Source organism: Psittacula echo, assembly GCF_963264785.1.
Source record: "Psittacula echo genome assembly, chromosome: 1".
Taxonomy (NCBI): Eukaryota; Metazoa; Chordata; class Aves; order Psittaciformes; family Psittacidae; genus Psittacula; species Psittacula echo.
Genome location: NC_137735.1, coordinates 48,393,588 through 48,465,676, shown reverse-complemented (window position 1 = coordinate 48,465,676; position 72,089 = coordinate 48,393,588).

The following is a 72,089-nucleotide window of genomic DNA, read 5'->3' as shown; positions in this document are numbered from 1 at the left end:
GGGTAGCGGGTGTGTAAATTTCTCCTCTCCTGGCTGTCCTGTTGCTGTGTGCTCACAGTAGGTACAGTGATCAGAGTACAGTATTTATACCTAGTACAGCAAAATCAGTTAGGGTACTGATTTGCCTGAAAGTTCCATATGTTCCAAACTAGAAAAGCCACAAAAGTTTGTTGGTTTTCTGATTAAAAAAAAAAAAAAAAATCAGTCCTAAACAAGCATAAATGCATAAGCAACAATCTTAAAGGATGTTTATAAAAAGGGATCTTCAATAAACTTGTTTTATACACAGCTCAAGACTTCAGTTCCTATTGATATTAGTGAAAAAACTTGCTTTTGGAACAAGGATCTGGCCTAGTACCTATTTCTGTAATCAAATCTAGGAGGAAAAATGAAATGCCAAATTGTGCAATAATAAAAGTAATTCATGTTCCCTGCTCCTTATTCACTTCTGATAAACCTCTTGCAGAAATATTATGTGCTGCTATATTTATAATCCTCCTTAAGATGTATGTAAAAATTCTGTACTCACAGTAAGGACAGTGTGTTAATATGTAGTTGAGGTACAAAGAATTCTAATGTTGATCTTTATTTTTCAATTTGTGAGTGCTGGAAGGCAAGTCAACTGAAAAGAACAAAAGATTATCTGGGATCAAAACAAGCAAATAAGTGTGTTGGAAATTGAATTAATCCCCTGCCAATTTGTCTAAAAATACTTAAACTTGGTTACCTCTGACTCCAGAATTTTGAGAGATCATTCAGCTGCTGATGCAATTGAATTTAAGCATTTGGATTTTAAATTACAACTTTTTTTAGTACATCTAATTGGTAGAATTAGAAAATATAAACAATAATGGGGGAAAAAAACCCCAAACCAAAACCAGGAACAAGGATGCACTTCTTTAATGCAGGGAGACAGAAATTTATAGAACAACCTCTTCTGAATGGTGACATAAATTTCTGATGAGCCATAATGTAATCCCTAGCAAAGGTTCTTGCTCCTAGTGCAGAGTCTATGTAAAGGCATGAGCTGAGTGTTTATGTGAAGCTCTGTGTAGTAGATGTATAACTGCGGTGATTTAAAAGGAACATTGAAATAATTATGCTCTGAGGGCACACTACTCTGCTAACACTACTTGCAGTGCAGAAGATTAGAAGAAGAAGAAGAAAGTATCTCCTGCTTCATAGATTATCCTTACCTTCATGTCACAGCTGAAGTTCTGGTCCCAGGAGGGAAACTGCCTGCAACTACTTTGAGTTAATAACTTTGATTTATATTGGTCATTCAAGAATTAGGTCCTATGTAAGACCTTCTTTCCTCTTTAACCCTAGTTGTGTGCAAAATGGGATGAATTGTAAACACAATCTTCAGCTGTGTAATGGCTGGCATGGGGCAGTGGTGCAGAAGTTCCATGCTAGTTCTACCCAGCTCTACCAGCCTTGTTCTGGTCAATGAATAATGAGTAATCTATAAAGTTGATTGTGACTTTAGCTATAGGATTAAGTAGAAGTATTTTGATTTTGAAGCCATACCCAGATTATTTTTATATCTATGGATGGGTAAATAAGATATGAGGTAGTTCTGGCCTTTTAATCTTAAAGGTATGACTATCATCTTAATAAAAAATTAAATTTGTTAGGATATGTCATATTTGTAATTCATTGTATGGCCATGTTTCATTTTTGTTATTTATTTTAGTTCTACTACACTTTTGGTCTTAATTATGCCAACAAAAATTTAGAGAAAGTCCACTGGAGTTAACACTATACTGAAACTAACTACACAACTGTAACTGAGGACAGAAGATGTGTTTATTTTTGTCATTTTCCTTGCCTCATAGGTATACAATATACCATCTGAAAACAAACAAACAAGCAAAAACCCCAACCAAAACCCCAAATCCTACAAAAATCCCTAAAAAAACCCCCCAAAGCCCAAAAAGAACCCCACAACCAAAAAATGCCCAGAACCCCAGAATCTATCTCTAAACCTGACTAAGCCCTGAAAAAACCTACAAAACCCCTAAATACTCTGGTATTTGGATCAAAGGGAACAAACTGCAAAGCAATTAGTAATAGGATTCTGAAGTGTAGTCTCTTAATCTAAGATAGGCATGATGCTGTTTTCATACAGTAGCCAAGCTGAGATGCATTGTTGTTCACTTCTGCAGTCAAGGCAGTACAGCTATGTTCTTGCACTGGAACTTTGGCTTACAAGAGACATGTCTGAGGAACTACTCCTGTTGAACTCTCATTGAAATAGATTTTAGCAGTAATGTATAATTTTATTAATTAAAGGCAAAATTAATATGTAAATATCTCAAAGGTGGAAGCTGTCCACTCAAGTTTAAGAGATCAATCAGTTATGAAATTATTGAGCTAAGAGGTGAAATCTGTTACTTACAGTGGCCTCAGAATTTGAACTGAAAATTTATGCACATTTTTAAAGATCCTTAGGGAAAAACCAAACCAAACCAAAAATACAACAGATCAGAAGGTCTGACTTCTGTTCTGAGTGTATTAATAGGAAAAAAAAAATTAATTCTGTTTTATAAACATGGATGAAACATACTTATAAAAGTAATTTTTACCTCTCACCCACCTTGAAGAAAAACTATGCCTCAATGATCTTAACGGGTTATTTTTTTTGGTAGAGTTTTTGAATTGTGTCAGTGAGCATGACTGTGTGTGATCTGCTTAGTGCAACATGCTGAGATTCTTCAAATGTCTTTTGTAAAGAGCCCTTATAAACAGCTCTTGAAGAAATTAAGCTTGATGAAGTAAGTGGAAAGGTCTTCCTGTGGATGAATAGTTACTTAAAGACAGGAAATTAAGTTGAGGTAAAAATAGTCAGCTTTCACAATGGGAAGAGGTAACTGTTAGAGCCTTCCTTCAGGCACTTTGATTCTGGGATTTTGATATTTAACATATTTGTGAATGAACTGGAAAGGGGATGAAATAAAAGGACACTTAACTATACTTAACTGTGAAAAACATGCAGTAGAACTAGAGAGAGTAGGTGAAGGGGTATATGGAATTGTTTTTACACAAGCAGAGACTGAAGAGCGTAAGACTGCCCTTCCTGGCAAAGAGTCAACCCAAGAGAACATGTTACAGACCTGTAAAGTTAGGAAGAGAAAAAGTTATGAGGGAAATATCACTCGTTGTTGCCCATAGCACAAAAATTAGAAAATTGTCAGATTGAACACTTAAATAAAAGGAAGTTTTAATTTATTTTTTCACATGACTAATTAATTTTTTAGATTTCATAAATTGTTGGAGGATGTTTTAAAATTCAAAATCTATATACAAGGGTTGGAAAAGGTTGAGACAATTTTAGGAAGGGCTGCCTGTTGGGTGATATTAAACATGATGATCTAGAGCAAACATACTACTCAGAAAAGTCTCATAACTAACTGCTAATGAAAATAAATATTTTGGGGTGGCTGTTCTTGTATCACACTTAAAAGGGACTTAGGTTTAAAACTTAAAAGAAACTTAGGTTTAAAAGGAACTTAGGTTCCTTTTAGATTGTGTTTGCATGTATTTCTCCCTGCAGGAGTAATTCAGAGTCTCAGCACTGCTGCAGTGTACAGAAGTTGTCAAGTTACCTCAGCTTTCCACTGGTTGGAACTACTACACAATGCAAACAAGAGTTTTAAAAATTGTTTAAGCCTATGTAAGTAGTTGTTCCTGTCATGATTGCTGTGTAGTATTGTTGATACTTTCCGTTGCATAGTACTGGAGTAGTCCCTGCTTATTACATGAATGCCAGATTCCACTGAAGGAACATACATTTAAGGAACTAACAAAATCGTAGATGGCAATAATGTCACATACAACGCAATGATTTTTACAGTTGGCTTTTCCAGACCCTGAAATATGTAATATTTTTCAGAAGGATTAAAATAGCAGTATCTTCTTTCTTTTATCTGCCCCCACCCCTCTTATCTTTTAGATACAAACTTAAGACCTGAACAAAAGTCTCAGACTATAAGGAATATGCCTATGGATATGAACTTTTTAGGGTCAAGTCTTACTTTAGTAGGGGAAAAGGCAGAAACTACTGCATTGGTGGACAAAATGGGAATTTGGTGTGGATTAAGAAAAAGCGTTTCCTTTGGCTTAGGGTAATTACAATGCGATAAGTAAATATGAAGAATTGCTACTCTTGATCACGATGAGAATATGAGAATATGCTTCCAATGTGCCAGTCTCCACACAGTGCAGAGCATTCTCTCCTGCTCTGTGGTTTGCACGATGGCTGATAAGGGAGGTGATGCTGCCGTCTCATCTTGGGGGTATTTGTAAAGAGAAACAATTCCGTTAGGTTTTGCTGAAATTTAACCTATGCCCTGCTATGGTGCAAGGGTGGTAAGAGAAATGATGTGCCCACCCCAGCTCTTCTATTGCACTTGAGCAGGTGTTGTGAGCTCTTATTGAGTAAGAGCAGCCACAAAAAGCAAGGCTTTACAAACTTGTGACTGGAATTCTGACATAGTACTTATGTGACCCAGGACTCCGTGGCTTCGGGTGGTTGTGGATAAATACTAAGCCGGAATTTAGTTTTTTATATTCAGATTGTATTCTGATGTATGGTAACATGTGAGTGCTGGGACTCTGTTAATGAGTTTCAACAAGTGAAAATTAATTGTTACATTTTATTTTCCTTGCCCAGGCAAAAGGTGAAGGCAATTTTTATGTTGGAAAATTGCAATTTAATCTTAAAAAAAACCCCAACAACAAAAAAACACTGCAACCAGCCAACCAAAGACAAAAAAGCAAATCCCCACCATCACCCCACACGCCCCCCGCCAAAAAAACCTCCAACCACTAAAAAACCCAACATAAAGCCCCAAACCAAACCCTTAGGAGAATGTGCTCCAGACAGGATTTTTTTATTGTGTGCTTAGCATCGCTAGCCATAAAATACTTCTCCCTGTGGATCTTTACAGCAGTGTGAAGTTGCCTAGGGTACTCTTGATGTTTTTGCAGTCATGCCTGCAGTTTCTGCCCATGAGCTTATCTGCTGTGTTTAAAGCAAAGATGCAACCGTGGCTTTCATGCAATAATTACTGAGTGCCATAATGTTTCCTTAGAAGGCTACTGAAATTTATGGCGTGAGCTGGGCTAATGCTAGCATAGATGCCAGCATGTCAAGAGGCAGCTTAAGCACATGCCCACCAGGCTGTCCTGAAAGCTCTCAGGCTTCCAGAATTTGGGCGCATTTGTGAAAGTTCTCTAGTATAGTATAGTAAGGCAGGGTAGGGGAATACTATTGAAAGGCTTAATTTTCTTGGTATGAAGGATACAAAAGAACTGGAAATACAAGGTGTAGTTTGCTAGGTTTTTCTCTCCTCAAATATTCCAGGTTTTATGCTTTAAAACAGAAACATGCGGTCAATTTTGTGTGTCATTAGAATTAGGGATTATAAGGTTGAGGTTTATTTTATGTTGCTGATTGCAAAAATATTTGAAATTAAATCCTATGTTCTTCCTTTCATATTGTCTCTCACCTTTCTAGGTAAATGAAAGTAAAAGTGTTCAACCTTCAGTCAGTAAAGGCTGAATGGGGAAAGGGAACAGATTGCAGTGAGCAAACGTAACACCTTGCTATTAAATCACTTGATTTTGAGAGTAGGAATATCTATTGCTAGTTTAACAGGGTTCATTGGTTTGAAAATGATTACTGTATTCTAAACCATCTCTAATTAATTGAAACTTGAATCTGTCATAGCTTTTTTTTAGATTATTATTAAAATGGCATTGCATTTGTGTTAAAACATCTGTCATTTTGTCATGTGTATGAATGCTTTTTCCTAATGGTCAGCTTGTCACAGTTAATTAATCTTTAGACGTATGAACAGTCATAAAGCAGTGTGCCTTTGAAATGTATGTTTCTAAACACCCATAACTTCAAACTCTGAAGAGACAATGCACTCACTAGATATTTGTACTACAAAGCAGACTGTAAACTGCCTTCATTAGCTTCAGGCTGGGGGAGCATGCAGTTTTCTGTGTAAAACACTTCTTGCATTTACTTTCCAGTTTGCTGAATGCATGTAGCTGGTTTCAATTCCTTAGTTTTTAATCAGAATGTATAATTGCATGAATCGATTTCCGGGCTTTAAGGTTCTTTCCTGAGCTCCAGAAAAAAAATAGTCAATGCTGACTAGCATTTTATTTTTGCATGCCTCAGTTTCGCATGCCCTATTTGACATCAGATAGCCCTGGCAGTCCTCTAAAAACAAAAGGAGTGCATTAGATGGACATCAGGTTGTCCCCTCGACCGCTGACCATCTGTAACAATTTGGAAATACTATGAATTTACTCTAGAATCTGTTTAGATTAATTGGAAGGGTATGGCAACTTAAAAAATTTGGACTTGTACCCAGACCAGACAGAGAAATCTGACATTAGGTTTTTCATTCAGACTTTTATCTTGGTTTTAAGTTCTTGATGTTCCACACAAAAATCAGTATAATGCTGACGATATATATGGGACTCATCTCGCAAGGCTGCAAATGAGCTCTAAGATATGCTGGACCCCCTTGATCCTTGTTTATTTTAAGGGAATCTGAAGGATATTCAGAATCCTGCAGGAGATATGTCATTCCCCTATTGGATTGGGCTCTATGCTATAAAAGAAGATGAACCCAATAGAATAAGTCCATTAATAAGAAATGATAGCAGATGCTATAGCAAGTGTCTTAGTTGCCTGATATTTTTGCAAGAGGCTTTTTCTACCAAAGGTAATTTGTGATGTCCTATACTCTATTCATCCTCTTCTAGATAAGGTGATTTCCATTTCACAAGAATTAATGCTTTAGCATATAGGAACTAGATTTTATTAAAACTCTCATTATGGTGTTCTGAAGAATAGGTAATTTCAGGGCGATCAGAAGCTAGCGGTAAATGTATGTCTAATGAATTCTATTCACTTTCCAAAAAACATAGCAACTTACATGTCTTAAATTCTAAGATGATTCTCCTTTTTTTCAGTATAATAGTCCCAGTAGACTTTTAAAAATATTAATAGGGATGGAAGAATTACACAAGGGGTGAGGGCTTGAATAACTGATCTAAGCTGCTGACAAGATGGTCTTTGGGTAGATAGGTAGCATTTTCTTTTGTAAGAGTATTCTAAATTCCAGTAGACAATATTTCATTGATCTCCATATTTTTGGGAAGAATGAGTAGCTAGTGCCTCCTAAGCCACCTTCTCTCATTTTATAACCTAGTAGTCTTCTGAGTTTGGGATTCTGTATGGGCACCTGACACAGAGTAGGGGATACAGATACCATTCATAAGATGAGGGAAATGCTTAGGAGAGCTATATAATCTGTAGCATCTTCTCCCAGAGGTGAGGGAGAGTATGCTTTCAAAGTAAGGGAGTCACTAGGAGAGTAAGTAAAGTAGGCCTGCATGACATGGGAGATGGGCATCTGAGGTGGTGTGGAATCAAAAAGCCTGCATGCCAACAGACCTTTTTCTAGCAGGTTTTGCTATTAGGTGACTTGGGAGAGTTGTGGCTGAAGGGCTGATCTTTGGGTCTTTCACAAGAGGTCCTTTCAGTCTCAAGAAGTTTAGAGAAAAAGAAGTAAAGACATCATACAGAAAATGTGGTGAAATCTATCAGTGGCCAAATATGGGGGTGTTCCTGAGGCCATAACTCTGTGTGGAGCTGCTGTTTCCCAGCATCTGTCCAGCATTTTACAGTCTTTTCATGTAATACAGCTATCCCTTTCTCTGAATCAAGCATTCAGCCTCCAGCCTGACTGCTGTATAGGAGATCCATGACAAAATTACAGAACACGTGTAGCTAGTTTTATGAATCAAGCTCTAAGCTCTCTTAGAGCTCCATGTACACCCTAACAAGCAATAATACTAAATGTCTTGGATATGAAAACAGAGTAAACAAACATTAACAAAATGGAGTCCTGCTCTGATAAGTACATGGTACATTACATTTGGAAAATGAGACTCTCAGGACCAGATTCTCCACATCTGATTTAGACCAGCTCCAGCCTCATTAACTAACATGAATTTACACAAGTTCTGTAAAAATCTGAATCTAAAGTTATGGATTTCTTCCCTCGTTAGGGATGATTTGCAAACCATGTTTCTTTTATTTCCTTATGGGAGTTTTATTCGCATGTGGGATCATGGTGCAGGATTCTGGCTTGGCCTTGAGAAAAGTGAAGAATCTGCAGCTTGCCCAGACCAGATTTAGTCCGCAGTCAAGGAAGCTCATCAGCAGCATGATGACTGAGAAAAAAGTAGCTAGCTGGTAAATAACTGGGAGATCCTCAGGCTGTCTTTTGAACGCTGATTTTGAACGGTTACATCATAAATGCAGGTTTTCTTATAGGCAGTGAAGGTTCTTTGAAATCAGGATTTACAATAAGCAAACTAAATTGTTCTGACTCTGCAGAGGTAAAGTATTAATAAGGCCCATATGATCACTATTAGATGTAGCTATAGGTTGTCCTGTAGGCTGCCCAAAATCTCAACAATTATTTTTTTGTATGTTGTGGTTTGTTGTTAGCTGTGAACTATAGAGTACCTGGCAAGATTCTTAACACACAAAAGCATGACACAGTCTATAATTAATGTATGTGTGAATGCATCTCTACTCATCTAGCACCATTCAGGCTTGCATGTGTACTTGGCAAATGGAGGTTTGTGCATTAAGCAATATATGTATCATAGAAACAGTCAGATTGGGAGCTTCCTCTGCAGGTCAAATGGTCAAACCTGCTCAGTGCAGGGCTGCTGCAAAGGCTAGAACAGGTTGCAGAGAGTCTTGTTCATTAAAGTTTTGAGTATCTACAAGAACAGATGTTCCTCACAACCCTGGACAATGGGATCTAGGGCTTAACTACTTTTCGTAAGTATGCCTTTGTCATGGTTTAAGCCCAGCCAGTAACTCAGAACCCTGCAGCCACTTGCTCACTCCCTGCTTTCTTCCTCACCCCGCTCCCAGAGGGGATGGGAAGGAGAATGGGAAGAATGTAGCTCCCATGGGTTGAGATAAGAACAGTCCAGTAACTAAGGTATAACACAAACCACTACTGGTACCACCAATAATAGTAATGATAAGGGAAATAACAAGGGAAGAGAATGTAACTGTTCACCACTCACCGACCGATACCCAGCCTGACCCAAGCAGTGATCTAGCTCTTCTGAGTAACTGCCCCCAGTTTATATACTGAGCATGACGTGCTGTGGTATGGAATACCTCTTTGGCTAGTTTGGCTCAGGTGTCCTGTCTCTGCTTCCTCCCGGCTTCCCCTGCCCCCTGGCAGAGCATGAGACTCATGAAGTCCTTGGTCAGAGTAAACATTACTGAGCAGCAACTAAAAACATCAGTGTTATCAGCGCTGTTCCCAGGCTGAAAGTCAAAAACGCAGCACTGCACCAGCTACTAAGAAGGAGAAAAATGACTGCTACTGCTGAACCCAGGACAGCCTTCTTGAGCTGGGGGTAGTAACGGTCTTAAATTTAAACCTAAATATTTTAGGACATTTTGCAGCTTCTATCACAGTATCACAGTATCACAGTATGTTAGAGATTGGAAGGGACCTCAAAAGATCATCTAGTCCAATCCCCCTGCCAGAGCAGGAACACCTAGATAAGGTTACACAGGAATGTGTCCAGGCAGGTTTTGAATGTCTCCAGAGAAGGAGACTCCACAACCCCCCTGGGCAGCCTGTTCCAGTGTTCTGTCACCCTCACTGAGAAGAAGTTTCTTCTCAAGTTTAAGTGGAACCTCTTGTGTTCCAGTTTATACCCATTACCCCTTGTCCTATCATTGTTTGCCACTGAGAAGAGCCTGGCTCCATCCTCATGACACTCCCCCTTTATATATTTATATACACTAATAAGGTCCCTCTGCAGTCTCCTCTTCTCCAAACTATAGAGACCCAGCTCCCTCAGCCTTTCCTCATAAGGGAGATGCTCCACTCCCTTAATCATCTTAGTTGCCCTGCGCTGGACTCTCTCCAGCAGGTCCCTGTTGACATTAACTGATCTTTGAATTCATTTATTGTGAGTTTCGGTAAGGAACGCGTAAGACTGACATATTTTTTTTTTAGTTGTCATGCAGAGATTGAGGGGGAAAAGCCCAATTATTTGACAAAAATTTCAAACTAAAATTGGAGGTGACTTCAGAACAAATATCCTTGTTCTGGGTCCTCTTGAACTTGAAGCTGGAGAGCATGACTTTGAAACTTACTTTGCTCAAGCCTATGCCTGCAAGAAATAAGCAAGGGGAGGAGTAAATCTAGTATGGTATATGATATTTCAGCTTGTGTCAATGTTGCGGCTTGTGAGTGGCTAAACAGTTTTGTGCTGCAAAAATGTTGAGCAGTATGTTGTGTACTGCAATATATTGCAGATCTTAAAAACAAGTGATACACAACTACAAAAAAACTCAACTGCCGTCCTTATGTTTTTGTCTTTGCATGGGATTTAGAGGGAACAGACCTATGATTAAATCAGCTGCTGATCTGAACAGCTGGAAAGGATAAAACCATGCAAAAATAATGATTTCTCTTGCTAAAATAATGTTTCCCTGTTATGATACATTTTAAGTGTTACGTATATAACTCATTAAGTTGACTATTTCTCTCCAAGAAAAGTGGAGAAGGGCTTGTGTTGCACCTTTTATTTTTATTATCTCAGGGATATCGTGGCTGCCAGCTTTGTCCTGCAGTGTAATTTGGAGGCTCTTCTTAATCTCATTAACTGATCACAGTCTCCTGGGCACATTCTGTGAGTTCATCTCACTTTTGATTCTGGAAATTCCTTTGAGATATTGAAATGATAAAGTGCTCTGGCCTATTCTTTTCAGAACTTTATATACTACCATCTGCCACCATGCTTTCTTAAAGTAGCTAACAGTTGCATTTTTTGCAAGTACGTCTTTCTTAATTGACTGCAGTTCTGCGCAAATCCAGATTCTGACAGAGTTTTCTGTGCTTCCTGTTGAAGGACAAGTTGTCTTTAGCAGAACTGTATACAAATAATTACAACACAGAGGCCTTTCACCCCTTTTTTCCTTCCTTTAGAGATATCAAGAAATACGCTCCCTGAAAGTGATCTCCTGAGGTCTGTGTGAATCTGAGGAAATTGCATGAAAGATTATGATGATTTGGAGGAAGTATTACATTAGCTGTGTCTCTTTTTCTGCCCTTCTCTCTAGCACAGCACATCCTATTGAAGCTAATTTGATAGAATAATCCTCTGTCCTAGAAAACAACTCTATCTTGGGAAATTAACACGGAACAGTTGGTCTAGTGGAAGCTGTTACATCCTCAGATGGGTTTTCCTTAGTTCTGGTAATCTTCGGAAAAAAGCTAGAAACAGCAAAGATAAGATTTTTCTCAGTTGTTTCATAAGTACTTAGAATTTTGAGTTATGAAAGAATCCCGCTAAAAATGCTTTTGTTCATGTGATGTTTCTGTAATAGGATCAAATAATCCAGTATTTCAGAGACTTCACTAGAGGAAATTCCCAGAAGTGCAACCTTTGAGCATCCCATAAACTGCTGATTTTGCTTCTAGTTTCCTGTTATGAATTCTCTAGCATTTTTAAAGTGTATATAGCTCTTTTTGTGTAGGGGTTTTGGCTTTGTTTTTAAGAATCACATATATTGAATTTGGAGTTCAACTCTTAACTTTAAAAAAAAGAAAAAATCAGCTTAGGTTTTAACAAAGCAGAGGTTCTCTCACAATTGGGTTAAAAACATTTTGACAACCCAGGCTGGGATTCGAGGTTATTGTAAAATCTGGAACTGTGCAAGTTTTGACGAGGTTTGATAGTTTGATAAGAACACTCTAAGCACTTCTGAAGTTGCCCACACTTTATATATTTGACACAAAGGATTTTTTTTTATAAGCGGTATTTTCCAAATCTCAGCTATGTGTTGAGAGATTAATGAGAATTTTCATCTTTGTTGCTGGCATATTTGTTTGCCAGAAGTACGCTGGTTTTCCTTATTAGCAAAATATTACTGATACTCCTATTAAAACAAAAAAAAAAACCACTAGGTGAAAACACCTAGTTACACAGAAGAGTAACTGTTGGTAACAGTATGCTGATGCTATCCTTTTGTCTCTGTCCTAGTTGGATATGGAGGGAAGATTCCCTGTTAGTTATCCTGAAAGAGCTTCCTTTCTCTGCTGTTTTTTCCTGGTATCTCTGGGGAAATGAGAGTATTGTTAGTGTAGTGGAAGCCATATAACATGTATACATTCTATGTAGTGGAGGTGTTTCCTGGGTACAACATCTGACTGAAAACTAAGCAGCTGTCACAACCTCTTTAGTTTTCCCTGTGCCAAGCTTCTCTCCGTGTAGGAGAGACTATGAACAACTTCCCTTCTGAGAAACAAACTTCAGTGAAGATTTTAAGTGTTAATCTACCAATTTATTCAAGAGTGTTGTAGTTCCAAACCCTCACAAAGCAAACCATCTGTGGGTGCTGCTGGTTTCTGGGCAGACTTGGATGGTTGTTTGGCAGCTGTGGCAGTGACATTAGCCCTTGGCTGACAGTGCTGGGTCCAGAACTCCAGCCTTGAGGGTTGGTATGTGTGAAAGCTGTTGAGTAGAAGGATGTAGAACTAGTCACTGTGGCCAGATTACTTCAGTGGCTCATATTCATCACTGTAGAAATGAGGCAGGCTCAAGCTCCGGTAAGGAGTACATGTGTACAGTACACTGGCACTGAATATCAAACAGGTTTCTTACGTAATGTGGCAGACTTCTTGTCACTTTGTTCCTGGTGTGACATCAGGTCAGCTACGTGTATATGTTTGAAGAGTGGTGCCAAATATGAGACTGGGGGGACAGTGAGGCAGAAGGGTAACGGGAAGTGCATGTTAAGGAATCTGGGCTGATTGAAGGTACATACTGGAGGGTGCTGAGTTTCTTTTTGTCTCTGCAATATTCCAACAAGGCAAATTTTATGATGCCCTGAGCGAGATTCAAGGGCAGCACAGCATGAGCAAGCAACAAACGGGCTTTGAAAGATACCTGGGCACTGTAATAGGATAGTGTAGGCACAATTTGTTAAAATCCTCATATATTCCCGTATGTGTATCAGGAAGAGGGAAGGAAGAGTACCTAACAGGAAAGAAATCTGAATCTGGAAGCTTTTAAGAAGTCAACTGAAGCCTCATAAAATAGGCTTAGTGTAATTTACCTGCCAATAAAACTTCTGAAGTATGTCTTTCCCAGTCTTGTAGTTAGTCCTGATCTCTACAACTTCATTAAATCTTTCAAGAAAACTTAGGCTTTTGTGGAGAGGTCATTTTGGAATTAAGATGGAAAATTCTTGCTCAAAGAAACCTACATAGAAAGACCTTTTCCTCCTAAGTTTCCTATTAAAAAAAATTCAGAATCATCTACAGTTTGGGTAGAAAATAGTCTCCAGAATGACCATGTTGCTGCTTTTATAAGATCCAAACTTACTATAGCTAGAGGAGATTGACTACAGAAAATGTTGTTAGTTTTTCAGTTTGGTGCTTCTGGATAGCTTGTTTGACTACTTTTGGTATTTTTTTTTATTGGTCCATCCATGTTTTACTGTCAGGGTCTTTCTGACTGATAGCATTACAAGAAGGAAATTATTTTGAGGGCAAACTGAGGTGGGTAGTACTGTGACGGAAAGGGAAAGATTCTGACTGCAAAAATTAAGTCACACAAACTAGCTGAAGGACTCTGGGAGCTGTCACAATACTTTCAAGGCATAGTTTGACCAGATATCAAATTTTATTGTGTTCCTTTCTAACTTATTTAGAATTTTTTTTTAGTATTAGTATGAATTAGTTAATTAATTAGTATTAGAAGTTCCCTGTAATAAGCCCTAAGGGAAGCTTCCCTTGGGGTGTATTTCTGCCCACTGTAATACTTTCACAGTGCAAGTGTAGATGCATGATTGCAATCTTCATTTATGACAGGATTCCATTGTTTTAGCTTTAATGAAACTACATTACAACTATTTGACAATATTAGGGCTCATTTAAAAAATGTATTGATGATTAAGTGGCAAATACCACTGTGTCTTTGGGAAATCTGTCTGCAGTGGTTACTGTTTCCATTGCCTTTAGCACATTCATCAAAGGGATAACAAACAGATAATTTTTTGAATTTTAATGGAAAAATTGTAGTGCAGTCATATGGCATTAAAATTCAAAGGTCTGTAAATAACGAATTTTTTCCGTGATGGTTACTGTTTCCCTATCTTTAGGAAAAATAGCATCTATATGTTGTACTTTGTTGCTAACAACATACTTTAATATTTATGAACTGCCAGTTTTCTATAAACAAAGAAATTTGGTAGTTGTCACTGTAATGGCTTGTTATTTATATGCTTCTAAATTTTACAGAAGCAGAATACTATTAGTATATCAAATCTGAACTAACCAGAAACATCCTCTTTCACTATTACATTGAACACACTAACTTGAAAGCTACGGAAGTGCTGTCATATGGCCTGTCACAGGAAATGGTCCACAAGCCTTGGCTCAAGAGAGTCTATTGGGACTACGCGTGTATATGCAGGACATCAGCCTGCAGGCAGGAAACAAATTAAAGAACCAAGGCTTTCTGTTCCAGCATGATTTCTTATCTCAGAATGAATGGAGTCATTGTGGCAATAACTAGATTACCGGGTTAGAAGATGGGTCTCACTGCAGTCATGTAGCCCCATTTTCTAAGAGGAGTTAGTGTTTGGATTTTATGTATACTGCTGGTGTTTTGAGAGGCCTCTGAACATGCTATAAAAAGACTTTGATTCACTTCCTCTCGAGCTGAGTGTGTTTGGACACTGCGACATTAATACATACAAGTATTTGTGATTTTCTAAGTCACTTCCAAACCTTTTAAATCTATGAATGTCCTAGGCATGAGCACTTGTTCTGAAACTTCAGTTCACCTCTGAGAATTAAGATTTATTTGATTCAACAAAATGGAATCTGAGGGGTGTAAAGTGAACCTTCAACATTTATAGAGAGAGTATTTTAGCTGTCTCAAGGTGGTTTTGTTTTTGTTTGGTTAAATTACCAAAAGACTTGTAGAAGCTCTTCATTGTTTCACAATGGTATCTGTGTGTATGTTGCTATGTGCCCTTTTTGGAACTTGCCTGAGTGATAATAAATATATATGCTCTCTACATGAACTGTTCCATCACTTTACTCAAGAAATGTCCAATTCAATGTTCTAATCATTTTTGCCTCTGGACGAACAGCTGAATCATTGACTCTGTTCTTTTTGTAGATGAAGAAAGATGTAGTGTTGCTTCTAATGTACAAAACGTTGACATGTACTGTCTATTTTGTTACTGAATAGCTTGCTTCTCTTCCTCTCCATCTTTCTAAATGTAGCTCCTTTGCTGCCACTTAAAAGGATGCTTTTACAAAATATGAATTGTTCAAATGAGAGCTTCTGAATTATGTTCTGCAGGGCCTAATTTTTAGATGTCTGACATGTGAAAAAGAATCCAGTCTTTAGGAGGGGGCGTTTAAATCACCTGAAAAAGGGTGCAGGAAACAGAGAGGAAGAAGGCATTTCTGAAAGACAATGCAAAGAAGCTCACATGTGGATGTTATGAGGCATCTAGACTAAATAGAAACCACTGTGATGGCTTCTGTCTTTATCTTCACTCTGTCTTAATCTTCATTCTCTTCCAAAGTCCAGCTGCCTGCCAGCTGCCCCAAGAAAGGTGCTTTGCTTTCTACAGACTAGAATAATCTGTTGCGAGCAGGTTCCTGCCAGTCACTTTTGGTCCAAAGAGTTGAGAAAAAGTGTCATTTTTAAGCTTTTAGACAGGAATTGAAAATCTACACCGAGGTGCCTGACTGTATTTTTAGATACCTAAAAAGCTGTGCAATTCTGACACTTAGTACCACATTTTAAAACCAAAACTTCAAAAAGGCATTTCTGACCATTATGCTATTGGCTTAACTATAGACAGATAAATAAGGGTTCATAAGGTCTGAAATGTAGATCTTAGAAACAGAAAACCATTTAAAGCTGTCAAGACAATAGGTTTAATTTTCATTTTTTGCCATATTTACCTATGTGATAAAAATATATTTACCTTAAAAACCTGTGAAGAACAGTCCACATTGTGCAAACAGTTGCATTCTCTTTGAGAATGAAGAAAATGTCCATTTGCTTCTATTTCCTCCATAGTTGCATGACCTTTATGTATTTGGTAAATTAGCTTTCATACTAGTTTGCAATGCATTAGAATATGAATAATTTGAATTATGATGCAGAGTGTCTATGCCAATGAACTTGGGTATTCTATAATTCATGCCAAAATTTGATTTCTAGGGCTTTGGCCACCAAACTGATGTCTGGCCAAATTGTTGTATTTTGCAGAGCAGTTTTTTAAACATAGGTTGCCATATGTATTCAGTGATTCTTCTTTTAAATACTGCTTTAAGACTAAAGAAGCAAACCAGGAATGGAAGAGATGAGAAACCAACCAACCAACCAAACCAAACCCAAAAAAAGGAGGAAGAAATGCAAACAAATACAGGGACTGTCCCATATACGTGCAGTGAAATGTATATACAGTGAAATATATATGCAGTGAAAATTCAGGTCATCACTAGCTGAACCAGTGAAGATTGCATCTGTGTAAAGCATAAAGTTGCTGTGTGGTTTGTACGTGCCACTTGATTTTGGTGCAGGTCTACATCTGTGTCAGGTCTACACCTGACATCTGTTGGAGAGATGGTACAGCCCAGCACAAGTAATCCAGGAGGTTCCTCAATTGTGTGGAAGACAACTTCCTTCTGCAAGTAATAGAGTAGCTGACAAGGAGAGAGGCGATGCTTGACCTCGTGCTCACCAACAGGGAAGGGCTCGTTGGAAATGTGACGCTCCAGGGCAGCCTTGGATGCAGTGATCACGAGATGGTAGAATTCGAGATCCTCAGGACAGTGAGAAGAGCGTGCAGCAAGCTCACTGCCCTGGACTTCAAGAGAGCAGACTTTGGCCTCTTCAGGAACCTGCTTAGTAAGGTTCCATGGGATACAGCCCTAGAGGGCAGAGGGGCCCAAGACTGTTGGTTGTTATTCAAGGATCACCTGCTACAAGCTCAGGAGTGTTGCATCCCAACTAGAAGGAAATGCAGCAGGAGGGCCAGGAGACCTCCTTGGATGGATAAGGAGCTGCTCAGGAAAATTCAAAGGAAAAAAGAGGCTTATAGAAGGTGGAAGCAGGGACAGGCAGCCTGGGAAGAATACAGGGATGTTGTCTGGGAAGCTAGGGACCAGGTTAGGAAAGCTAAGGCCCAGTTAGAATTAAACTTGACTAGGGATGTTAAGGATAACAGGAAGGGACTCTATAGGTATGTAGCGAATAAAAGACAGACTAAGGACAACGTAAGCCCCCTCCAGAAGATATCAGGAGAACTGGCTACCCTGGATTTGGAGAAGGCTGAGGTTCTTAATGACTTCTTTGCCTCAGTCGTCACTGGCAAAGGCTCTGACTGCACCACGCAAGTCTTGGAAGGCAGACACAAGGGACTGTGAGAATGAAGACCTTGGGCCCACTGTAGGAGAGGATCTGGTTCGAGAGCATCTTAAAAACCTGAATGTGCACAAGTCCATGGGACCTGGTGAAATCCATCTGCGGGTCCTGAAGGAGCTGGCGAATGAAGTTCCTAAGCCACTGTTCATCATATTTGAAAAATCATGGCAGTCAGGAGAAGTTCCTGATGACTGGAAAAAGGGAAATATAACCCCCATTTTCAAGAAGGGGAAAATGCATGAGCCAGGGAATTAACAGACCAGTCAGTCTCACCTCTGTGCCTGGCAAAATCTTGGAGCAGATTCTCCTGGAAGGCATGCTAAGGCACATGAAAAACAAGGAGGTGGTTGGTGACAGCCAGCATGGCTTCACTAAGGGGAAATCCTGCCTGACCAATTTGGTGGCCTTCTATAATGGGGCTACGGAACTGACGGACAAGGGCAGAGCAGTTGACATGATCTACCAGGACTTGTTCAAAGCCTTCGACACTGTCCCACATGACATCCTTGTCTCTAAATTGGAGAGACATCAATTTGATGAGTGGACCACGCAGTGGATAAAGAACTGGCTGGATGGCCACATGTAAAGAGTTGTGGTCAATGGCTCAATGTCCGACTGGAGACCAGTAACGAGCGGTGTCCCTCAGGGATCAGTGTTGGGACTGGTCTTGTTCAACATCTTTGTCGATGACATGGACAGCGGGATTGAGTGCACCCTCAGCAAGTTTGCTGATGACACCAAGCTGTGTGGTTCAGTTGATACGCCGGAGGGAAGGGATGCCATCCAGAGGGACCTGGACAAGCTTGTGAGGTGGGCTGATGCCAACCTTATGAAGTTTAACCATGACAAGTGCAAGGTCCTACACCTGAGTCAGAGCAATCCCAGGCACAGGTGCAGGTTGGGCAGAGAAGAGATTCAGAGCAGCCCTGCAGAGAAGGACTCGGGGGTGTTGGTCGATGTGAAAATGAGCATGAGCCGGCTTCAGTGTGCGCTCGCAACCCAGAAAGCCAACCGTATCCTGGGCTGCATCAAGAGGTGCGTGACCAGCAGGTTGAAGGAGGTGATCCTGCCCCTCTACTCTGATCTCATGAGACCTCACTTGGAGTATTGTGTGCAGTTCTGGTGTCCTCAACATAAAAAGGACATGGAACTGTTGGAACAAGTGCAGAGGAGGGCCACGAGGATGATCAGGGGACTGGAGCACCTCCCATATGAAGACAGGCTGAGAAAGTTGGGGCTGTTCAGCCTGGAGAAGAGAAGGCTGCGTGGAGACCTCATAGCAGCCTTCCAGTATCTGAAAGGGGGCTATAGGGATGCTGGGGATGGACTATTCATTAGGGACTGTAGTGATAGGATAAGGGGTAATGGGTTCAAACTTAAACAGGGGAAGTTTAGATTGGATATAAGGAAGAAGTTCTTTACTGTGAGGGTGGTGAGGCACTGGAATGGGTTGCCCAGGGAGGTTGTGAATGCTCTATCCCTGGTGGTGTTCAAGGCGAGGTTGGATGAGGCCTTGGGTGACATGGTTTAGTGTGAGGTGTCCCTGCCCATGGCAGGGGGGTTGGAACTAGATGATCTTAAGGTCCTTTCCAACCCTAACTATTCTATGATTCTACTCTTTGTATGTGAGCTCCTACTCAGACATGGGTACCTCATCCATAGTTCTCAGTGCATTCAGTCTGAAACTGTCATTCAATGGCTTTTAGGAAATTTTGAACGAGTTTCAATGAGTCAAAGGCAGAGTCAATAGTTGTTCAGATGCCAGAGGTTCTTGCGATGTATAATCATTCCTCTGATACGCTTCTAGAAAGGAAGCCTTGGTGAATGACAAGCATTCAGTATACTTTGAGATGCAACTTCTACTAGAAGTGCTAAAACAGAGGAAACGGCTGAAGTGGGAGGCTGTAGAGTAGGTGTTTTGGTAATATTAGCAGTAAACACTACCATCAGCTTTGATGGAATTACTTAAAAGAATTAAATTTTTCTCCTCCCCTAGCATGGAATAACCAGGTTTGTGCACAGCTTTGGTGTGCTGAGCACCAGTGGTGGTCATGACTTTGATGCAGATTAGTTAACTGAGTGGTTCTGAATCCTTTCATTAAGCAGCAGTGACTATAATCCTTTTGAATGAAGGTGGCTTTCATGTATTGGAATGAAGAATTGTCCAAATATACTTACATGGAGGTGTCCTGTATTTTTTGCTTGGCTCTGTATAAGGAAATTAGATCTGGCCAAAACTGCACTGTGTATTTTTCAGTAGAGTGAAGTAAAATATTTCACAGAAATTGCTAGATACTGATGGATTTGCCCACACACTTAAAAATGTGGATTGAAGTACTAGAATCTTAGATGTGAGGTGTACTCCTTAGGGTCTTGTCAGCATTGGAAGTTCTTATGCTGCCACACTTGTCAGTGGACCACAGCTATGTCTCTTACGAGGCAGCGAATCCTGGAGTTCCCACAAGTATCCCCTAAGAGATGAGCAACAGGCAAGGACACTGTGTTAGTTTATGGGAGATATAGTCCCATGGGAAGAAATGAATTTTTTTTAAATAATCAAAACACATTTTTTTTCTATCTTAAAAAGGATTAATGTAATTCTAAAAATACTTTTTTATAAGTTTTTTTTCTTAAATGTTTTGTTATTTAATACTTCAGATATAAATTTCTTGTTTTCTGTGTTATCTTAAAACAAAGCTGTCGTGGTTTAAGCCAGTCGGCAAGTCAGCCACACAGTTTCTACTTCCCCCCTTTCTTCCTCCCGCTCCTGGAGGGATGGGAAGGAGAATCGAAAGAATGCAACTCCCATGGGTTGAGATAAGAACAGTTTAATAACTAAGGTATAACACAAATCACTACTGCTACCACCAATAATAATAATGATAAGGGAAATAACAAGGGAAGAGAATACAACTGCTCACCGACCAGTACCTCGCCTCCACCCCGCTGTGATCCAGCCCTTCCGGGTAACTCTCCGTTACATCCTGGGCATGCCTGGGCATGACGTGCTGTGGTATGGAATACCTTTTTGGTTAGTTTGGGTCAGGTGTCCTGTGTCTGCTTCCTCCCAGCTTTCCCTTCTCCCTGGCAGAGCTTGAGACTCACAAAGTCCTTGGTCAGAGTAAACATTCTGACCAGCAACTGAAAACATTTGTTTTATCAGCGCTGTTCCCAGGCTGAAAGTCAAAAACACAGTGCTGCATCAGCTACTAAGAAGGAGAAAAAATAACTGCTACTGCTGAACCAGGACAAAAGCTTGAAACAAACCCTTGTTCCCTGTGTGTTGCTGTTGCTGGTTTTTTGTTTGTTGGGTTTTTTTTCTTTAGGAATAAAAAAATAAATGTCAGTTACAACCTATTTCACTTCTCACTAATCACATTTTCTGACAGCAAAATGTTCAGCTGGGTTACTTCTAATCAGTCTGGCACTGTCATCTGTTAAAGCATCCCAGACTGTAATGGAGAGTCCCAAAACTGTAGTCTCTAGAGATATCTCTACAGTTTTTCTTTTCTAATGTAATCCAAATATTCAGTAAAAATTAAAGTTGATGGTCTTTGTTTGGTTTGGTTTCTTCTCTTTATGATCAGCTTTTACTTACCTGTATCCATAGAGCTGGATTCATATATCAGCTCTAAACCTCTTTAAACTATGAATCAGAGTTTTGATCAAGCTGCAAACATAAAGAGGCAGAAGTGTAAAGTATTTCATTCAGTTGTTTGTGGCTTTTTTTTAATAACAGGAGCACAACATTTCAGAATAATAGTCTCATTATTAGTGTCAGCTAGTAACCTAATACTGAACAGCCCTTACAGACATTTTAATTCAAAAATTAAGATCAGAGAAAGGAAAAAGCAGAAGTTACCATAGGCAGGAAGAAGAGCTACTGAACTTCATGGATCTTAAAGGGAATGAATTCAAACTTTCAAAGAATTCTGTTTTGTAATAGCAGTAGGGGCTTCTGTATCAATTCTTTTTAAAGCTGGATGGGAACAGACTGCACCATCAGCTTAGCCAGAGGCCCTTAACTATCCTTGATCTTTATTTGCCAGAGGCTCCTAATCATCCTTGATCTTTTTTTGACAGATAAATGGCCCATACCTTGGTTCTTAAGCTTTGTTTCAAACTTTGAGAGAAGGGGGGAAAGTACAGCATGCTCTCTACTTTGCCTAATACACATATAAGACGCTTTGATCTAGTGAAAATATATAGTGTCAAACAAATCTCTGGAAGGACCTTCATAAAGAGAGCTGACCTGACTATGCATTGTCCTAAATTTCGCTAATAAAAAATACCTCTGTACCAGCACTGAGCAGTGCTGTCAGCTGGGCTGAGCCCGGCCTCCCTGCAGAGGCAGCACTCCAAACCTGTGTAAAATGGCTCTTTTCTATTTATTCCTGCATCTGCAGGATGCCTTTGAATTTTGGCTAGATATAATCAGCTCACTTTTTATGTGATTTATGTCAAGCAAGTAGTCAGATACTGGTTGTCTTACCTCTACTTCGGTGCTGGGGCTGAAGATGGGCACTTGTTCTTTTCCAGACTCATTCTTTTCAGCCTCAGACAGGAAAGGTGTAGCTGGCGTGCATCCTGACACTCATTTCTCTGTACGTGTGACCTGTTCCATTGTGCATGTTTGTTGTGTAAAGGGAAAATAAGTATTATAGCTCCCTTTTCATGCCTAGGTCTTTTAAAATATGGAAATTCCTTTCAGCTCAGTGTGAGGGATCTGACAGTGCCTTGCTTGAAGAAGGCTGGAGCCGGCTGTGAGGCTCCCACAATGAGCAATGACTTCTGTGAGTTTAGTGGTACTGTAATTCTTGCAGGTTCCTTGTTAGTCTCCTTTATACCTGTAACAGAGCTAAAGTATTAGTCACAGAAACAATGCTGTCTAGCTTGTGGTTTGTTTTTTGCCAGCTCCTGTTTCTTTTTCTTCATTTTTTAAATTTTTTTTCTTTATTATGTGTCTCAGTTGATCTTTTTCACAAAGGCCCAGCTCTATCTAAAAGCTGCTGCTGCTCCTGCTAAGAAAATATGATTTTTCCACTTTAAAACACAGGAAAATAATGGGGGTGGGAGGGGTGAAGTAGGGAGTGTAGGGGTGAAGGGGATGGGGGAAATGGCTTACAGTTTCATAACTGCAGGCTTCCCAAATGCCAAAGCTTAGCATCTTCTCTTTGAAGTCTGAGTCATGGCTGACATTCTTCAGTAGAACGTCTATTGCCTCTAGTAGAAAGCTGCAGCATTTGCTTTGATTTGGATACAATTTTCTTCCTTTAGATTAGTACCTAGAAATAAATTCTAAAGACCAGTTAAAAATCGTGTTGGGTGGAAAATAGTTTTAATAACCACTTTTGACTGCAAGTTAAGACATTGTGCCGTTCTAATGCACAATGACATTGTTGCTTTAGAAGAGATGCCTTACTTAAGGGTATTGAAACCTTTTCACTGTGTATGAGATAGCATCTGATTCTGTAAAGTTAGTTTGTTGTAATTAATTTGAATAAGCTTAGTTTTAATTCTGGTATAGCAGTACAGAAGGGGTATTATATTTTAGGGATCTGTGTATTTTTAATGTTACCTTAAAGAATCATAATGTGAGGTTTTGCTGATGTAGTGGTAGAGCATGAAACCTCCTAGGTTTGTTTGTGTATTTTGCATGGTGGTGAGAGACGCTACTCTTAATGTGCTGGAGTTAGCCATGGATCAAGAGCACTAAGATGCATAAGATTCAAGCTATCCCAAATCCTCCCTCACAACTTCATTGGAACATTTCACTTGCCTCCCTCTATGCCCTTGAATAACTGAAAACTTACTGTTTTCACTGTAAGTCCCTGCTCAGAAAAGGAGATGCCAACAGAGCAATGTTACCATTATTTCTGTTTGGGAGAGACAGACATTTTTTCTCTGAGAAAGAAGCCATGAAACCTCTTGATCTGAAGACCAGGGATTTCCTTTTAAAATAAGTGTTCTTGTAGATGGTATCTAGCAACTGAAAGGGAAAAAAAGCCAAGGATCCATATAGTGTGTTCAACATATATGTAGCAGCTGTGTATGTAGGTGGAAGTGGTTGCAGGTTTGCTGTGATTTATGCCAAGGGCTTCATAAAGCCAAGATGCATCTGATAACATTTCTCCACATGTTTAGGAAGAGATTTCAGCAATTGTTGTGTGAACTGAAGTAAACTTTATTAGGTTTTTTGCCTACCACTGAGACACATTGATCAGATGAGGAAACACTTTCCAGAGAAGTGTGATGGGGAGATTCTTGTGTGTGCTCTCAGTATTTCCAGATACAAATCCCAAAGGCAAGGCCTTCTATTCCTTTGTGGTAAGTTAGAACAGAATTCATCTGTGGCTTTTGGAACAAGTTTATATAAACTGAAACCTGCCATTTATGGCCTCTCCATCTGATATTCTCCACAATACGGTGGAAAATATAAAAGCATTTAAGTGCTCTTTGGGGTTTTATGCTGCTGTGCCAATTTATTTTTTGTGGGTGTTTGGTTTTGTATGCTATATGGTTAAGTTGTATGAAATATATGACTAGGTTATGTATTCAAATCTCTTTGTCTTTGCTGAGGGAGTGCTTAGCCTCTGGTTTGATTGTGTAACCAAACATGTATTTTTTGAAATTCTAAATGTAGTGATATTAAGAAGTATTCTGAAATGAGAGTCTTACGCTTGGGGTAAAGCTTAAGTCTCTAGGAAGAAACCTGAGTTTCCAAGAACTAGTTTTCTCCTGTTTTTTCTCCTAGTTTTCCTGTAAAACTGTGTCAAACCTTTGAAAATTAGGTCTTAAAGATCCATAGATGTGATATAAGTATGAATGCCTGAAAAGCTTCTGATTAACAGAGAAAACAGATTTCAGTTAAGTTTAGGTGTTCATCTTGAACATCGCTTTACTTGGGCTTTGGTGCTTGGTAGGGCTGTCCTAATACAAAGCCGTTGGTAATAAGGGTACTAACACAAGCCTTTAAGGTAGGGAAGGAGAGCTTCTGATTGTCCTAGTTATGATTATTTCAGCCTTACTGTGGTGTAAATTAATCCTAAATTGTCAACAAAGAATTGATGCGAACTTGCCATTGCTGGCTTCTTGCTGATTCCCACCCAGAAAAGGCTTTTAGAAAGAGGAGGTAACTGCAGACTAAGCAGTACGATATTTTGTCCAAGCATCACTAGTCTAAACCTCTTTAATCCGTAGAAGTTTCAAAGCTCTTGAGAATAATTCTGGGGTTTAAGTAGGTGGGAGTTTTGTTGGTGGATTGTGTTTTCTGAGTGTTTCTAGTTTGTCTTTTTTTTGAAGGAGGAGAGAAAGGGGAGGGGTCCATGTTTGGGTTTGTTTTGGGAGTTTTCAGAAAGTGTCTTTGAGTTAGGGCTGTTTGTGATTCTTGGCTTCTCATACCCTGAAAGTAGACATAAACTGGCACTGCTTTTGAAGGAGTTCCCAGACAGCCCCTTGTCTGTACATAAGCAAATATCTGTGGGGCTCTGCAAAATACAAGATCTCAGAGTTGATCTGGATTTAAAAGCTAAGATGACAAATATCTAAAGATGTGTATTTACTTCAGGGCAGCTCCCAGGTCCTGCTCATGATCCAGGATGCATGTGCCAGAAGAGAGGCAGCTGCGTATGGGGAGGGAATGCAAAAGGCTGTGAGCGGGCCTTTTGTTGATAGTGTTGACTTAGGCTCACGTAGGCTTTAAGGTGTCTAAAATGTGCATTGAGCTGGAAATTACCTTCCTGGAAGAAAACAGAGGAATTATAGTTATCTAAAATCAGAAGGGTCTAGAATCAGTGAAGATCAAATCATTCAGACTAAAGGTTTTCTTCATCCAAGAAAGCTGAAAAGGTCATGTGGGAGAACAAGCTGAGATTTAAAAGCTTGCATTTTGTGAATCCAGAATGTTACAGTCATGTTTAGATCAGTGCCTGGGTTTTTCTGAGTGCTTATCCTAGTAGAAAAGGTATTCTTTTGAGATGGATTTGGTGTCAATATTTTGAGAACAGTGCAGTTGTCTGTGACAGGCCTGCTGCTAAGCATATAATTGGCAATCCATTTCCTCTCCCTCATCATAAGTACCTCTCTTTTTATGGAATGTAGCAATCAACATCCTTAGAAAGCTTATAAAAAAACCTTTCCAAAACTTCCTGTATAACAAAGCTTATACATTTTCTGCAGAAGGCTTCATGCACTGAGAATGACAAATGGATTAATGTATATTATATATATACATTAATTTATGTATAATAATTAAGTTATATTATATATAACTAAGTAGTTATCTTTCTATTTTTGTTAAATACTAAGTTTGCTAAAAATATGGTTTTAAATTGTTGCAGCATGGTGAATTTGACCTAGATTTGTCAAATTTTGCAGATATTTCCTGTAAGAGAGGAGGTGGTGAGGTGTTTCCATGCTGATACTAGGTACTGTGCTCCAAGTATTCCCTCGCTGATGCCAGGGAAAATATGTCTGTTCGTTTGTGACTCTGCAAATAAGTCAGAGGCAGGTATCATGGAAGCAGCGGCATTACTGACCTGTGCAAACTGTAGTGATCAAGCACATGACTGCTTGACAGATATTCCGGTCAACTCTGACAGAATGATTTTTCTATCTTTTACAGCTCTTTTTTCCCCCCTGTACCCTTGCAAATTCTTTCTCTCTACCACTTTCATCCCCTCCAAAATAAGCCTTTATTCTTTCTCTATTGGTCCTGATTTTGCTGATTTTTATACACACTGGGGACGCCATTGCCCAAGTAATTTCTGCCACCATTAACAGTTCCATTAAAGCTGGTACCCCCATTCTGTTGTTATAACATGTTACTCATTTCTGCCATTTCTCATGTTGTTATCATGCTGGTGTATCCTCAGGTCAGGGTTACCTTTGCATGCATTTTATGTTCTCCTTGATATGAGGAAGCTATGGCAGATTCTTAAATTCCAAATGTATTATAGTATAGTATGTTCGGGGTGGACTACTTATTTGCATCCCTCAGTAGTGACAGTGGGCAGGCTTTGGAGAAAGAACAGAGTGACAATGCTGCCCTTTGTGTATGCAGTGGATCAAACACACAGCAAGAAAACAAGTTCAGTTCTTTCATCTACCTTGAGGGAGTTTGTGCTTGTATCTCTTACTGCTGTGGGAAATGCCCTATCCCAATGCAGTAAGGAACTTGGAATCAGTGGAGACATGCACATTATTCTGCTTCACAGAATCATGTGCTCCCTGGGATCCAGCTGGAATCTAGAAGAAGGAAATATGTAGATATCTACTTTATGTATTTTTCCACACTGGCTGTCAAAAGGAAAATCTGTTATATGCACAATCCTAGGTGTCTCTTGCCAACAGTAATTTTCTACCACTGAAAGATTCTCCCTACAAAAGAGGAAATTCCAGGGGGCCAGATACCAGGAGTTGCAAATTACAAAAATGCAAGGAAGCTGGAATGTGCCCAAGAATCTGGACTCTTTCTAGTATTTGGAAATTCATATATTCCTAGCTGCTGAGACTTGAAAATGGAAACAGCAAAGAGATTTGAAACTCATAGTATGCACTTCAGAACAGTGCAGAAGTGGTAAAGAAACACACAAAGATGAACATGCATTTATGTTCATCTTGAGTGATAGAAGAGAGTGTCAACAAAGTGTAAGTCATTCTCTCTGTGTTTAGTTCTGCTTATTATGTGTGTTTGAAGATAATCAGTTCCAGCATAGATAGAAAGTGAACGTAGACTCTCTTGTTAAATCCAAATTATTTTATTCATAGCTTCAATATAGAAATAGGGAAATGTGAATGTCAATCTCAAAATGCCTATGGCTTAAGAATTACATATGTAGGAATGTGTCGCACAGTTGGGATTATTCACCTTTCCCACTCTGTAACCGTTTATAATCAGTGTTAAGGGAAGGAGGCTGTTCCAGAGGGTGGTTTAGGGCTATTCAGGCGTTTGGGATTATTTCCTAAACTTAACTCGCTGTGCACCCTGGAGGACAAATACCTTCCGAAAGATTAATTTCTTCCCTTTGGTCTCTTCACTTCCAAGTGTCCTAGTTACACTGTTTAAACGTTTCGTGATCAGCACAGCAGAACTCTGAATGCACACTTGTTTTGTGGGTTAATAATTGCACATGTGCTTGAACCACCCGAAACCATAACGAGTTTCAGGAGTTTGGAACTCCAGAAAACAGAGACGAAGCTTAGAATTAAATTTAAAATTAAATTAGCCTTTTTTTTTTCTTTATTTAGCAGTAACAATAATTGATCACTCATGTCTTGTGTAGCCCGTTTGTGCCAAAGAAATGCTGTCAAAATAAATAGGAACAGTAAGCTTCCAGATCTGTTTTCTACTTTCAAGCAAAGCAATTAACGACTCCAGCATAGGTACTTTCACATTGTTCACATTAAGAAATGGTGGAACAAGAGGCTATTAATATATGAGAAAAAGGCTATTGCTGTGAGTGCTTCCTTGGGAGTTGATAAGCAAGACAGAATACTGTGACCGTTGTTTTTTACCAGCCTGGCAGTACTGAAACTCTTGGTATCTCTTAATTTCCTCTGTATACTTAAAGGATAATTAATTCTTTGTAAATATATTTTGTCCTGAAATCTTTTGGCATTAATATAAGAATGTTCTACTGATACACTAAAAAAGCATATTAATTAACGTTATTCCCATCTGGAGGCATGGCTGCTAGATGTTTTCTAAGGCTACTAATATAAAATATGGTTGTTAATGGAAAATAAGACCAGGACAAAATAGATTATCCCTGCCAATCTGTTGAAAGTTCTGAAGTAATTTGTGTCCAGAATTTCTTGGCAGGAAAATCTAGAGGTAATCTCAGCAATGCATCTCTTTGCAGCTGTGGGATGCAGAGTGTAGTGCCAGGTTTCCTAGCTTTCAAATGTTCTTCTTCAGACATTAATTTCTTGGGATATGGACACAAACTGCCATTTCCCATAATGTGTTTGCAGATATGTTCCATCTCCCTATTTATCTGGATAAGGATTGTCTCTGCTGATGGTACTTCAAGTATTTCTTGCATCAATTCTGCTGATCTCAGGGGAAAAATATAGAACCAGTAATGGTAGCTAAGTAAAACAATAGTTTCTATTAGTTTAAAATTATGGAAAGAAAGATCAATAACAACAAACCCCAAACAAACAAACACACACACACCCCCCCCAACAAAACCACCTTCCTATCTCCCAAATAAAAAAAATCCCCCAGACAAATAAAACCAGTCCCAATTTTTCCACAAGACCTAACTAAGCTAATTGATTACTTAAGTGTAAATACTTGGAGTATTAGGTCTGGAGTGCTAGATACTCTCCTGTTGCAGGCTTAGACTGTAACTTAGTTGGAATTATGGTAAGATGTTAATGGCTAAGGTTGCGTTTACCGCAAAAGAAAGGGTTTCTTTTGTAAGTAAGTCTTTGCCACATGTGTTTACCTTAGGTTTCTTACTCATGTAGATCCCACTGCAACCCACCACAGACATTTTCTGCTGTAATAAGTTGCAACAGAAGTGCTACAGGTGTGAAAGCAACGGCTATGGCTGTTGTGTTGGCTTTCAGCCACTGCAGAACTTTAGAGGATTTAAAGTCTCACAAAGTTTTCTCTTTTCTAAACCCATATCCTGTCGATCCTGGCGAGTGTGGAAGTGCATTTAGGAGGCTGCAGCTCCTTGAACTGTTCAAGGGTCCTAACTATTGTCGTTAGAGGCAGGAAGAGAATTCTTTACTTTCTGCCTTTCTCCATTTATCCCTCTTTTTAGATCATAAAGATTTGAGTCCAATAAAGAAAGTGAGTGACTCATGACTATCTCCCTTTCCTAAGCCTCTTAAGAAGAGAGATGTGCGGAAGGAAAAAACTACGTGATACTGTTACGGAATTTTCTACAGCTGAAATAGTAATTCCTTGAACAGCTACACTGTATTTTCTTGGTAGAATCAACTTATTGAATCCTTTTCCTGATTTTCTCTCCCAGCTGAAGTCCATTGCATACAAGTTAGTTGTTACTTTTGAGACCTTCAGAGCATCTGCTTACCTGTCTACTGTACTTCATTTGGTTTTGAGGCATCTGTTGGCTGGTGATGCTAGTCTGTCTTGTCACTTGTTCATTTCTACACAAGCACCTTTCTGCTTTCTTCCAGAGTGTCTCTTATGCTTGGAAGATGCTTCCTATAATTGTCCACAAAGCTACCTTATCATCACATTTCAAATCCTGTCTTAAGTTCTCTGTCAGGATGTCTAAAACCTCAACAGTAATTTTTACTCATAGAACTGAGTGTACTGCTTATTAAATGGAGCAATCAGTTGCCTTACTGATCTTTGAACTCCCTGGTCATATGCTTCTTGTCTTGTAGACTGCAATTCTTAATCGTAAAAGTGGTGTGCAATATCAAGCATGTTTGATTCTCATCAAATAATAAGTATCAAATAAGAATAAGATTCTTCTTGTCTATTAACAGAGTTTTATAGTAGTATGACGGTATAACAAAACTAAAAGTAATCCCAATTTCTACCGTGTTCCTGCTCTGGCTTGGATGCCAGATCCATGCTTTGGAAGCTTAGATGTATCGTGATTTCCATCGAAAGTGTCAAGCCATGTAGCTAGTTAGTTAAGAAAGGGACTTGGTTTATGATAGGTCTTTTAGTCTAATGCTTTCAAAATAGAACAAGGTAATTCATTATGTCATTTGTGGAGTAACTGGGGTTTAAATTGCATAGATGTCACATTCATAGTTACTTTGTGGGCAACAGTATGGATGCTGTCTTTACATCCCTAACTATTTCTGATTTCTTTCTAACTATTTGCCATTTCTTTATATTGATGAATTCTGATGTCTTGTTCAGCCCTACTTTTAGAAATTATAATTCAAAATACACCATTGTTAGTTTCCAAAATCAATAGTATAAAGAATATTCACAGCTAAGACTTGTTTCTTTGTATGTAAGACTTATTTTAGGGTAAGGTAACTAGAATTGGGTAACTACTATATAGACAGCCAACTAAATACTCAGCAAGTTGGTGAATAACTTGTATTTTCTCAAATTCATTACATTAATGTGAGGGTTTTATCCTTGCACTTCCCTTCAAGTTTCATCTTTGTAGTGATAGTGTGGAGATACTTTAACCTCTTCTGCCCAAGTCTTAAACATGGGGCTAGGGAAGTGCAGAGTAATGTATGGCCAACTTTCTAAAGACTGTCTTTTAAATCTCTCTGTATTAGAAACAGCCATGGGAAAATTCCTGAGGATGGGAATTCCAGATAACTGAAATACTGGGACAAGTAATTTTGTCTTTGGGCTGTAGTAAACAGGATATATGATATGATACTATGCTACAGTACCCTTAGCTATTTAGCCAAAACATCCACCAAAGCAGCCTTCACTGTTTGGATAATATTTCATCAGCTTACAGATGAGTAGCACAGCTAAATATATGGTGAAATGGAAGACCAATTAAAACAGATTAATTCAATTTCCATCTATTACCAAACAGCATAGGAAATTAATCTTGTATGTGTTTATTTGCCACCATAAAAAATGTTACTAGTCCCTAAAAAATGCCATTATTCCAATAGTTACTTTTTTTTTTTTTTTAATATATTTGGGAAACAATTTCTTTTTTTACATTTAAACTAAAAAAACAAAAAAAAAAAAAAAAAAAAAGGGAAGGAAATCTTTCTACTTGACCTCTTAAACCATGTCACCTGAAATAGAACAACTACAGGGTTTTTTTTAATTGAAATTTAACAGCTTTAGAAACTGTTAGTTGATATGGCCAAATGAAGTAGTTATTACAATGCTGGAATGTTGTGATATGGCATATGTTAGATACTGATTGACACTATCATGTGTTTGAGTAGATACCATTCCTTACAGCACAGTAAATTCTTCAGGTGCAGAGACCGTTAAATGATAGGGTAGCTGAGTCTCAACAATATTTAGGGAGTATGTAGAAGTAAAGTATGAAATTTGCATGGCTGTTCACTAGTGATTTTCTGGTGTGTATTGAGTGTCCTCTCCCCTGATTATTAACTGAATATTTATGAGGCTCACCAGGGTTGCTTCTGAGTGCAGTCAGGTTTACTGGTGACAGCTAGCCCCTACTTAAAGCACTTATTATTACAACTAACATGCCTTGACTTTCAGATCCTAGGCTAAACGCGTAGGTCTTGCAGTAAGCAGAAAGCATTTAGTATGTTTTGAGATATAATGCCCATAGAAACTCATAAAAGTAGTCATATTGGGGTATTATTTTACATACCAGCAGAGACATTTTTGTGACATGAGACACTGCTAGGACTGCCACTGCAAAGGCAACAGAGTGCCATGCCTTGTGTTGTAGTTGCTTCATGAGTGCTGGCATATATGACCTACTAGCGATATGTGTGCAGTGGAGTTTGTGCTCAACAACTGCAACCTTCTGGTTGCAACTCTTCATTCTCCTTAGATGTCTCTGATAAATTCTGCTCTTCCCTATTACTGAACTCTTTTTCTTATTCACACCCTTCAGGGAACAGAGGAAGGGAACAGATGAGTGAGGAAGAAAGGGAGCCCTTCTTTTCCCTACATTTTAGCATCTGTAGAAGGGAAACCTTCCAGGCTAGGAGAATACCATGAAAAAACATTTTCTGCTCAGGAGAAGGAGATCACTTGTAAGAACTAAATATTTCTTATTTCTTTTTCTTTTTTTTTTTTTTTTAGATTTCAAGGAAGCAATAGTAAAACTGTCAAGCATGCTTCATACTTAAAAAAGAATGTGGGAGGAGGTAGTAACCGAGGGTTTTTTCTGAGCATTTTTTAGATTTGGGTTGGGGCTTTGGTTTGGTAGTTTGTTGGGTGTGTTTTTTGTGTATCACTTTCCTCTTGAAATTCAGATGGAATAAGTAATAGGTAAATTCGGGGCTGGCAAGCTTTGGAATACTGAGGAAAGGGTTTCCCACATACAGTACAGCTGGCAGAACTGCTTCCTGTAGAATAAAAGAGCTTCAGTGTCTTCCATTGCGTATCTCAAAAACTCTAATGAACTCTGTACTAGCGGAACTGGCTAATACAATTTGTGTAGTTAGATTTCTGCTAGCTGACATAGAAATTATCCTCTTGTAATCTTATTCAGTGCAGAAAGGACAGGATTGTCATCAAGTCATATGATACTGTTTGGCCATCTCTCTGCATTTCTTTTTGCTCTTCCTCCCAGTCCCTGTTGTACCAGTATGTGCCAGGAAACATTGCTGATCCATTGGATTACAGTGGTTTTAAAGAAGCATAACTGAATAGATATCTATTAGTATCAGCCGATCCTCATTTGTTCTGTTTTCCTTGCACTGCCATTGCAGCAGAGACTTTTGAATATAATTTTTCTAGCTATCAATTCTTTGTTGAAAAAGGTTCTGTGCCTCAGAGTGGGTCTTAGTCATGTTGGTGACTTAAGCTTTTTGCTTCTTTGACCAAAAGACAAGTGAATCTTAAGATGTTTCCAGGAATAGATTTCCTTCAAATGAGAATTTTCAAAATTGCTTTCCGCTGATACGGGGTTCATGAAGCAATCCAAACAATATTCCCACTAAAAAGCAAGCTCTGAATTCTGCTGTATGAAACAGTAGGTCTGCAGCACTGCAATGAAAAATATTGTTTAGGCTTCTTAATAGCTTTGAATGCATATGGTCAAGGTTAAGCTGTGTGGCAAATGTTTTGTTGGTATGAATTACGAATTCTTCATAGAATCTTGGAATGGTTTGGGTTGGAAGGAACCTTAAGGCTCATCCAGTTCCAACCCCCATGCCACAGGCAGAGACACCTTCCACTAGACCAAGTTGCTCAAAGACGTGTCCAGCCTGGCCTTGAACACTGCCAGGGATGGGGCAGTCACAGCTTCTGTGGGCAACCTGTGCCAGGGCCTCACCAGCCTCACAGTAAAGAATTCATTTCTTATATCTAATCTAAATCTCCTCTCTGTCATCTTAAAGCCATTCTCCCTTGTCATATGACTACATGCCTTTTTAAGAAGTCCCTCTCCAGCTTTCCTGTAAGGCTGCTGTAAGGTCTCCCTGGAGCCTTCTGTCCCTGGAGCCTTCTCTAAGCTGAACAAGCCCAGCTCTCTCAGTCTGACTTCATATGGGAGGTGCTTCAGCCCTCTGATCATCTTTGTGGCCCTCCTCTGAACCCGCTCGTACACGTCCACATCCTTCTTATGTTGGGGTCCCCAAAGCTGAATGCAGTACTCTAGGTAGGGTCTCATAAGAGTGGAGTAGAGGGGGAGAATCACCTCCCTTGACACCTGGCCACACTTATTTTGATGTAGCTCAGGATATGGTTGACTTTCTGGGCTGCAAGTGCACAGTGCTGGGTAATTCTGATATAATTTTCATTGTCATCATGTCTTCCAAGCCAGTCTTCATTCAGTGGTAGGTTGGCCTAAGCCAGCTGCCCACCCAGATGCTCTCTGTCCTCTTCCTTAGCAGTAAAGGGGGAGAAAATAGGGAAAATATTCATTGGTCAAGATAAAGATGGGGAGATCACTTACCAGTTGCTGTCAGAGGCAAAGCAGATTCGACTTGGGCAAGAGTGATTTGATTTATTGCCACTTAAAATAGATGTGGATAGTGAGAAACAAAGACAAAAATTAAAGGAACAGTTCTTCCCCCACTCAATTCCCAGTGCAAGGAATGGGGGATTGCAGTCAGTCCATAACTGTTCTTTTCTGCCACTCTTTACTCTTGCTTTTCCCCTGCTCTGCTGTGTGTCCTTTGCAAGCCATAATTACTGCTAGGAGCCTGCTCCAGTGTGGACTTTCCAAATGCTGCAGCTTGCTCCAGGGAAATATCTATCTGCTCTGGCATGGTGGCTTCCATGGGCTGCAAGGCAATATCTACTCTTAGCACCTGGAGCACCTCCTCCTCCTCCTTCCTCTGACACTGGTGTCCATACTGCTGTTTTATCACTTTGTCACTTCCACCTACTGTTTTATCCCCCCACCCCTCCAATTCCTGTGCTTGTCTGGTATTTTTGCCCTTTCTTTTACATATTTTCACAAGAGGTCCCACCAGCTCGGTTATTGGGCTCAGTTGTGTCCTGCAGTGAGTCTGTTGCAGAGCCATCTGGAACCAGCTGTGTCAGGCATGGGGCAGCCCCTGTTTTTTTCTCATAGAGATTACCCCTGCAGCCCCACCCCATTTCCAAATCCTTGCTATGTACACCCAATACACCAACAGTTAGTCTTCATCTTAAGTTTAAAGGTGAAATCATGCCACTGCTAAAATATATCTGTTATTGAGAATCCTTATACTGAGTATGGATATGCAAATCAGATGTTGCAGCTAGGCTCACTATACAAAGAATGTTTTGTCAGTTCTCCTAAGAGTGGGAGTGGGAGCTATACTGGTTTCATTGGCAGCCCAGGCCTTTAACAGGGATGGAGAAGTTAATGCATGTTTTCTGTCATACAAAAATACCTGCTAGAATAGTCTTTTTTTTTTTTTCATCTTGTCTTACAGATGGCAAGGATGAGTTCATGTAGGAGGCTCCTGGTGGTAGTGAAACTGCAGTTAGACATGATGATCTTACTGAATTCAGGGCAGGTTAAGAAGATTCAGCCCTGACTGATCAGCTTCCATGACTGAACAGGTAAATGTTGTCCAATGTTATTCTGTCAAAATAGTTCAGAATATAAAATCTCTTTTACAATATGTCCAAGCTAACCCAACTATTTCTGGAACAGCCAGGTTGGGAAGTGACTGAAGGTACAGTTGTGCCAACAGATCTGAGAAAGCTATACTTTCCATCAAAGGAGATGGTGGGAAGGAGGTAGAGAAGGTGAGGAGCAGCCTGAGGAAAGCCTGAGGGTGATCAGCATTAAATAACACATCTTGATAGAAGGCGTTAAACATTCAATTACTAGTCATTTCTGGTGAGAAATAGATGAGAGGCAGATGACATTCTGTGATGGAAGATAGTACTCCAGACTACTGGCTGAATTGACAATAAGTAAAACTATGGGCTGTGGTTTAACATTGATTACAGTATTGATAGAATCATAGAATAGTTAGGGTTGGAAAAGACCTTAAGATCATCAAGTTCCAACCCCCCTGCCATGGGCAGGGACACCTCACAGTAAACCATACAAAATAGTTGTCAGATGTTAGTACAGTGTTGGTCAGAAAAATTCTCATTGGAAGACTGTATGCTCTGAGCAATCAAGAATGGGACCCCAGAAAAATCACTTTACAAATAGGATTCATGCTATGAAACTGTGAGCATGTCTAATAGTAAAAACAGAAGGGAAAAGCGAGATAAGAATAAGGAATACTTAGGCTACAGGTAGGCAATGCTTCATTCAGAAAGTGGTATGCTGTCATCATCTGCTAGGGGGAGAGCTCACAGAGCTGCATTTCTCAAGAAAAAGAACAAGTAATGGGGTATTTTGGTGTAGCTGTTGTCTTAGCACTATTCTGCAACTGTCGTCACTGGAAAGTAAGTGAGGTGGAAAACATGAGCAGACCAACCACAGCCACAAAAGACAGTCTGTACTGCTGCTGAGTTGTCCTTGCTCCTTTCCCATGCTGGTGACGTATTCCATTCATCTATCTCCCACTCCAGGTTTTTTCTCGTTTTGGTTCCCCTTTTCCTTCTCTTCATGTTTCTCCTCAGTACTTCTGCCCCCTTTTCCTAAATAGAACTGTTGCTCACCAGTAAGTCAGTGTTGTATAATCTCTAATTGTTGCTTTCACTGTGTCTTTCCTTCTCTACTCTTGCACTGACATTCATAAAGCTTTTGCAAAGATTCAGTTACATATTATGGAACAAGCAGACTGTTTCTTTCATAGTATTTTCTGAAATGTGTGAAGGGAAATAAAGTTAACCTGTGTGTCTGTGTGTTGTCTATAGATTGTTTCTCAATGCACTTTATGGTACAGTGTTTAAAAGGCATGCAGGCTTGCCATTAAGCTTCTGACCATTATCTTTACAGCTCATGTCTGCACCAGCAGAAATAGAGATGTTGCATCACCAATATCCTATACATGGATATTCAGCAGTATGGGAATGTGGGTTTCAGTTCCAAGTATTCTCATTTGCTGCATCAACAAACAAATGTAATTCCTAAAAGAAACACTTCTATGGATGTTGGTATCACAAAAATAGTTGGTTTCACTACTGCAAAAAAGAGTTTAGTACTGATAACTGGTATAATATTGCGCAGTAGGCTCAGACTGAGGCTTTCTTTGGTGGATTCCTGGAGCTAGTGGAACCGCTTATACAAATGTTCATTTAGTGTGCCGCAGTGATGTGGGAGCATTAACCACTTGCTAAGTCCTACATCTGTGGAGGAACAACCCCAGGCACCCATGCTGAGTGCTGACTGGCTCATAGGCAGCTCTGCAGAGAAGGGCCATGAGGTCCTCATAGATGGCAGGCTGGCAGCCAGCAATGGACCTTTGGGGCAAAGGCAACAACAGCATCCTGGGCTGCATTAGGAAGACTCTTGCCAGCAGGTCAAGGGAGGTAGTCTTTACTCGGCACTGGTGAGTCATCCCATCTGGAGTGCTGTGTCCAGTTCTAGGCTCTCCCCAATACAAGAAAAATACAGACTTACAGGAGTGAGTCCAGCAAGAACAATAAAGATGATAAGGGACTGGAGCATCTCTCCTATGAGGAGAGCCTGAGAAAGCTGCAACTGTTTAGCCTGAGGGACAGAAGGCTTGAGGGGATCTCATCAAGATATGTAAATGCTTAATGGGAGGGAATACAGATGAGGGAGCCAGACTCCTCTCTGCGATGCCCAGTGATACAAGTGGCAGTGGGCACAAGAAAACAGTTTTTTACTGTACGGGTGGTTAAACACTGGAACAGGTTGCCCAGAGAGATTGTGAAGTCTCCAGCCTTCTTGATATTCAAAACTCAGCTGGACACCTCCCTGAGCGCCCTGCTCTAGCTGACCCTGCTTGAGCAGTGGGATTGGACTAGACACTCTCAAGAGGTCCCTTCCTACCTAAATGATTCTGTGAATACAAATAGAAGCAATAATTAGCCTGAGTTTTGGGACAAAATCTTTGGGTTAAAATGATGTAGAGGTTCATGGCAGAATAGGTCAGAACATATCTCTGAGCAGCCAGTTTTGTTGCTCTTTGTATACAGTTAATTTAGTAGTCAGTCTTACTTCTTTTATCCTTCATCCCTTATGTCTTTACTGCATTCTGATTTTTGTGCCAGGAAGGAAAAATCCTACTATGAAAAAAATAGTGCTAGAGCTGAACTCCTGCAGTTTAAGAAGGGAAAAAGTAGTGAATGGGGGAAGGGGAAGAATGTCTGGCACAGCTGTTCCCAAGAGCTTTTTCTCACCTTGAGTAGAGCTAATAAATATGACAAAAGTATTAAAGTCTTATTCATCTTTTGATTTTAATGTAAGGTTAAATGTATCTAAATGCAGATGTTTTTATCCAAAGACTTTTATGTTTCAAGATAATTCACTGAACTGTGAATTGCAGAAGGTTTTAAGACTCTTGAACTTAGGCGAAATGCAGAAAATTTCTAATTTCTGAGTTTTTCATCTCGACATCTTGAATTGTTTTTCAAAGAAGAATCATCTTGAAAAAAAAAAAGAAAAAGAAACAAAGGGGGGGGGGCAGGAAGGGGAGAAAATGGAAGCAAACAGAAATTCAAAGAACTTGCCCAAATTCCAAGGGTGCATGAATGGTAAAGCCAAAACCAGAAAACTGATTACCAGACTCCAGTGTGGCTCATTCTATTTGATGAACAGGTTTTCCTGTCCTCTTAGTACTTCACCTGCTTTGTTCCAAAGTAAAGATGAATCTTCTCTGCCCTCACATGCTATGCTCTCAGAGTTAATATTTCTCCTAGGATTCAGCCTCTCAAATATAAAGGACATTCTTGTTCCTGTACCTTTGGTGTGGGGAACCAACCACCTTCTTGCTAACACAATTCAGAGATTAATGTTCCTAAGCTGTTCTGCAGTAGAAAGGTAGAAAGAAGTTTTGTCAGCCTGCTGGTGCTGGAGCTGGGATAATGATGAATATTTAATCTCTTTGGCAATTTTAAATCAATCTCCCTTATTTGGAGGGTTAAATGAGCCTTTTCCTTAATTGTTTTACTTATCCTTTGACCAATTTTTAATATTTGAAGGTCGTCTTTAATAAAAGTGAAGAAAAATTCAAAACAAGTCAATATGAGTAGTAATAAAGAATGCATTTAGAAAATGTTGTCAAAACAATTAGACTTTTATGGGGTTTTTTTAAGGTGCTTTTTCCCCCTAAGCTATTTGATGAAATTGAAATTAAATTGAAAAAAGCCTTGGTGTTACTAAATATCACCTGGGGGTGTTTTTTTTTATTATTAGTATTAATTATTTATTTACCTCATGAAAACAAATTCACACAATTCTATTTAACTTACTGGCAAGAGTCCTGAAAGACTGAGTACTTCAGAGAATGTCAGTCCTGCTGCTTTGCTTGTTCCCTCATTGTTGATTTTTGACTTCTGCAGAATGGTTGTGACACCAAGAATAAGCACATCAATTTATCTGTAAAGGTGGAAGGAATCAGTGACATACTTCATTCCCTTTTTGCCTTTTAGAGCAGGACATGCTTGGCTTTTGCCTTGCCCCTTCAGTGGTCTACTTCTTTCTACAGCCTACCTTTTTCTTTGAAGAACAGGAATGTTGATACCACTGCTATGATAGTTATACACCACAAACACAGTTTCTATGGAGAGAGGGAGTAGCAATAGTAGTTCACTTCTTTTTTTCTTTTTCCTCTTTTTTTTTTTTTTTTCCTCTCTACTGAGTGAAGAGATTTCCGGGGATTGTGAGTCTGGTGTTTGGGAGTTCTGTTTAGAGCAGGCTGGCAGGTTTCCCCTTTTGCTCTTCAGGTTATGTAAGCCTCCTATTCCTTTTGCAGAAGATAGCAACAGTATTGATTTACTGCTCCAAGTGTTTGGGTGTGATTTATGACAAGGAACATACCATGCAGTATTCAGGATGGGGTTTGATATCCTAGGCCAGGCAAAATAAGTGGAACACTTGCAGGGCTGTTTTTATTGATCACTGTACGTATTCATCCAAAATCTGATCCTAGCACTCATTTAGAACTGGAAGAGTGCAAACAGTTATGAAAATCCATTCTATTATCAGACTGCTGCCTTTATTAAAAACACACAGAAAAAGAAGGTTTATGCCCTTTTCTGCTTGATTCTTCATGTGCTCACTTTCTCCTTGGTGCAGTTTTTGTGTGTTCCTATGGCAGGTTGTGGTCCCACTTCTGCTTTCACCTTGGCTGTTTCCAGCTCTTTCCTTTCATTGGTGCATCTCTGAATAAAAGGTGCTGAACACCCTTGGTTGTCCTTGCCACTCCTCCTCTCCTCCCCTTCACATTTCAGCTCAGATCCTGAAAGGCTGGCCACAAGGGAAGAGACAGAATGGAGACTGGAGGAAGAAGGTTAGGGTGGAGGAGAAGGAAGAAAATATATCTTCCTTTGTTTTTTGGCAGTAATGCCGTTTTATGCTGCGTAGTTATGTAGAACTACAGCCTGAGAGTCCAGTTCTTTACTAGGAAAAGCTACAGTATAGAAGAATGGCATCATATTACTTTTGTAGTATAAGATTAAGGTGTACAAAGCCTGATCATACAATCATAGAATCATAGAATAGTTAGGGTTGGAAAGGACCTTAAGATCATCTAGTTCCAACCCCCCTGCCATGGGCAGGGACACCCCACACTAAACCATCCTGTCATTATGTAGTATAGAGTTGGGCAACCTGGGACTTCTTGTATTTGATACACATGGACTATTTCTGTCTGATTGACTCAAAGATGAAATGATGTTCAAAGAATTGTCTTGCATAGTAGAGAGAACAACTGAAATTTCTAGCACAGAAATAGGAAGGAGGGGAATACATGGTTCAAGCTGGCTTAAAGAGATCAATCTAGGCAGGCAAATCCTACTAAGGCTGATATCTGAGCTCTCTTGTTTCATCTTTTTTCTCTCCCATATTTTCACATTCATAGAATCATAGAATAGTTAGGGTTGGAAAGGACCTTAAGATCATCTAGTTCCAACCACCCTGCCACGGGCAGAGACACCTCACACTAAACCAAGGCTCTGTCCAACCTGGCCTTGAACACCACCAGGGATGGAGCATTCACAACTTCCCTGGGCAATGATTCTAGTGCCTCACAATAAAGAACTTCTTCCTTATATCTAATCTAAACTTCCCCTGTTTAAACCCGTTACCTCCTGTCCTGTCACTACAGTCCCTAATGAAGAGTTCCTCCCCAGCATCCTTGTAGGCCCTTTTCAGATACTGGAAGGCTGCTATGAGGTCTCCACGCAGCCTTCTCCAAGCTGAACAGCCCCAACTTTCTCAGTCTGTCTCCATACGGGAGGTGCTCCAGTCCCCTGATCATCCTTGTGGCCCTCATCTGCACTTATTCCAGCAGTTCCATGTCCTTTTTATGTTGAAGACACCAGAACTGTACACAATACTCCAAGTGAGGTCTCACGAGAGCAGATTTTGAATTAGTATTCTAAGCCTTATTAATCATTAGCCTCCATGTGCCAAGATAGTAAATTAAAATCTGTGGGATAATGTTTTGTGTCATCATTTCTATTTTTTAAGGCTGATGCCGCCACAGTATAGGTATGGGATTCTAAGGGTGGAAAAAAGGGAATACAGCATGTTTATGCTCAGACTAAACAGATGTTATGCACTATATCACATTGTCTTGGAGCATCCCCAAACTCTTCCATTAGGTAAGGCATGAGTTACCCTTTCCAAAACCAGGGGGGGAGAAGTTTGTATAACTCCCTCAAAAATCTTGTTGTTTTTTCTTTTTTGTTTGGTTGGTTTGGTTTTGTTTGTTTTTTTTTTCCATTTGAGCTACCTGAAATGTTACAACCTGTTTTTATTCTGTAAGAATTTGTGAGAGGTAGTTGAAAAGCAAGAAATTGTTTGGGTTTTGTTTTGTTTTGTTTTTCCACAGATTTTCCAGCTAGTGTTATGTGGTAGTTTAAGCCCAGTTGGTAGTTCAGTACCACACAGCCGTTTGCTCACTCTCCTGCCTTCCTCGCCCCACTCCTGAAGGGATGGGGAGGAGAATCGAAAGAATGTAATTCTCACGGGTTGAGATAAGAACAGTCCAGTAACTAAGGTATAACACAAATCACTACTGCTACCACCAATAATAATAATGATAAGGGAAGTAACAAGGTAAGAGAATACAGCTGCTCACCACCTGCCGACCGATACCCAGCCTGACCAAACAGTGATCTAACCCTTCCGGGTAACTGCCCCCAGTTTATATACTGGGCATGACGTGCTGTGGTATGGAATACCTCTTTGGCTAGTTTGGCTCAGGTGTCCTGTCTCTGCCTCCTCCCGGCTTCCCCTGCCCCCTGGCAGAGCATGAGACTCATGAAGTCCTTGGTCAGAGTAAACATTACTGAGCAGCAACTAAAAACATTGGTTTTATCAGCGCTGTTCCCAGGCTGAAAGTCAAAAATGCAGCACTGCACCAGCTACTAAGAAGGAGAAAAAATTATTACTACTGCTGAACCCAGGACATGTTACTATTTACTCGGTTATTGTCTTCCTACTGACAGCCTACTGGCAGTGTTTTCTTTCCCCAGCTGCCTTTCTAAGCCTTTCTAATCTTTCCTTGTTGCACCTTTTGGTCTGTCTGATACCCAACACTAGTCCTTAAAGGTACTATCAGTGTTTGCTAATTGTATACACAACTTCATCTAGAATAGTAATATTGAAATTGCATTTCATATGTAACTGGAATCATAAAGGGAAATGTGCTATGGTCTTAACTTCAGTTAAAAGACTTCTGAAAGGCTGTATTGACAACTCTGATATCAAATCTGTGATCTTACATCCTTATAGCAAATGTCAGTTTTGTTTATGTTACCAATTGAGGATGATAGGTCCTAGGACATATTAAAAATGAGGTTCCTAAAAGAAATATCATATTACGGCAGCATGATCAAAATCTATTTTTAAAGAGTGTAATATATCTGAATATTGGGACACAATGTACCCATCAGCTCATACTTTAAAAAAAAAAACCAAAACAAAAAAACCTCACAAAATTAAAACCTTCCAGAAGGCATGAGAGGCATTGGTCATATACATGGCTATGTTTCGGGGGTTTTCTTCTTAAAAATAATAGTTGATTTAAGCAGAGTAGTTAATTTAACTACAGTGTTGAATTACTGATGCACTCAAGTAATAGTACAGATCATGATATGGAGGCAGAAAATTAGAAATAAAAGGAATGTCACATGGACCAAAGGTGACTATTATCATTGTTGATTGCCAAAGAAGTACGAACAGGCTCTTCATGATGTGGAAGCCAAGCAGAAAGAGGCAATCAGAGGGAGTAGTTACGTAAGAGTATTTAGCAGCACATTCAGTTTCCAGAGACAAAATTAGAAGCGCTAGACAGTTCAAAATTTACCTCTGCTTGTCAACTTTCTAGGAGGACCATATTTCAGAGGGTCATTTTAATCAAAATGAAAGGCACATGCTATAAGGACAGCTTTGCTGACAAATAATTAAGATGAATTACTAGCATACACTTGTCCCAGGTGCCTTGTTGATGTCAGTTTGTTGGAGGCACTGGGAGGGCTTAGAGTATATGCTTTGCTCTTCAAAAGCCATTTACAGTCCAAGTTAGCCATTCTAAGTAATTGAAAAGAGCTTAATCCTAGAGCTGTCACTAGGCATTATTTTCAGATTGTCGACACTTTTACATTAAAACAGTTTATATGTAAAAGTTAATAAGGAAACAGGAACTAGAAATGAAGAATATTTCATTATGTAAAACAATCAAATTTTTTGTTAGAACAGCCACATTTTCTGTGTTTGGAAAAGGCAGTGGCATTAAAAAATAGAACCTCTAAGTTGGCTCCACTGATAAGCTTTTATAATATTTATCCAAAATAGTTCTGAATGACTATTCTTTTTTGGACAACAGCTGGTGGACCTTTAGTCTTGCCTGCATACTGTCTAGGTTTTGATGTTTAGTGGCTGCACCTACTGTTTTCCTCCCTCTCATCCCCCCAATTCAAATTTATGTTGACATATTTTTCTCTGAAGGCAGTGAATATTATATTGTAATTAGCTATGGAAGCTGGGATATTTGATAGGTATTAAATGACAAGTTTGCCACTTTTGAATATGATCATCAGTATGCGGCCACTCCTGAGAAAAGATCTCATTGCATCTCCATTTAGGAACAAGAAAAAGGGTCATTGTAGCTGACTTGTGAATGTCTCTGGTGTTTTAACGATTTAACTCTTTACCCAAACGCATGCCATCAGACTTACTCAGTAGATTAGCTATGAGTCAGTATTAGAAACCCCTGCTTTAGAGGAAGACTTCAGATTGGTATGTATGTCTTTTCTTGTACTGTAAATAGCACAGAACAAGAGTAAATATTTCACTTGGAACACAGTAGTTCTCTTCTGTCTTAAAATTGGCCATGTGAAACTTTTCCTCTTGGAGAACGGAGGAAAATTAAAGGTCTGTGCAATCCAAATAGAGTTGCTAAAAGTATATAAGTAAGGACTTAAAAAAAAAGGTACAAATGAGTTTCTAGGAGGATGCAAAAGGAAGAGATTGTGTGTGGGAGGTATGTGGTACTGTACAATCATCTTTATCCTTTGTTTTACATCCATTAAGATGTCTTTTTGCCATGGTATTCTAAGGTTTGTCTGTTAACTTGTTGGAAAAAATGCTGTATCCCTTAGTATTTACACTGGCGGATTCTTGCTCTTTGCCTTCAAATCAGAGCACAAAGGCAAGCAGTGAGAGCATAATTCCAACGGAAATTGTGATGCTGCATGGGCTGGAAAAGGGGCTTAGGGCTCACTGTGGTTGTTGTTAGTTATGTGGAAATGTGTCTGCTGATGAGGGATCAAGGGAAACATTTGACAGATAGGACCCTCCCTTGGAGCATTCTGCTTGCATCTTTCATCCTTATGCAATGAAGTTGCAGTACATGTATTTCTGATTTCCCTTCTAAATAAGAAATGGAAAGTGGTCTGTCAGGAACTGCTGAGTTGTTTCTGATAACTCCAACCCTATGGTAATCATAACTCTGGCACGGTGTTCCTCCATCTGTGTGGAATAAATGAAGATGGGAGGGGGTGGGGGTGGTGATGATAACAATGCTACAACATTCACCGTAAGCAAGATTTCTTTGACATACATAGTGCACTATTGTGGTTAGTTAGTCCTCTCTGTGGTGCAGTGTGGTTAGTGTATCCTGATGCAAGAAATGACTGGCAGGGAGTATTTACCTGCCTTTCCTACTATGGTACCTGAAAATTCTCTGGTGCTGTTCTGGCTGTGCTGTCTGTATTATTGCTAGATTTGTTCATAGCACGTTAATTTTCTACAGGGGACAAACTTCTGTCTTCCTCAGAGATGCACTGGGGATTATGATTCTTCATACAGAAGCTTTTAGCTTCTGTTTGTCTGCCTGTTTCATTCACAGTGGGAACTAATGTTTGTTGCTGTATTGATGATCACCTTTGGAGAAACTGAAGTCCAATAGCACATAGGAGAAAGGAGCACAAAGGGTAATAAATTCTGTTACATTGTTTTATTTCTTGGCAAACAGAAACTTGACTGTTTGCTCCCTTCTTCATTGAGGCTTAACAGAGGACCTTTCTGAAGTTATGGGGAAAGTAAAGTATACCTTGGACAAAGGAAATTGTGGAGAAAGCATTCAGCATGGTGAGAAAGTGATGCTTATACTGCATTTGAGATAGAATGGAATGCAAAGACCAAACATTTGATGATGTGAAAGGCTATGTATGAAGTGCTATTACTGTCACGATGATGACTGAATGCATGTTGAAATTACCTTTACAAGAATAGCAACAGATGGTCTCTGTATCTTCCCCTCCTACTCATCCAGAGCTCTCAAGGCTGCATTCTTAATCAACCAAAAGCAGGCATCCCACACCCATGCCGAGAGGAATAACCTAAGCATGCAAGCTCTGCTTTGAATTAAATGTTAAAGGCATGTACCCTCCATTGTCAGGTAACAAGAATTAACAGTATAATGATTAATTCAGTTATAATTCCGTCCATCTACCCTTATGTCCTGTTATTGAAATTCCAGTGTTGCAAACAAAATTCTCATTAAGTGCTAATGATTAGAATCATATAACTCTTTATAGCATATTGTCAATAAATACATACACACGTTCTTAAGTTGGAATCTTTCTCTATTAAAAATGCACTGCCTTTTAGGGAGTTACTTGAATGTGGAGTGAAAGCAAGTTAGGCTGTAGCAGGACTTACAGCTGTAGTTACTACTCCTTCCATTATTGCAAGTTGTTATTGGCTTGTATGATTGAAATTGCTATAGATAAGCATGCAATAATATTTTCACTGTCACCATGATCACTGACTGAGATAAAAGCTTGGTGTTCTATTTTTGTTCAGGATAGGGAAAAACAAGAAGGGGAAAATGGGGGGAAAGGGCTTCATGTCTTGCAATGATATGCAAGAAAAAAAAACCAATTCCAAGCCTAAAGCAGGCCCACAGATACGTCAGTGATGACACACAGCGCTGAGAGGATTTAGTGTTAAAGGGACGCCTGTTAATTTCATTTGCAAGAGAGAAGAGGAAGCATGCACATTCAGGATACTTGTTGTACCATTTTTTAAATCAAGGCCATCTTTTTCTCGGTGGTAAACGTGAAATGTTTTTAAAGGCCAGACTTAGCATAAAAATCTATTGGTTGCTATGGAGACCACTTACCACACAGGACTGCACTCTGTGTTCAACTCTGTGATTTTCTCTATTCAAAGGTTCGGCATTGTCAAAAAACAAATTAGTTTTTCAGTTGTTTATTGCCAAGTTCATTATGAGGAAGGTAATAAATACTAAGGTATTTTATTTGTGTGTGGATAGGTGCCATATGTGAATTAACCAGGGCACTATTCCTTAAATTTGCTATTTTAAAATAATTATAGCAAAATTGGCTATTGTTAGGAAATAAAACAGATTTTGATAGTTCTGTGTATATGAATATGAAGCAAAGCAGGTAGTTGGAAGTCTGATCCTAACAAAATTACATGGTAATAAGGCTTTTCACACCTACACAGCACTTGGTAATAAAGCACTGAAAGAGAAAGAAAGATTAAGCCCTGCTAGACTTAAACTTTATACCTGAGGTGCATTACTTCTCTCTTTATGAAAGGAAAGGTGAGTTCAGGACCTAGTGCACACTGAATTATTCATGCTGTCTTTTGCATCTCAGCTCTTTAGGGTTGAAGCAGGTAGGGGTTGTTATTAGCAGAACCACAAATCTTAACTGGGTACAGCAGTTCAGTGAAAACCTGTTCAGCTGCTTCTCCTGAAGTGTTTTTATAGTACGTTTTCTGCCAAACTACCTACCCCACCCACCCCAAAAAGAACTCATCCAGGGAGGAGGTACAGAGCATTTCCTCTATTTGAAGCTGAGTGTCATCAACACCTCCTGAGATCTGGGTGAAAGTGACAATTCATTGAAGTATCAAGGGAGGCCCATTTTATTACCTAAAGGTATTTCAAAGACAAATTGCTGTCAGCAAGTCACCTCACTTTTTTTTTTTTTTTGTTTGGTTGGTTTTTTTAAATAACATTTTAGTCTAATTTCTAATTACTTAAGGAATACATGAGTATGTTACCTTTAGTAGTTAAAATTTGTTCCTGTCACCTCCTTGGTACATACTGGAACCTAGTGGGCCAAACTCAGAGCTGCTGCAAGTGACTTTAGAGAAATTCTGGTGCTGCTTTCAATGTGTGGTCTCACTCCCATTATAGGCTAATGATAATACTCTAGCACAGCACAGTCTCAGCTCAGCCCTGAGCTTCCTGTGTGGATTTTGTATATTAAAGTATTCATTTGGCTTCTGGGTAGATTTTGTGTAGTGTAGGTTTTCTTTGGTTATTTTGTAGAACAACTAAATATGTGAAAGGATACCTGAGATACGGTGATTTCTGGTGGTCATTTTTAGAAATTCTGCATTTGTGAGTAATGCAGTAAAGTTTGCTTATTTGCAAATCTAATTTGTTGCCCAACATTTGTGTGCATATGAGTTATTTAGAAGATTCCACTTTTCTAGGCAAACCGGTCTTCTACCAGATAGCAACTGTACAGTGTCAGGCCCTGATAATTAACATGTTGCAAACATGCAATTAAGACAAATCAGATTGAAACACATAAGAAAAATGAAAGCATAATTTAATTCCAGCTATTGTCAGTCTCTTCAAGAATTATTATGCAGTTGGCCTCCTCCTGTGCAGCTCTGTGTTTTAGCGTAGTGTGCACTGTTTCACACTGCATGCAAAGCAACTAGAAAAGAAATGAGTCTTTAGAAAGGAATGCTCCAGTTTAAACAAGCCAGTGGGGGCTACTTACGCAAAACTAACTGGTGACACTATGTTTATAGTAATAGACAATGGTATCTGACTCAAATGGTGCAGAAAACCCATGCTTGATAAGCCTACACTGAAAGCATCCTGTTATTTTTAATAATAGAAAACTTCTTTCCCTTAAAATAAGCTTTTCATTTTTCTTGATAAGCCTACACTGAAAGCATCCTGTTATTTTTAATAATAGAAAACTTCTTTCCCTTAAAATAAGCTTTTCATTTTTCTTTGTAGTCAGGATTTTGCCTGAATTCTCCTGTTAACATCTTGCCTGTGTTTTTTCATTGGTTCCCTCTGGCTTCTCCAGACAACTCAGCAGGAACCTGCTTTTCCTTCTGTGTTCTGCCAGAGTTCATTAGGGTGCCATAGACTGTTAATAAAGCAGAAATTTTCACTGATCACATGGAATAGAGTAATATTGTCTTTAATCAAAAGTAAATATACTAGGAAGCTGTCCCTATCTGCTTCAGCTCTCCTCCTCTACTTCAAAAGCAACTTGACAAGGGGCAGAGTACATACAATACATTGTTTCTAGAACTACTTTTTCAAGTGAATGGAGCACTCTTCAAAGGTGCCATCATGTACACCATGAAAGAAGTAATCCCTCCACTCACAGAATAGGGAGAGACCATTCAAGATTCACATACAAAATTACTAACTTACTAACATGACCTGAACAAGGTATAAAGCAGATTTGGTTTGGTTGTTGTTTTGGTTTGGTTTGGTTTTTTTTCTATTTGTATCTGGAATGCTATCAAAACTTTTACAGGATTCATGAATAGGAATCTGCTTCTTGCCATGTTCTGCAGTTCTCAGTCTCTTTGATGAGCCTGAGTGCTCTCTGAAAAAAAGTGTGGGCTTGGTTTAATACCACTAGCTGTACTCTAGGCTCTGCAGAACATCAGTGTTGTTGGCAACACAGTGACAGGCATTGGAGATGGAAGGTTGATATTTTCAGTACTTTTCAAAATGAAAATCAGCATGTAGTTGAATTTGGATGTTTCACTTGGGTTTCACTGTGTCCATATGTGATCATAACTGCTACTTATGTTGAACATTTTTCCTGAATAGAAGCTAAGCAAGGAATTCATGATTTTGTTTATAGTGCATTATATTTATAATTAATTCTCCTCCTCTTCTGGAAAAGCATAAATGAAAAATGTGATACCATTTTTAGACTAGAACTTGTTTCTAGAAGTTAGTTCAGTGCAGTATTCATAGGCTTTGTAGTGGATTCTGTTTGCAGTAAGTACTAAGAACAAAGGAACTCTTTAAGTTCAAGAGGCAGTGTCTGCTTTCAATAAGAAGTGATAGCTTTTCAGTTAAAAGTTAGACCATCCCAGATTACATTCCTTATTTAAAGTACAGAAATTTGAATGGGTTAAAAAGAGGGGAGATGCTGTGGGAATGAGTTCAAGGTATTTGTAGAAAACAGCCTTCAAATGATCACCTGAAGTGCAATCAGAAAGACTGAGTCTGCAAAGCTTTGTTCTGTTATTGTGGTCTTTACTACTTTCATATAGTAAAAATTGCAGTGATAGAGAAGAAAAGGTTGAGAAATGGGAGCTGAAATTTAATAACAGCCAAAATTCTTTAAAGATTTATTTGATGGACAAGTAATATACCAGCCCAAATAGTTGAATTGTCCAGCCCAGGCTCAAAAGAGCAAATAGAATAAACTGTTCTTCATTCCTTTACCAATCATTAAGTAATCAACTTATTTCATCCAGTTGACCTTTTGTATCATATTTTTTTCTAATTGTTTGATATTTCAAAAGTAAACTGGTCTATCTGGATGAACTGGGTAATATTTTGAGTCTGTAAGACCTTAGCACTTGCTAAACTATTTGTTTAACAATTTTGAAATGCAGCTTTGGACAGGTACATTATTAATAGAGATTAATATATTCTTATATGACAATTATTCCTTAATCTACTTGTGGTTGGTTAGTATGGCAGAATAAACTGCAGGATCTGTGAGAATCTGAAATCAGCCTTGTATCTTTGTGCTGTCATGCAAGCATTTTAATTGCATGACATTTTCAATGAAGCCTCCCAGTGGGCACATTTGTTTGACCCGATATTGGGCAAACAAAACATTGGCATTGCTTGTATAGTGTATCATCCATCCAGAAAAGATGAATCAAAGAAAACATACCCGTAACAAAAATGCCCTCAGCTACTGCAGGAAGATCTTTACTAGTTTCCTGCCTATAGTGGGTGTTTTTAAAAGGAGTCTGTTTCCCTTTCTCAGCCCTTTATACTATCCTTGTGTCCATCAGATTTGGAAGGAGACAGTGTTTGTAGTCACATTCTCAAGGACTCTGAGGACTGTGGTTTTTAGAATACAGGTCCAGGTTGCAACTTTACTAACAGAATAATAAGCACAAAATTTGGCCTGTTTTCCTTCAATCTGTGGTGTTTCTGCATATCCTTACCTTCAGGACCTTCCTGTCTCTAAGATCTCCAGCAGTGTTTATTCTACTTACAACCCAAAGGTTATATGGAAAATGCTAACTGCTACTCTTCTGAGGAACCTGGATTGTGTGGGACTTCTACAAAAGACAGTGTTAATAGTGGAGTAATGGTAAGCCTAAATTTGCAACAAGATGAGAAGAGTGATGGTAAAAAAGAGAATGAAATAACCAGAGTTACTTCTGTGAGACTTCTGCAAGGTTTTTACTCTTTTGGTTGGATTTTGGATCTGAATTTATATCCAGACTGCCCTTGGAAACTGCAGTTCAGCTGTCAAATATAACTGGCAGTTAGCATTAGTTTTGGGAGTAGGTGGAAAAAGAGCCAAAGCTGCATGGCAGAAGAGAGGACAGAAATGGAACTGAGAAAAGCAGGCAAGTGGCCATAATTTATTAAGAACACAGACCTGATTGTACGTATTTGTGATGCTTCTTGCAAAGTTCAGTGGTTTCTCTTTAGTCAAAATTTTGCTACTTTTTCCCCCCCATCCTTTGGGATTTGCTGGAGGGGGGAATTCTTTCCCCAAATAACAGTCCAGAAGTGAGTTCTGGGATACAGAAGTTACTGCAAATGTTGCACCAAAGCTCATAACTTAAGTAAAAAATGGGTACCCTCACTTTTTGAAGACTGGGATTTTGTCTTTTCCAGGTTAAAAGTAAGAAACTCTTTTTCCTGCTTTTTACTGTGGCACTTCTCATCCACAGTACTTTGAGATTAAATGTACGTTCTTATAAAAGTGAGTTTTCATCTCAGACCTCCTGGACAAGGAAATCTTTTGAATGCTTTAAGAATCAAACAAGCTGCATATGCAAAAAGTCTCCCTCTGACCAGCTGCCTTGCTTCCTATGGAACAAAGTGCTAATTTAATTTCTTGAACATCCAAATCAAAACAGAAATAATTTTTTACTATTCTGAAGAGCAATGGGGATACCAAGGTAGGGATCCACTGTCTTCCGTTTTTCTAGTTTCAAGATGCAATAATTTCTAGATAGTTACAATTCACTTAATAAAGGGGGAATAAAGCAAATGTATGTAATCAAAACAATTTATTTTAAAGTGAAAGCAGAAGTAAAACCATCAAGTGCACTCAAAAGGGACAGGCTGAATTTACCAGCTCCTGTGAGCCGTAATTATTGAAATTGATTTGTTTCACTTCAAGAATGTTTGCTTATCATTGATCTAAATTCATACAGTCTCTGACCTCACAATGCCAAAAGACTGAAGATGAAGTTTAGTTACATTTACTTACATTTACTTGTACCACTGGGGCATGTAAAGTACATAAGAAGGAAATATTGAATGTATATTAACAGATTTACATAGAAATTTACATGAACCTTCATTTAGACCATGGCTACTCAAGAAAGGGACTATGTTGTAACCAGCTATTGTTCAGATGCAGTATACTGAACTTTGTGCTGTGGACTCTCTAACACAAAATTGTGTGTACTGTCCAGATCCCAGACCACTGTACAGTACAAGCACACCTTCTCTCTGTTTAAGGTTGGAGATTTTATCATTTCTGTGTCTTGGATTCCTTTTTGTGTCAAATGGCAGTACTTACTTTAGTTGTTATCAGATTTCTAAGCAACTCACAGATGAGAATATCTTTTCCCTGAGAAATGTGTAGGTTTATAAGCTGTTTTGTGTCATAATTCATAGAGAAATCATTTGGATTTGAATATGATATAATAAATGAAAAGAGGGACTATTTCAGGTAGATGTGTCACTCTTGTTAACAACATCTATTACCTTCTTTGTGCCAATGCATTTGGAAGCTTAATATAGTGTGACCTTGAAACTCACAGGCTAAAGAGTACTGTTGTCAGCAGTAGAGAAGAGATGGCACGAGCAAGCACTGGTTGGCACTAAATTGAACAGTATCTGATTGCTTGAAATACTTTTAAAAGAATAAAACCAACATTATTCCCATTCCCAATTGACAAGATACATGCTAGGCTACAGAGGCTCTCCTTTCCCTGCTTGTTATGTCCTCCTTTTGCTTTAGGGCAGTTATATGTCCATTGAAGTAAATGCTACTTTCCAGAAATCACAACACACTGAATAATTCCTCAGTTGAGGCACAGCCAGCTGATTTGTAATGCTGTCTGCTCATACTCATTTCAAATGACTGTTAAGACGGAGCACTGCACACCCACGTCTCCACCGTATTCCTTCAGCAGTACTTAACAAATCGGTTCCCCAGAAATCACTGTTCTCCTCACTGAAGAGTTGCTGCTCCAGTGCTCACGAGAGAAAGCCACAGAAATAGCTGAAATACTGACATTCACTTCAGCAAAGTCTGTTTATAATCGAGAGTATTATAGTGTCCACAGCTCAGATCTCGACTAGGCACCTCTGCTGGTAAAATTTGTCATCACTTCTTTCCACAAGGGAGAGCAACATGGAGCAAGGCTCTGCATATGGACATGCATATGTACATGGCTTTGCACTTGTCTCCATTTAAAAACGAGTTTGAAGGTGGAGAAATGTTTTCTCCTAGTGATGTTTCTGCTCTTTTAGAAACTGTATCTAAACTACTGTGCCAAAAATCTCAATAGTTTTATACAAATGAAGCCTAGCAAATACTGTATCTTCCTGTAATGCGTATGACTAAAGACTAGATGATGATGATGAATTCACTGTGTCAGGAGATGTAATTGTACAACTAGATCTTAAAATAACAGCAAGTATACCTCTAGAAGGAGATGGTAAGAGTAACTGTAATCAATGTAGTGCTTTATAAAAAAGCATATTTGAGTTATAAGAAGTTTGAACTAATTCCTGTGTGTCTACATGTAGGTAGGACTTGTAGCCTGTTGCCATTTTTTTATAGTCCAGAGTGTGTGTTTGGACGTAGGTTTCATATTTTGCAACCACTCTCTCTGAAAGCTGAGGTGGCTGGGGAAGGGGAAAGCAAGCTCAATATGCGACAAGGAAGATTTAGCCTCTGCAGAAATGCTGGATTCTACTGGACAGTGTAATCAATGGGAGGATTTAGGAGAAAGAGCCTATGGAACTCTTTAAAGCACAAAAAGGGACATTTATCTGCATTATGTCCCTTGCTGCAGTTCACATTTTCAGCTGGCTCAGTGTCAATAGCAGCTTATGATTCTGTTAGCTTTACACGAGGAGAAATCATACCTAGATGATAGATGTCACTTGTGGATTTTTCTTTGTCTCTTCGCGTGCACTCAGTCTGCAGTGTATTAGCAGGTTATTCTCCTGTAATATTGAAAGATGCATGGCAAATGTAATAAAGATAGTTGGTAAATAGTATCTATTCAATTTACAAACAGTTCTGAGTAGTTTAGCTTTCTCAGGGCTTTTGCTGATGGCATTAAATTGAGGTGAACAAGTGGGTGGCATGAACTCAATGAAAGAAAAAATAGCCTGATTTTAATGCAGAGGTACAGTGGGATATGTAAGACTGGTATCTCCTAGAATAGCAGATTCTACTCTCCTGTCATGGAATGGTGTGAATTTTCAGGAAACAGTGTTTAGAGGGGACGTTTCTGGTGCTCTGTGCTTTAGTAGGTTGGTCTTTCGTATAAATACCTGGACTAAGTAGATAAGGTTCATAAACATTTGATAAAAATGATGTTTTCTCTATTCACCTTTCCACATCATGCACCTCTGCCCAAGTTTATCTTGAGCAAAGGAACCTGAACTAAAATTATGCTAAAGCACAAGTGCTGTGTCAGTAACATTTCTGTGATGTAAATAGACATCTTCTGAAAGATCAAATAGGATCTAAACAAATATGTTTATTGAAGGTACTGTACCAAGCAACGTAAGTGTAGTGATCACCTAGTCTAGGTCTGCTTGAGGCAACTGGTTGTTAATCACTCATGTCTAGATTTAATTAGAATCATAGAATCATAGAAGCTGTGTGGTTCGGTTGATACACTGGAGGGAAGGGATGCCATCCAGAGGGACCTGGAAATGCATGTGAGGTGGGCTGATGCCAACCTTATGAAGTTTAACCATGCCAAGTGCAAGGTCCTACACCTGGGTTGGAGCAATCCCAGGCACAGCTACAGGTTGGGCAGAGAAGAGATTCAGAGCAGCCCTGCAGAGAAGGACTTGGGGGTGTTGGTCGATGAGAAAATGAACATGAGCCAGCCTCAGTGTGCGCTCGCAGCCCAGAAAGCCAACCGTATCCTGGGCTGCATCAAAAGGAGTGTGACCAGCAGGTCGAAGGAGATGATCCTGCCCCTCTACTCTGCTCTCGTGAGACCTCACTTGCAGTATTGTGTGCAGTTCTGGTGTCCTCAACATAAAAAGGACATGGAACTGTTGGAACAAGTGCAGAGGAGGGCCACGAGGATGATCAGGGGACTGGAGCACCTCCCATATGAAGACAGGTTGAGAAAGTTGAGGCTGTTCAGCCTGGAGAAGAGAAGGCTGTGTGGAGACCTCATAGCAGCCTTCTAGTATCTGAAGGGGGGCTATAGGGATGCTGGGGATGGACTATTCATCAGGGACTGTAGTGACAGGACAAGGGGTAACGGGTTCAAACTTAAACAGGGGAAGTTTAGATTGGATATAAGGAAGAAGTTCTTTACTGTGAGGGTGGTGAGGCACTGGAATGGGTTGCCCAGGGAGGTTGTGAGTGCTCCATTCTTGGCAGTGTTCAAGGCGAGGTTGGATGAGGCCTTGGGTGGCATGGTTTACTGTGAGATGTCCCTGCCCAAGGCAGGGGGTTGGAACTAGATGATCTTAAGGTCCTTTCCAACCCTAACTATTCTATGATTCTATAATATTTCGTCAGGTCCCATGGACTTGTATATGTTTAGGTTTTTAAGATGGTCTTGAACCAGATCCTCTTCTCCTACAGTGGGCCTGGAGTCTTCATTCTCACAGTCCCTGTGTCCACCTTCCAAGACTTGGGTGGTGCAGTCAGAGCCTTTGCCAGTGACGACTGAGGCAAAGAAGTCATTAAGAACCTCAGCCTTCTCCAAATCCAGGGTAGCCAGTTCTCCTGATATCTTCTGGAGGGGGCCTATGTTGTCCTTAGTCTGTCTTTTATTCGCTACGTACCTATAGAATCCCTTCCTGCTATCCTTAACATCCCTAGCCAAGTTTAATTCTAACTGGGCCTTAGCTTTCCTAACCTGGTCCCTAGCTTCCAGGACAACATCCCTGTATTCTTCCCAGGCTGCCTGTCCCTGCTTTCACCTTCTATAAGCCTCTTTTTTCCTTTGAATTTTCCTGAGCAGCTCCTTATCCATCCAAGGAGGTCTCCTGGCCCTCCTGCTGCACTTCCTTCTAGTTGGGATGCAACACTCCTGAGCTTGTAGCATGTGATCCTTGAATAACAACCAACAGTCTTGGGCCCCTCTGCCCTCTAGGGCTGTATCCCATGGAACCTTACTCAGCAGGTTCCTGAAGAGGCCAAAGTCTGCTCTCTTGAAGTCCAGGGCAGTGAGCTTGCTGCACGCTCTTCTCACTGTCCTGAGGATCTCGAATTCTACCATCTTGTGATCACTGCATCCAAGGCTGCCCTGGAGCGTCACATTTCCAACGAGCCCTTCCCTGTTGGTGAGCACGAGGTCAAGCATGGCACCTCTCCTAGTTGGCTCCTTTATTACTTGCAGAAGAAAGTTGTCTTCCACACAATCGAGGAACCTCCTGGATTGCTTGTGCCGGGCCGTACCTTCACTCCAACAGATGTCAGGGTGGTTGAAGTCCCCCATGAGAACAAGGGCCTGTGAGCGTGAGGCTGTTCTTATCTGCCTATAGAGCACTTCATCCACAGATTCCTCTTGATCAGGCAGTCTGTAACAGATCCCCAGAGTAATGTCCCGCATAGCTGTTCTCCCTTTAACCTTGACCCACAAACTCTCTATTGACTGCTCACCCATCCCCAGACAGAGTTCCATACTCTCCAGCCTATCCCTAACATAAATAGCCACTCCCCCTCCACGCCTGCCAGGCCTGTCTTTTCTAAAGAGCCTGTAACCTTCCATTCCGACACTCCAGTCTTAGGAGCCATCCCACCATGTTTCTGTTTTGCCTCCTATATCATACTCCCGTAGTCGTGCACACATCTCTAATTCCTCTTGTATGTTCCCCATGCTACGGGTGTTTGTATAGAGGCATCTGAGCCGAGCTCCAAATGAAGCCGGCTCATTGGCTGAAGCGGCTGGAATATCTCTGCATCGCTCCGAGCGTTTATTGTAGGTGCTGGCAACTGACTGGGTGTGATGGGATGAAACAATGCCCCCCTCCCCCAACACATCTAGTTTAAAGCATCCTTGACCAGTCTGGCAAGCCTCCTACCAAAACCACTGTTCCCTTTGTTGTCAGACCAGCTCCACCAGCCCCCAGTAGACCTGGGCTACTAACTTGGGCCCCATGGTCAAGACACCCAAACCCCTGACTATGACACCATCCTTTTAACCATGTATTAACTTGGCCAATCCTCCTAGCTTTTTTAAGGTCCTCCCCTGTATCCTGGAGAATTGATGAAAAGACAATCTGAGCTCCAGAGCCCCTAACCGCTTCTCCCAGGGCTCTGTAATCCTTCTTAATGTTCTCTGGGCTACTGCTATCTATATCACTAGCACCCACATGGATCACTAGGAGTGGGTAATAGTCAGTGGGACTTACTGCACCAGGCAGCCTCCCTGCAACATCCCTGATCCGAGCCCTTGTAGGCAACACCTCCCGTGAGACTGGGTCAGGCCGACAGATGGGTGCCTCTGTGCCTTTTAAAGTAGAGTCCCCTACTACGATGACCCGACGCTTTTTCCTGGCAGCATCAGTAGTGATCTTCTTTAGCAGTGCATCAGCCGGTTGTTTCTGGTGCGAGTGTGTTTTCTCATCAGCCCCCTGCAGAACTGCAAAGTGGTTCTGGGTGGGGACATCAGATTTAGGAGGAAGCCCCTTGCGCTTCCTCCTTTTTAACTCCTCTTGCACTTGTCCTCTTTCTCCTTTTTTTTTCTTTTTTTTTTTTTGTGCGTGTGGGGTTTTGTTTGTTTTTTTTTTCCTTTGTTTGGTTGTTTTGGTTTGGTTTTTGGGGTTACTGTTTCCCAGCTTCCTTGGTTAAACGGCCTCCTCCTTTCCTCCATGAGCTACAGGGGATGCTTGAGGCCCCTGCACAGTTTGGGCCTGGAGCAAGCATTCCTGCTTCCTCTCAGCTTCCCTGACATCTTGTAGCCTATTAATAGCATCCTGCAGCTCAGCCACCTGCTGCAGGAGGACCTGCACCAGAGGAGCACCGAGTGCAGCCCTGCCCACTGGGCACCGTTCCCTCAGGAGACCAGTGCAGGCACTCTCTACACTCTGAGCATTGCACTGCAGCCTCCCCTCTCATCAGCTCTGTCTGGGTGCCTACGCTGGCCACTGCCAGGGCAGCCAGAGCTGACGGGGCTCTGGTGATACGGCGAGTGCTCACCATCCCGCTCGTGCTGCCTGTGCAAACTGCCTCGACCCGCCCTGTTCCTCGTGCTCCCTAGGGTGGGTTTTTACCCAGTCAGGGCTGGTGCCTCTCCTCCTGGCTCTGCCCCCTGTGAGTCCCTGCTCGCGTCGGCTGAGCTGCCGGCTTCTGGGCAAGCCCTGTGGAGGACTTGAGGCTCCCTCGGTGGCTCTGGCCGCTCTCAGTTGAGGCACGTGGACGCTGAGCTTCCCCCCACTCCAGTGTTGAAGGCATCCTCTCTCGAGCTACTCACCTCAGCAATTGCATTGAGATCTTTCCAGGGACTGTCTGAAATTAACTTTATTTACTATTTTGACTTAAATGAAGAAATCATATGGATAGATTTTAAAAAGTACTTTTAAAAGTTACCAGGGACAATATAGCAATGTGATCTGTGTTTGAAATGTCAAATTTGTTCAGCTTCTTTAGAGAAATTAAGGTGAAGGCTTTGAGGGTGTGACAGAGGACTGTGAATATAGCAAATATCACAGGTACTGGGCTTTGTACCTGAAGAGCAATCTTCTACTCCTTTTCTCTTTCCCCACACAAAAAGAAATACATTGTGAGGGTGACCAAAGACAAGATCAGACCACAACCATCCTATTCAGTGGAGTAGAGTTGCTGTGTCCTCTGTGCACTACCAAGGTTTACTTCACTTTCCATGATGAGCAGTCATCTCAATTCTATAACCTTGTCCTAACAGACTGTTGAGCGGAAAGGGAGTAGGAAGTGAGCTTATGGACTTCCTCCCTGTATTTTGAAAACCACTGGATACTTCAAAGAATGGTTCAGTACTTCTGTCACAGCAATTAAATTTATTCAGAAGCTCAATAATATATGAGAAATTATTAATATAAAAATATTGCCAATAATATATAACAAATACCTGCTTTTGGTGTGACAGAAGTTTTGAGTCTTCAGTTGCTGATCATCATAGCAACAAGAATGTTTGTAGAAGAGTGGCATGCAGGAGGAGTGTGCTGATTTGTAGAGTCCTTGGAAAATACCCCAAGAGTTAAAGTCTCTCTAAAGTTACCCCTACCGTCTCCTTCTAGAGGTAGATTTGCTGCTATTTTAAAATCTAGTTTTGTCTTTATGTTCCCAACCTGTGAAGAGCACAGCTGGGCAACTACTGTGTGCTTTGCCAGCATGCACTGAAAATGTTGGAGCCTTTCTTTGGTTTTGATGCTGTTTCTCAGACTTCAGCTTTCTGCAGCAGTGACTGGCTTCATTGCTGATTCTTATGGAGATGTTGCAGTCTGTTTTGTAATACTGACTTGAAATCGGAGCTGTAATGCAGACCAGACATAGTTTCCCATAAGAAAAAATAAACAAAACAGGTTTTTATTGCCTTCCAGGCAATATTTAAAGAAAAAAAAAATCAGTGTAGCTCTCTAAAGTTATTATAAGATCCATTAAAAATGGCAGCTTTGTTTGAAATGGCCAGAGTGCATCTTCATTACCTCTGCTGTCTGTTGTTCTTAAGTATGACTTTGTTTTCGATCTGATAGAGGTCTTAAGCTTAAACAGACATCAAGAAAATGATTTGTACTCCAATTATGATTTGTTATTATTCAAAGTGTTTATAATCATATCACAGAATGCAAAACCAGAGGTGGCCTACATCTATTGAGTGGCTGCAGAGATCTGCTCCAAGTCCAGGTGTTTCTTTAAGCTCAGTGTGCTGGAAGCTTCTTTGTCCCTACATGTTTTCCCTTCATGTTGTTTTTGCTCCATATCCAAGCACCTGACCTGAGACAACACAATGGGCAGTATCCAGAGAAATCTGGGAGAGCAGCTTTTCCCTCTCTGGACCTCTGAGGTCTAGGCTTCTAGACTTCCCTGTAGATTTTGACTTTGCTTGAACTGTAGAGCAACATACAGAATCTGAGGATAAAGGTGTATTAATCCTTTTAAAAGTGGTTGAAGCTTCATATACCTCAGATGACTTCCTATTTAACTTGCTTAGACTTTGAGAATGGTAAAATTGGTCTAATTCTGGAGTCCAAGAGTCAGTTAAATCAGTCTGTCAATACACGTGATAAAATCTGGTTTATTCATGTACTGAACCTTCCCTGGGCTCTTTTCAATATGTGGCACGGGAAAGGAGCTGACCTGTCACCTGGTATGCATATACCGTAAATGAATGCAGAATCACATTGTCCTCTCAGTTCAGTACGAGGGGGCTTAAACATTTTCCAGTTATACCTGCTTACTGACATTGTTTTCCCCTCTTTTTCAGTGATGGTCCTTAGTTTCTAATGTACCCACTGCACAGATTCCCAGCTGAGTTTGTGGATTTATTTTAGTTTCCATGCTGAATTAGCTGGATCTAGCTGACATGTAGCCAGAAGACACCTGCAAAGATTTTCACTATCTGAACTTCTTGGTCTCTCTGTTGTGACACTTTCTCTCCCATGGTATCCAGATTTTTTCACTTGTGATGATAAAGAGCTTCTGTTCAAGGCTCCAGCTGGTTCCTCTTGTCAGGTTCATAGTATAGGCAACGCACTTAACCCAGCTATTCAACTATTATGTTTGAAAACAGTTTTACTGAATGAAATAACAGCAATGCTTCAACCCTCGATTAGGCCACTATGTTGTAATGTTTCTGCTAATCAGGCTGGTTCCTAGCAGGCTCTCTTGGGCTAGCCTCACTGTGTCTTTTATCTTTTATATTAAATCTAGGACATAGTGTGGTGTCAAGGATGGCTCGTTATAGCCAGGCTTTATCAGGTTTAAGATGTCTTTGTCTTGGTGGTTACAGAGAAATGTGACCAGGGAGAAGCATGTGGAGATTGGTAGTAATCCCCATAGTTAAATAAGGCAGAGAGCAGCTGCTGATCTGGGGTTTTGTGAAATGACTGATGTGTTTTTTCAGCATCTGCTCTCTGGTTTAATCATTGCACCAGATCATGTGTTTGAAATGGTAAACTGAAGCTTTCAGCAACTTGATCCATGTAAACTATAAAGTTCATGCCTGGGTTTTGTTGTGAAACTAGCCCCTTCCTTGTCTGCCTTTCTTCTGGGATGTTACTAACTGGAAAAATTGTTTCTGTCAGCTATTACCTCGGCATTAATGAGATGTAAGGATAGGGCCTCAGTGTAATGGGAGATGCTGTTTATTATTGTTGAGAGAGTCTGATATTCTGCTAAGTTCTTCTTGAACAGACTAGTTGTATCCATGCTCATTTTCTCAAAGGGAATGAGAATGATAAGTGGGATTAGAGGGATTCAGGGAACTTTTCTAAAGCCAGCCATTGGCAGTTGAGGCTGTACAGGGAGCAACTCTATATATCCGTGTAAAACACCATTGTGTTGAAGTTGATGACTCTTGTTTCATCTCCTGGCCCCAGCAGTGTAAATGTAGTAGTTTTTCAGATGTTCTTGTGGTTTCTGGGATTTGAGAAGCATTGTCTTTTGGATCCTTTTTGACTCTCAGGAAGAAGTCAGAGCTAAAGACTTACCCGTTCATATTTACTGTTCTGGAATTTCCACTAGCAGGTCTTAGTGGATCAATATACTGTGCTAGGATTTTCTTTTCTTCATTCTACCAGAGACCTTATCTCTGAAATGAACAGGTTTAGGATCTTGTCCCTGGCAATTATATCACTGGCTTCTGTGCCCATAGTGACTGAGGAGGGTTTTTTTTCCCGCTTCTGTTATAAGCATCCAAGACATTTGTGTCACACAAGATCAGGGGAAAAGATTGTATTGGGAGGGATCTCTGGAAGTCTCTAGTCACAGGAGTAACTGCAAGTAATTTTATCAAATATACAAGCCTGAGAGATACGTGGGCACAACTTAACAACAACAGCAAATGTTAAAGGCAAAGGAAAATAACCCCTGTGTGTATGCATACACATCTGCATGTGTAATCAGCTAAATGGCTCACCTCCAAGGTGAGAAATTTTGATGAGCAAATAGATTTTCCCTAACCCACATCTTTGCTGCTTGCACAGTCCTGACTATAAATAGTCCTTTCTGTGAATGGCTTCTGAAACCCTGGAAGGAGGAGGAGGGTCTTGAAAAAGGGAAGGAAGTTCCTTTAGAAAATATCAAGAGACAAAGCTAGAAGTCCAGATACTTGGACACAACAGGTATTTACACTGCTGCCTGAACTTACAGACCTACTCTGTTATGTGTGTCCATTTGTTCATGTGTATGCCTGCATCTGTCACACATTTCATTCAGAGAATGCGTGAAGAAGTATTTGTAGACCTTGTAAAAATCAAACAAACCAACCCCACACAGACTCAAAGAGGAATGCAGATTGGTATGGACCTCTGAAATTCTCAAACCTCTCTGGGCAACCTATTCCAATGCTCAGCCACCCTCACAATGAAGTTCTTCCTTGTGTTCAGGTAGAACTTTCTGTGGTTTAGTTTATGCCCATTGCCTCTCATCCTGTCACTTGGCACTGCTGAGAAGGGTCTGCCCCATCCTCTGGACAGCCTTCATTCAGATGCTTATGCACTTTGATCAGATATCCCCTGCTCTGTCTCTAGGCTGGATAGGCCTCTCATACTGGTGAGCCCAGTACTGGACACACTACTCCAGGTAAGTCCTCACCAGGGCTAAGTAGAAAGGGAGGGTTATCTCCCCCAACCTGCTGGCAATATTCCTCCTAATGCAGCCCAGGGTATTGCTGGCTTTGGCCCCAAGGGCACGTTGCTAGCTCACGGACAGCTTATTTCCACCAGGATTCCCAGGTCGCCCCTCCACAGAACTACTTTCCAGCAGGTCAACCCCTAACCAGTACTGGTGCATGGGGTTACTCCTTCCCATGTGCAGGACCCTGAACTTGCCTTTGTTGAATTTCAGAAGGTTCCTCTTCTCCGATCTCTTCAGTCTGTCTAGATCTTTCTGAATGACAGTACAGCATTCTGGGGTATCAACCACTCCTTCCAGTTTTGTATCACCAAACTTGCTGAGAAGGGATTTTATCCCTTCATCCAAGTCATTGATGAATACGTGGAACAGTACGGGACCCTTGGGGGGCACTGCTAGTTAAACATCTGCAACTAGACTCTGTGCCGCTGATCACAAGTCTCTGACACATGCCATTCAGCCAGTTCTCAATCCACCTCACTGTCCACTTGTCCACTTCCTGAGCTTGCCTATGAAGATGTCAAGGGGGAGACAAGTGTCGAAAGCTTTGCTCAAGTCCAGGTAGACAATGGCTACTGCTCTCCCCTCGATATCCAGCCAGTTGTCCCATTGTAGAAGGCAATCAGGTTGATTAAGCATAATTTCCCTTTGGTGAATCCATGCTGACTATTCCTGATGACCATTTTGTTTTCCGTGTACTTAGAGATGGTCTCCAGGATGAGCTATTCCATCACCTTTCCTCACCTCCAGGGACAGAGGTAAGGCTGGCTGGCCTGTAGTTTTCCTGGGTCCTCCTTCTTGCCCTTACTAAAGACTGGGGTGACACTGTCTTTCATCCAGTCCTCAGGCACCTCTGCTGTTCTCCACGACCTTTCAAAGATGATCAGGAGTGGCCTAGCAGTGATGTCTGCCAGCTCCCTCAGCACTCACAGGTACATCGCTTCAGGGCCTGTGGGGTTATGGGTTTTCTGTAAAGAATTTCAGTTTAGGAAAATTGTTTCATCTTTGGAGCTGTTGCAGAATTCTGCCTTTTTTTTTTTTGTTTGTTTGGTTTTTTTTTTGTTTTTTTGTTTTGTTTTGTTTTTGTTTTTTTTTTTTTGTTGGACCTGTTTAAAAAGAAAATCTGCAGGGATAATCTTGCTTGATGACTGATTATTTGTTTACTAATAATCTTCTAATTTCCTTTCATCATCTAATTCCCTCCTGGTTAAATTTTCAAAGCCTCATCTACGAGGATCTTCTAGAAACCCCACTATCTCTTAATTACAGTTTATCTTTGAATCCCTACAAAACAGCTGTAAAAGTAACATCTATTGAATGTACTGATGTTTTGGGGATTTTTTTGAGTTTATGTTTTGATAGTACCTCCTAGATTTACTTAGGATTTGAAAAGTTAGCTTCAGATATTTGTGCAATTTACCATCACAGTTACTTGAAGAGACAAGACAGCTTACTGTAACTTCAGTAAGATATCATTTAAGATTTTTCTCTCTGTTATTTCCTTATTTACAAATTTATTAAATAACTTGTGAATTTACTTAACTACATGACAGGAATTCCAGTAGTTGCATATCAGGCATAGTCACTGCTTGTAGGCAAAGCCTTTCTCCAGGGAAGCCTAAAGATGCTTTCAAAGAAAGACAATCAGAAATGGGGCTTTTTGTATGCTAGGTTACTTTAGGTTTACGTTTGCTGTCTCTAGCTAACATATCTAGGTATTCATTCATGTTGTGGAAAGCTTTTTTGGTACCCATCAGTTTATTGCTGTATATGGAGTTAATTTCCTGCAAACAAACACTGTTTCATCATTCTGATATAGATATAAGGGATAGAGAGTAATAAACCTTTTTCTGGACCTTAGGGATTAATACAGGCAATTCTATTGGAAATCGGTCTTTACTAAAGAATGACCTGGCTAACATTGTGTGATTCAGAAAATGCAGCTCTCCCTTGCAGGAAATGCTAGTTTCATTTTAATCTGATTTGGTTTTATCATTTATTGTTTCTGTTCTGATTTAAAACTTTTTGTAGGCAAACCCCAAGAAAGCCCCCTCCATGAAAGGTTTTGCTACTACTTTCTTATCATTTTCTCAAAAGGTTTATGTAGGGTTTTATACCGTACTCATCACTATAGCTTCTCTGAATGCTTTCTGGAGGATGCTAAGTGATGTGTATAACATCTGTTTTCTTGCTGATTATCTTTCCCAGAGGGAAAATTGTGAGTGCAGTAGTATGTTTACTTTTGAAGGAGTTGGGGGATAAGAGACAAGTTTGTTTAGCCTTTGATTGAAATTACTGGTACCTTACTGACCCTTCAGCAATTCTTCCTGAATTACTAGGCAGTTTGTGGCTGCTGCTTTTTGCTGTTAATTCTAGCAACAGCAGAAGGCAATAGCATTTCAGCATTTATTCATGTTCCTTTGAGGAGCCTTAAATGACAACTGACTTCTCTGTTAACTGAGGAGCAATAAATAAAACAGTGAGATGATAAAATCCAGCTTTCCAATATTTAATAGTTCACCTTAAAGTACTTACTGTTTATATCAACTCCTAGTTTCTACTATATTTATAGTCTCACTGTATGACTGATGCCACATCTAACTTGTTTCCATCATATGTGGAGGGTATCTGATCCCAAGTGAGGAGAACCATGGCTCAGGGAAGCCATTGGTAGGACAAACCCTGCATACAGGCTTGTTTCACTCTCATTGCTCACACTTTTTGGCAGCAAAGATAGTTTAACTTACCAGTATTGAACCCACACATCCTAAATGTTTTCTTGCCTTTTAAAGATTGAATCACTGTTGTCAGTAATGGTCTGTCTAGATGCAGGGAGCTGTATCTTTCAGCATGATGAATACTCAGCTATACCTGTTTTGGCACTGCGGTGGCAGTTCTTGTTGATGACTATAGCCTGTCTTTCTCTCCCTTCCCACACCAACTTTGACCTCATCATGGACATCTAGCATGGACTCTACCTTTCAGAAAGGTAGGAACAAAACTAAGATCCAGGCAAATTAAAGGTTAGCAATAATTTCTTATTCCATAGGTTTTCTTTGGTGTCTGTGTACATGTTAACTTTCAGACTTGTTAATATTCTCACACAGAGCTTGAATCCTTTTGCCTTTCTCAGTTTTACTTTTTTACTCTAAGTCTCTGGTATTCATTACTGTATGGTTTGGTGCAGAGCCAGGATTTGGGATCCAAGAAGGCCATTTTGCAAGCTATTAAAGTAAGAATTAATAAACACATGCATTTTCCTCCTTTTTCATTTTGTTTTCCAAATTAGTCTTGCAAATGGAGCATTGGGACTGTAATTGCCAAGATTTCTTCCTCCACACCTACTCCAAAGGCTGAAGATGAATCATAGTCTTTGCCAGAGTAGCTTGAGGCCTGGCAAACCTGGTGATCTGAAGAGAAGTCTTCATAGGCATTATCAATATTTTTAAGCCCTGCTGTCTGTCACAGCTCTGGGTTGTTTTCTAGAAGTTTGTTGCTTTTTGGGCTGCTTAACTGATGTCCGAGTTGTGTCAGCTGACCAGGAGTTACAGCCTAGCTAGAAGTACCTAGCATGGGGCTGAGTTTGGTACTGAAAAGGAGAGGAAGAGAGAAAATGAACCTGCTGAACAAGAAAAGATTGCACTTTTTGTAGGTGGAGATGCTAAGAAATGCTGCATGGCAGTCAAGGACTAGAAACCACATAGGAGGCATAGAATTTTAAAGGCAAATGGAAGAAGGCATTTACAGAGAGTAAGGGGGTGATCATAGGATGGCAGTTTTAGTCAGAAAAGGGAAGAAATAGTTTGCACAATAAGGAGGAGGAAAACAGAGATGACAATCTCGGGTATAGGTAGCATGTCATGCAGAACTATGGAAATAGGTCAAATGAAAGATCTGACTTACAATAATTAATTTATTAGGGAAAGCCTATTGCACTTAATTCTTGCTATAAGCATTAAAATGTATTTGTAGTTCTATCAGTGGATCTATAGGTCTGTGGTTTAGTTTGGTTGTTTTTTTGTTATTTCATTAATATTCTAGGAAGGGCATTCTGGTGACATACTGCTTATGTATGGAACTCCCTTTAGTCATTATAGGTGTCTTCTATCATGAGGTGCTCTGGAAGACCTGAAGGGCTGGGTATATAATCTTTACTTCAAGCAAACATTTATTATGTCTTTCTTTTCAATGAATGGGAGTACTTTTGCCCCCAACACATCCTTGCTGGATGTATTCCACGTATGCTCTGTTGTGAAAGGTCCGAATGTATTCATCTCATGATTGAATTTTTATCCTTTCTGTTAAAGTTTTTCTGCAAGTGATGCAGTCCACTGGATTATGGAATTGAGAGTGCTGAATAGCATTTGTTACAATATAGAATCATTGAATCATAGAATGGTTAGGGTTGGAAAGGACCTTAACATCATCTAGTTCCAACCCCCCTGCCATGGACAGCGACTCCTCACTCTAAACCATGTTGCCCAAGGCTCTCCAGCGAAATAGTCCTAGATGCCTCTTTTTAATACTGCATGCTTATCACTTACATGGCTGTGTGCATGTAAAGCTTTTCTCAAAACAGGCATTTTTTTCCTGAAGGGTTTCATCTGACACTGATTTGTACCAAGTAATACCTTACTGACAATTGATACCATCCAGAATGTTGGCAAACTGGGTTTTAAATTGAGATGAGAACAAGAAGAGATTGCAGAAAAGAAAGAAGAATGGTTAAAAAAAAAGAAGAAGAAAAAAAAAAGGCGGCAAGAACCAGACTTTAAGATCACGCAGTCATTTGGGATTTCAGTCACCTTGAGTTACAAAATGTTCCTTTAGTCACACTGTTTTAATTGGAGTCTTAAACAGTTTAACAAGAACAGTTCATGCGTAAGTCTTTTTAAAAAATGAATTTTGAAAGGAGAGGTAATGAAAGAGAATGTTGAGAGAATGCAAAATAAACTTTATGAACATGCCACTATGGGAAGCATTGCGAGACATGTAAGTTGCTGTCTACCTGTCTAGGCAGTGGGAGTTTTTTTAACCTTCTTGTATTATGATTTTATTTCTTAGTCATTGCCATTCAGCTTCCTGTGTGCAATTTTAGACCTTGGCTCCAGGATCCAATGGTGCTGGTTTCCTACCATCGAAAAATACTGTCAAGTCAGTAAATTCAGGTCTGGTATTTGTATCCTGATGGATATAAATGCACGACCCTTATACATTATTGTTCCTTAGCATTGAAAGGACTTAACACATCAGCCCTGAGGCTAGGAATTCTTCTACATGCCAGCAGTTGTGGGAATCACTGCTCATTTTGTCACTGTGCCATAAGCCAGCAATACTAACATAGTCCACCTGGGTGTTTTTTATAGGAATACTGTTTCTTGCCTGTTAATGCAATTTGCAAGTTAAAATCTGTGTATCGAACAAACAAAAATCTTGCACATATTATATCCACTCTTTAATGCTTTATCCTTCCTTTCTGGATTCTGGTTTCATGTTTATGAATTGCAGGTATTCCTAATGCTTCCATAGACAGATCTTCGCCTGAAATGCACTTGTGTTTTGCAGTTGGCATGCTTGGATCATTGCTCGCTTCTTGTTGTTTAATAATTTATAGTTCTGAAATATTTCTGATTGTTTATCTTAGGGGAGTTGATGCAAACCTGTTATATAATGGCACTGCAGAAAAGCTTCTGCCAAGGGAAGGCCTGTGTTTCCCTTGGTGAATGAGTGCTCACTTCTGTAGCCAAGGGAATTCTGCAGTTGAACACCACATGGAGTGCCCTATACCCAACACAATTAGCTCTGCCCTATGTTTAGGTGGTTCCAGTAGCCTATGTATGCTGACACCTAAATGTGCTTGCTGTTTTACCTAAAATAAGAGACAAAACCAAACAAAACAACCTGCAAAAGTTTATCTGAGCAGACCAGAGAACTCTGTTCAGAACATGGTCCAACACAGGTAGGCAAACCAATCACAGTGTAATTTCACTGACTCAGCTGGAGTTGCAACGGAACTTAATTTAGGTATATTTTTGCTTCCTTTAAAAAGCAATAAAAGGAGAGAATAGAGTGCAAGTGCAGCTTTTATTATTCGAAGTGGTCAAAGTAACACTTTTATTGTAACAAGACGCTGACCCTGATACTAGTGATGTAAGAAGCTTAAGGCAAGAAAGATCTCCTTGTGTTTTCATGAGATGACCTGTGGAGACTGGAGATCTGGTGGTAAAAGAAGGTTACTCAGCTTTTGAGACATAGAAACTGTTTTATTACTTCCTAGATTTCTTTAGTTTTGCATCTTTGACAGTAACTGGAATCAGCTGCTTCCAAGAAGGTGCAAGGAGCTTCTTACTGTATGGTAGCTGTAGTTTCACCTGTTGGGTAGATTTTTAGATCAGTACTGAGAGGATCTAGAGGAGAGGGGCACAAAAATAAGCAAGAGAGAGAAAGAGACTATGAATGAAATAAGCTGACCACACACTGGCACAGTCCTTTACTGCTTATAAGTTCCTACCTCTGAAGTCACCTTACCTGAGTTTCTTACCTTACTTCCCAAAGGACATCTGGTGATCACTGGGGTTGATTGAAGTGAAAAAGTCCCATGAGCCTGTTAGGATGTATCTTATATTAAAACTTAGGCAACTGTTAGAGAATGGATGACACAGGTGTCCCTGGAGTACAAAGGGAAGGGAAAGGGCTGGATGTGGTATGTGGTGTGAATGTTGGAAGAGGCTTGGGACTAGGAGAGCAAGGAGGACATGTTCACTTAGTCTGTCCAATGTAGCTCAAAAGAGAATGCCTCATGTTGAAAAGCTGTTGAAGAGAAATATTCCATGGTAGATGAACAATAATCACATTTAGAGAAATGTCTACCAGTGAAATGGAAATGCAGATTGTTAATAAGAGCATCCTGCCATAATATTCTATTTTTTTTTTTTTCAAATTGTTTGTGGATGCTGCAGCTGCCGTCATGCCCAGAACTACCTGGGCATAACATGTGAAGGCAGAAGTACCATTATTTTGATATTTATCACAGCCTTTACTGCTCAGTCCACACCTTAGCTGACATTTCATTAATTTGTACAACTCTTGTGTGTATCATGTATCTGTGATACATGGTTAGGAAAAAATCCATTTACTTTACATATTTCAAGACATTAAAATCAATACGCTATATTCAGTACTAAAATGAGTATATGAAGTGACATCAATACTTATTGTTCTGTCTACAAGAACGTAAGGAATTTTTAGAAACTTGGGGTTTTTTACAGAGGATAATATATGAGCTGTAGGAAGTTGTAATGACACAGTTTCATCAGAAGATTCAGTAATCTTTGGTTTATTTTGCCACCAAAGCCCCAGGATGAAATTAATTTTGTCTGACTTGTACTAATCAATTTTATTGTTTCCATGCACTTTTGCATATGGATGTGAAACAGGTTTTAATTTCCAAAGCGTTTAAAACTAATAAAATATTTACTAGCACCACAAACATCTAAAATGATTACAATTAGTATAATGATTCCCCAAAAAATCCTACAAACTGTTGAAAAAGCACAACTTGGAGCCAATTGATAATGGCCTTCTGAAGAGTACAGTGAAGTCAAGTGTTTTAAGTCTTGACCATCATATGGAAATTTAAGTGTATAATCAGAAAAGAACATTTATGACTTCTGACCCAAGAAATTCAGTTTCTGTTATGGGTCCCTGGTTATCTGACTTTGTTCGTTTCTTTGTTTTCCTTGGATCTGTCAGAGAGGTTATCTTCCTGGATAGAAAGTTCATCTTCCTAGAAAGGAATCTGAATAAGTGTTTGGTGAGGTTTTTTGAGGATTTATGCTGCATTATTCCGATGCACCAGGGCTTCCTGATGTTTTCCTGTGGACTGGGAGGGATTTTCCAGCCTCTTTCTCTTCTTGCCCAGTGCTGCACAGTGCTGTTGCAGTTGCTGGTTGTCTTGAGGCTTATTTTATTTCCCTTCTGTTTGTTATCCCCTGAATCAGCTAGACTGTTTGCAACTAGAGAGGAGCTACAGTCAGGGTCTATGGGTGCTCCTTGAATTGTCAGGTACCTTTTTGGTGTGCTGTTTTGGTTAGGTTGTCATTGTCTTACTCCATCTCAGCAGGAAATTTACTTGGAGAACTGTACAGCTGGTTTTTTGCTTGATTTTTTTCTGGGGTTTTTAGTTCTTTGATTTGGGGTTTTTCTTTTGGCTGATTGGTTTGATTTTTGCAATGCCCTGTAATGTGAGTCATGAGCCTTTTCAGATCTGCTCAAAAACTGTGTTATCTAAATAATCCAGTGTCATTCAGGGACCGGAGTCTCTTCTACTCTCTTCCTATGGCACATTAAATTTCTGTGATTTTTTTTTTTTTTGTGTGTCTGTGTGTTTTACTGAAAGACATGATTTATGGTGCTGTGTGGAACAGATGTTGTGAATAAGACATCTGTAGTACTATTGCCTCTGATTGTGGGAATCTCGTCTAAGTGGCCTTAGGGATCGTTCTTTACCTGTGTTACAAGAGATTTATCTGAGTAAAATTTACATGCTGTAGACATTGAATGCTAGCACCTACCCTTACCCTTGTACAAGAAAGAAAGATGCGTCTCTTCTAATGGAGCTTGGAGATAAAAAGGTATTTCCTTCCACCGCCCACCCTCTTCCCCATCCTGTTAGTCCCTCCCACAGGAATACTGTGTTTCTGGGGTCTATGGGGGAAAAAAGGGTAGTAATTTAGAGGCAAACATAGGGTCACACTTTACCTTCTTCTCCTCTTTGATTTGTGTGTGCAGGGAATTGTTGAAGAAACCCATACAAAGTCATGCTGTGTTAATCTGGGGGGAAGGCTCCATCACAGCCATAAGAATCAGAGGTTATGGGGGAGCCGTGGCTCCCTTCTGGTTTGGGGGTTACCTTAGTATCCTACAGAATGCTTTGAGGAAGGCACGGGGAAAGAAAACTACAGGAGGATTTTTCCAAACAGCTTCCAGCAGGTTTAACTGTGATAGGGGATAATCAGTGGTTGTTAAAGTCTGAATGCAGAAAAATTCCGGCTGAGATTTGACATCTTCTTTCTGAATGGGGGCTAAACAGGGAATACCAGCTTTGATCTTACAAAAATATGGAGGCTGGAGGCTGGCTTTTAACTGATGGCATTCAAACTGTATAATTCCCCAAATGCTTGTCTATCAGACACTCTTCACTTTGTAAAAGTCATAAATAATCTATTATGTGCTATAGTTGAATTTATAAAGGCCGAGTTAGGGAACTAATTCAAACCTGTTTATTCAGAAAAGCACAAACTGTGTTTTGAAATGATCTCTGCAGAAACTGGAATCTGAATCCATAGAAACGGATACTGCATACTGGAGTGAGCACAGCTTCTGTTGAATCATACTGTTATCACATACTGAACAGAATGCGTTGTGTAAGGAGGTGTACGTTCAGTGGTTACCAGTCAGCTTATAGCCCCATGAGGGGCTTCTTTGAGTATGTGAACCTTGAGATACTTGTCTTTTCTTAAATTCAGAGTACAGCAAGAAGATTAAATTGTGACATAAAATACTTCAGAGGTTGTAA